The sequence below is a fragment of the Triticum aestivum genome, chromosome 2A, assembly GCF_018294505.1.
Source record: "Triticum aestivum cultivar Chinese Spring chromosome 2A, IWGSC CS RefSeq v2.1, whole genome shotgun sequence".
Taxonomy (NCBI): Eukaryota; Viridiplantae; Streptophyta; class Magnoliopsida; order Poales; family Poaceae; genus Triticum; species Triticum aestivum.
Window position 1 is genome coordinate 188,452,007 of NC_057797.1, and position 72,089 is coordinate 188,524,095.

The following is a 72,089-nucleotide window of genomic DNA, read 5'->3' on the forward strand; positions in this document are numbered from 1 at the left end:
CCAAATTGCCATGTCGAACCTCTAACCCACCATGTCCTAGCAAACCGTTGATTGGCTATGTTACCGCTTTGCTCAGCCCCTCTTATAGCGTTGCAAGTTGCAGGTGAAGATTGGAGACCGTTCCTTGTTGGAAATTTATTTTACTTGTTGGGATATCATTATATTGGCATGTTATCTTAATGCATCTATATACTTGGTAAAGGGTGGAAGGCTCGGCCTCTCGCCTAGTGTTTTGTTCCACTCTTGCCGCCCTAGTTTCCGTCATATCGGTGTTATGTTCCTGGATTTTGCGTTCCTTACACGGTTGGGTTATAATGGGAACCCCTTGATAGTTCGCCTTGATTAAAGCTTTTCCAGCAATGCCCAACCTTGGTTTTACCATTTGCCACCTAGCCTCTTTTCCCTTGGGTTTCCGGAGCCCGAGGGTCATCTTATTTAAACCCTCCCCCGGGGCCAGTGCTCCTCTGAGTGTTGGTCCGACCGAGTAGACTGCGGGGCCACCTCGGGGCAACTTGAGGGTTGGTTTTACTCGTAGGATGTCTCATCTGAGTGTGCCCTGAGAACGAGATATGTGTAGCTCCTATCAGGATTTGTCGGCACATTCGGGCGGTGTTGCTGGTCTTGTTTTAACCTGTCGAAGTGTCTTGAAGAACCGAGATACCGAGTCTGATCGGAACATCTCGGGAGGAGGTCTATTCCTTCGTTGACCGTGAGAGCTTGTCATGGGCTAAGTTGGGACTCCCCTGCAGGGATTTGAACTTTCGAAAGCCGTGCCCGCGGTTATGGGCAGATGGGAATTTGGTAATGTCCGGTTGTAGATAACTTGAACCTTAACTTAATTAAAATGAATCAACTGAGTGAGTTACCGTGATGGCCTCTTCTCGGCGGAGTCCGGGAGGTGGACACGGTGTTGGAGTAATGTTTGCGCAGGTTGTTCTCTAGTTTCTCGCTCGCGCTTTGCCTTCTCTTCTCGCTCTCTTTTGCGAACAGGATAGCCACCACATATGCTAGTCGCTTGCTGCAGCTCCACATACTTACCTTGCCTTACCTATAAGCTTAAATAGTCTTGATCGCGAGGGTGCGAGATTGCTGAGTCCTTGTGGCTCACAGATTACTATTATACCAGATGCAGGGCCTGATGATTCCGCTCCAGGTGACGCGCTCGAGCTCAAGTGGGAGTTCGACGAGGACTCTCAATGATACTATGTTTCTTTTCCTGATGATCAGTAGTGGTGCCCAGTTGGGGGTGATCGGGACCGTGTCGCATGTTGGGTTATCTTTTATTTTGGCGCCGTAGTCGGGCCATGAGTGTTTGGATGATGTAATGTTATTTATGTACTTGATTGACGTGGCGAGTGTAAGCCAACTATGTTATCTCCCCTTTTATTATCTATATTACATGGGATGTTGTGAAGATTGCCTAACTTGCGACATATGCCTTCAATGCGATTATGCCTCTAAGTCGTGCCTCGACACGTGGGAGATATAGTCGCATCGAGGGTGTTACAAGTTGGTAATCAGAGCCTTCCCCGACCTTAGGAGCCCCATTGCTTGATCGTTTTTAGCGGCCGAGTTGTGTCTAGAAAAATGTTTTGAGTCATTTAGGAATTATATATCGGAGAGTTTAGGAATTCTTTTTACTTCCCAGTCTCCTCATCGCTCTGGTAAGGCATCCTGACGTAGAGTTTTGACTCTTCTCTTCTCAAATTTCACTAAAAAAATTTAGGATCACGCGGGTATCTTGGAATCGTTCCGATGGTTTTATGATGAGAACATTGTCTTGGTGCCTCCTGTCAGGGGTTTTGTGGAAGTGTCCCGGGGAGTTGAGCTCTGAGGTGTTGTCGTCATAATTTTATCGTTGCAGTTCTGGAATACCTGAGTTTAGTACGCCGACATCGAAAATCTCTTTTATGCAGTTCGTTGGTGAGATAACCTCGACGCCACCCAGTACTGGGGCGGGAGTTCGGGAGTATCGCCATAACTTGTATAACGGATGCTTTTCGAAGGTATAGGTAGATGGTTTCCGAAGTTTTTCTTGGTTATGTGTTGAAGGATGGATACAGCTGGATGTAGGATTTGCTAGATTTGGGTGAGATATTATGCTTCCCCTGTATCCCCAACACCTGATTGCATAACCGGAAAGGTTCGGGAGTTTCATAGGTGGGAATTCTTGTAGCTCTAGTTCTTCTTCCATGGATATTGGTTTGAGATTGGGATTTCTTACCGATTATTCGTTCTTGATCCATACCTGGGTGATTTATTTCTCTACCTTAATTCTAAGTGGCTTCTCAATTTATGGATATGTGACCATTTCAAGAGGAATGCATTCGTTCATTTTGTTCGGATGTGAAGACTATATGTTGCAATTTTCATTCCGTTGGATTCAGCTTCAATATTTGTCTATCAATGTGCTAATGGATGTCAACCTCTTCAGGATGGCTCCTCCAACGCGCACGACTCCGAATCCTGATCCGCCACCACCTCCACCTCCTCCGGAGGCATGGCAAGCTGTGATGGCCGCAACCAATGCAAACACACAGTTGATCATGCAAATTCTTCAAGAGCGCAATCAAGGCAACCAAGGGAACCAAGGCAACAATCAGAATCACTTTGCTACACTCAACCAGTTCCTTGCTAACGGGCCAAAGACTTTCAGCAATTGTGTTGAGGCAACCGATGCTGACGATTGGCTTGTGGATCTGTGCAAGCATTTCGAGTGCAGTAACGTCAGGCCTGAGGACTTTGTCAAGTTCGCTTCCTTCCAACTCAAAGATCAAGCTGCAGAATGGTTCCAGCAGTACAAGGATTCCAGAGGTGGACGTGTTATTACCTGGGATGAATTCCGTCAAGATTTCAGAGCTCATCATATCCCTCAGAGCGTGGTTGAAAGCAAGCGTGAGGAATTCCGCAACCTGAAGCAAGGCTCTTTGTCTGTCTATGACTACAACAAGTTGTTTCAGAAGCTCGCCCGCTTTGCCAAGCAGGACGTCCCTGATGAGAAGAGCATGATATACCAGTTCAGGGGTGGTCTCAGAGAAGAAATTCAGCTAGCTCTTGTTCTCTTTGAGCCCTTGAGGTACGATGAGTTCTACAACATGGCATTGAAGCAAGAGGCTGCTCAATTGAGGTGTGATGCTTCCAAGAAGCGAGTCAGAGATGTTACTCCTTCTTCCTCTACTCAAGTGGCCAAGCAGCAGAAGTATTGGCTTCCTCCTCCTCCGTTCCGTCAGCCGTATCAGCAGAAGAGCAAAGGTGGCAGTGGATCTTCCCACCCACCCAACCCTGGCTTTCAGAACAAGACTTCGTCTCAAGCTCCAAGATCGAGTGCTCCGTATCACCGTCCGCTTTCAGAGGTCACGTGCAACAAGTGCCAACAGAAGGGTCACTATGCCAACAAGTGTTTCAACCAGAGGCGTCTTCCTCCTCCTCCTCCTGTCAGATCGGCAAGTACAGCTGTGGTCAAGCATAACCCCAAGCACGCCAAGGTCAATTTGATGAATGCAGCTCAGGCAGAGGACTCGTCAGATGTCATCATGGGTAACCTTCCTGTTAACGATGTTCCTGCAAAAGTTCTTTTTGACACTGGTGCATCGCATTCTTTCTTGTCATGCCCTTTTGCATCGAAGCACAATGTTGATACTGAGATCATGCCCAAAGTCATGCAAGTTGTTTCTCCCGGCAAGCTTTTGACTTCTAGTTTGGTTGCTCCCGATATCTCTATCACGTTGGGTGATTACAAGTTTCTCTCTTCTCCGGTGGTTCTTGGTAACTCGGATATTGATCTTATTCTCGGGATGGATTGGCTTTCTAAGCACAAGGCGCATCTTGATTGTGCAGCCAGGCAGATTCAATTGACTCATTCATCTGAGGATGTAATTGTCTTTGCCGCTCGTGATGATACAATCCGTCTGTTTTCTCTCAATGAGAAGGGTGAACTGGATGCTATCTCGCAAATTCTAGTCATTTGCGAATATCAAGACGTCTTTCCAGAAAAGCTTCCAGGAATGCCTCCGCACCGGCCAGTTGAATTCGTTATTGATCTTGAGCCCGGCACAGAGCCTGTGTGCAAACGTCCTTACAAGCTCGGACCTGAAGAGTTGAAGGAGCTGAAGAAGCAACTCGATACTCAAGAGAGAATGGGTCTCATCCGGCCTAGTTCTTCTCCGTGGGGTTGTGGTGTTCTTTTTGTGAAGAAGAAGGATGGAACGGACCGACTTTGTGTTGATTACCGTCCATTGAACAAGAAGACCATCAAGAACAAATACCCACTTCCCAACATCAACGAGCTGTTCGAACAACTCAAAGGTGCCCAAGTATTCTCCAAGCTTGATCTCCGCATGGGTTATCATCAAATTCGAATCCGTGAGCAAGATATTCCCAAGACGGCTTTCAGGACAAGCTATGGTTCATATGAATACACTGTCATGTCTTTTGGCCTCGTCAACGCTCCTCCGACGTTCTCTCGCATGATGAACTTCATCTTCAACGCCTACACCAATGACTTCGTTTTGGTCTATCTCGACGACATTCTGGTTTTCTCGAAGAACAAGGAAGATCATGCCAAGCACTTGCGTTTGGTACTCGATAAGCTCAGAGAACACAGTTCTACGCCAAGTTCTCCAAGTGCGAATTTTGGCTCGATGAGGTTCTTTATCTTGGTCATATCATCTCTGCCAAGGGCATTGCCGTGAATCCTGAGAAGGTGTCTGCAATTGTGAATTGGGAACCTCCTCAGAACGTGAAGCAACTCCGTAGCTTCCTCGGTCTCGCAAGCTATTGCCGAAGATTCGTTGAAAACTTTTCTAAGATCGCGAAGCCTCTCTCAAATCTTCTCCAGAAGCACGTCAAGTACGTTTGGTCTCCGGAGTGTGACATTGCTTTCAACACTTTGAAAGAGAAATTGATCACTGCTCCAGTTCTGACTCCGCCTGATGAATCCAAGCCGTACGAGGTCTTTTGTGATGCCTCTCTCCAAGGTCTTGGCGCAGTGTTGATGCAAGAGAAGAAAGTTGTTGCTTATACCTCTCGCCAGTTGAAGCCCAATGAGAAGAACTACCCCACTCATGATCTCGAGTTGGCGGCAGTTGTGCATGCTCTTTTGACTTGGAGACATCTCTTATTGGGAAGAAAAGTGGACATTTTCACTGATCACAAGAGTCTCAAGTACATCTTCACTCAGCCTAATCTCAACCTCAGGCAAACTCGATGGGTCGAAATGATTCAAGAGTATAATCCGAGTATCGAGTATACTCCAGGCAAGGCCAATGTGATTGCTGACGCATTGAGCAGAAAGGCTTATTGCAACAGTCTGATTCTCAAGCCTTATCAACCCGAGCTTTGTGAAGCTTTCCGCAAACTTAATCTGCAAGTTGTTCCTCAAGGTTTCCTCGCCAACCTTCAAGTCTCTCCTACCTTGGAAGACCAGATTCGCCAAGCCCAGCTTCTTGATGCTATGGTGAAAAAGGTGAAGATTGGGATTGCCAAGAGTCAACCCAAGTACAAGTGCTACCGCCTTGATGACAAGGATACTCTCTTCTTCGAGGATCGTATTGTTGTACCCAAAGGTGACCTCCGTAAAGTGATCATGAACGAGGCTCACAATTCTCTCCTCTCCATCCACCCTGGGAGCACGAAGATGTATCAGGACCTCAAGCAGGCTTATTGGTGGACTCGAATGAAGCGCGAGATTGCTCAATTCGTGAATGAATGTGATGTCTGCAGAAGAGTGAAGGCAGAACACCAAAGGCCAGCTGGTCTCCTCCAACCTCTTGCCATTCCAGAATGGAAGTTTGACCACATTGAAATGGACTTCGTGACTGGGTTTCCAAAGTCCAAGCGTGGCAATGATGCTATATTCGTTGTCATCGACAAACTCACTAAAGTGGCTCACTTTCTGCCTATCAAAGAGTCAATCACTGCAGCTCAATTGGCGGAACTCTATACCTCTCGAATTGTCTCTCTGCACGGTATTCCACAAGTGATCTCTTCAGACCGTGGCAGCATCTTTACCTCCAAGTTTTGGGATTCTTTTCAGAAGGCCATGGGCACCAACATCCGCTTCAGCACAGCTTTCCATCCTCAAACTAGCGGTCAAGTCGAGCGTGTCAACCAGATTCTTGAAGATATGCTCAGGGCTTGTGTGATCTCCTTCGGCATGAAGTGGGAGGATTGTCTTCCTTATGCTGAATTCTCCTACAACAACAGTTTTCAAGCAAGTTCGGGCAAGGCCCCATTTGAAATTCTGTATGGCAGGAAGTGCCGTACCCCTCTCAACTGGTCTGAAACCGGTGAACGTCAGCTTTTGGGTAATGACTTAATCACAGAGGCAGAGGAAATGTGCAAAGTCATTCGAGATAACCTCAAAGCAGCCCAATCCCGCCAGAAGAGCTACTATGATAGTAAGCACCGTGATTTGGCTTTCGAGATCGGAGATCATGTTTACCTCCGCGTCTCTCCTATGAAAGGTACTCGTCGCTTCGGTATCAAAGGGAAGCTTGCCCCAGATACGTGGGACCTTTCAAGATTGTCAGCAAGAGAGGCGATCTCGCCTATCAACTCGAGCTTCCTTCAAACTTTGCAAATGTTCATGATGTGTTCCATGTCTCTCAGCTCCGAAAGTGCTTCAAGACTCCTGACCGCACCGTCAACTTCGAGGACATTGAGCTCCAAGAAGATCTCTCCTATCGTGAGCACCCCAGTTGCTATTCTTGAAGAGACTGAACGCAAGACTCGCAACAAGTCAATCAAATTCCTCAAAGTCAAGTGGTCACACCATTCCGACCGTGAAGCTACCTGGGAACGCGAGGATCACCTCCGTTCTGAGTACCCGGCGTTCTTTCAGTCCTAGATCTCGGGACGAGATCCTTTCGTAGTGGTGGAGTGTTGTAACACCCCGGATATGACTTTCCCAATTTGTACTCCAACTCTTGCCGTTTCCGGCGTTAAGTTATTTTATTTTCTCGGGTTCGGGTCTTTGTCTCCGTGTGTTGTTATCGTTGTCATGCATCTCATATCATGTCATCATGTGCATTGCATTTGCATACGTGTTCATCTCATGCATTCGAGCATTTTCCCCGTTGTCCGTTTTGCATTCCGGCGCTTCGTTCTCCTCGGTGGTATTTCTACTTTCTTTCGTGTGTGGGATTAAACATTTCCGGATTGGACCGAGAACTTGCCAAGCGGGCCTTGCGTTACTACCGGTAGACCGCCTGGTCAAGTTTCGTACCCATTTGGACTTTCCTTTGATACTCCAACGGATTAACCGAGGGACCGGAAAAAGGCCTCGTGTGTGTTGCAGCCCAACACGCCCTCCAATTTGGCCCAAACCCACCGAAAACGCCTACCCATCACCTAGAGCGTTCGATCACTGATCGCAGTGGCCGTAAAACGCGCACCTCATTTGGACTCTCCTAGCTTCCCTCTATGCTATAAATATCACCCCCCTCCGAAATCCTGGTCATTCCACCCCTAAACCTAGCTCCCCACCTCCTGCGCGCGGCCAGCAACCGTCCGCCGCGCGGACATCCGCCGCCGCCATCTGTCGCCGTCCATGTGGCAACCGCGCCGTCCCCACTCGAGGCCCGCGGAGCCCGATCCGGGCCCCGCGGCCCGTTCGCTGTCGCACTGCGCCCGAGGGACGCCGCTCGCCCGCACCGCCTTCTCCTCCCGCCGTCGCCCGCGCGGCGAGCCCCCGCTCCGGCCGCCGCCCGCCATCACCGCACCTCCGCACCGCCTCGCCGGTCGCCGCCCCGGCCGACGTCGCCCCGCTCTGCCCGGCCGCCTCAGCGCCGGCGAGAGGAGCCCCGCCTCTCCCCCAAGCTCCGGCGACCTCGCCGTCTCTCCCTCTCTCTCGGCGTACTCCCTCAAGCTCCAATCCGGCACCATCAAACCTCGTCTTCCGCGCCGCGATCCAGATCTGGAACTGCTACAGTAAACCCTAGATCGGGTTGACTCCCCCCCCTCTTCTAGTAATTTTTTTTGCATACTTTGACGCACCGTAACTTTGCATTCGTAACTCCATCTTGCGCATATAGCATATCAAAATGTTCGCCTCAGAGAGTACATCATTTCATTCCATTGCATCATTTTCATTTGAGTTCATCTTGATGCCCGAAATGCTGTTAGAAGAGTGCTACTTGAGATAATTGTCAGATCTGCTGCTCCATTTAGATATTTGTCTTTTTTGCCATGATTATTGTGTGCATGATATGACCTGGAGCTCTACATATGTTTTGTTAAGGGTTTTTCCATCTTTCCATAGGTGCAACCCATGTATTTTTGTGATGTGTGTGGTGACTAGCACAAGCTTGCAAAGTGAGGCACTTGGTAATTCTGTTTTCAGGGACTTGGCATTTCCACTAAGTCCTTGACCTGTTTATCTCATATGGCCATATGTTCATGTTGTTTCCTAGTGATCCGTGCCTCTTTTGAGGATGATCAGTAAGGATGTTTTGTTAATCTTGTAGTGCTCTATCCATCCATGTCTTTGTTTGCAATTATGGAGCACCATAGCTTGAGTCAATCGAGCTCTACTTTTGCTACTTCGTGAATCTGGGCAGATTGTCTACTTGTTAGCGATTTTGCCGAGGATGTTGTAGTTGATCCATGCATGCTATGCTATTGTTCTTGCCATGTCTAGCTTGTATTTTGTGTATTCTTGATGGGTGTATGCTTAGATTGTCATGACTTGCTCCGTAGTGAGTGCATCGAGCTCGTAAACATGCCTACTTGATATCTGTTTTCAGCATGCTCCAGTTTTCACTAAGTATGGGAACTGATTATGTTTTTGCTATGTTCACATGCTTGCAATTGTATTTTCTGATCCCTTTTGGCTCAAGGTCACTAAGGGAATTTTGTTAAGATCTTTGAGTAGCTCCATTCCATACTTTACTTTGCCATATTCAGGTCCTGTAGCATGTAGTTTTGTTGCTCCGAAGTGTGCTACCTAATCTGAAATTCCAGACAAGTGTTTATTTCACTAAGTCTGAAATATGTTTGCCATATGCATTTTTGCCATGCTTGTTTGAACCTGTTAATGGATGAATTGGCCGTAGCTCAGTGCTAGACTTTTTTTAAGCATCTTGAATGCATCCCTGCCATGTATTTTGTTGCCATGTTTGGGTGTTGTACCTTATTCATCTTGTTGCATTTAGTTGGCTACTTGCTGTAAATCGCAGAACGTGGTCATATTTGAATTGCTTGCCATTTCCAAACCGTAACTCCGATTCCGGTGTTCTTTATATTATTTTCAAGCGGTTTCATCTCATCTTTCTAGTGGCACACTTGGATTCCCAAGTTGAGGCCAGGTTCATGCATTCCTTGTCAAATCTTGCATATGCATCCCGCATCGCATCCCGCATAGCATACCATCCTTGCATCATATTGTTTGATCCTTGCACGTGGTTGATTGTGTCCTTGTTGCTTGTTTGTCTTGTTTGGGTAGAGCCGGGAGACGAGTTCGCTAACGAGGAGCCCGTTGAGTTTGCTTTCGAGGATCCAGTCAACTCTGACAACTGTGCAGGCAAGATGATCATACCCTCGAAATCACTACTATCTTTGCTATGCTAGATTGCTCGCTCTTTTGCTATGCCAATGCTACGATGCCTACCACTTGCTTTCAAGCCTCCCAAATTGCCATGTCAAACCTCTAACCCACCATGTCCTAGCAAACAGTTGATTGGCTATGTTACCGCTTTGCTCAGCCCCTCTTATAGCGTTGCTAGTTGCAGGTGAAGATTGGAGACCGTTCCTTGTTGGAACATTTATTTACTTGTTGGGATATCATTATATTGCCATGTTATCTTAATGCATCTATATACTTGGTAAAGGGTGGAAGGCTCGGCCTCTCGCCTAGTGTTTTGTTCCACTCTTGCCGCCCTAGTTTCCGTCATATCGGTGTTATGTTCCCGGATTTTGCGTTCCTTACGCGGTTGGGTTATAATGGGAACCCCTTGATAGTTCGCCTTGATTAAAGCTTTTCCAGCAATGCCCAACCTTGGTTTTACCATTTGCCACCTAGCCTCTTTTCCCTTGGGTTTCCGGAGCCCGAGGGTCATCTTATTTAACCCCCCCCCCCCCGGGCCAGTGCTCCTCTGAGTGTTGGTCCGACCGAGTAGACTGCGGGGCCACCTCGGGGCAACTTGAGGTTGGTTTTACTCGTAGGATGTCTCATCTGAGTGTGCCCTGAGAACGAGATATGTGCAGCTCCTATCGGGATTTGTCGGCACATTCGGGCGGTGTTGCTGGTCTTGTTTTAACCTGTCGAAGTGTCTTGAAGAACCGAGATACCGAGTCTGATCGGAACGTCTCGGGAGGAGGTCTATTCCTTCGTTGACCGTGAGACCTTGTTATGGGCTAAGTTGGGACTCCCCTGCAGGGATTTGAACTTTCGAAAGCCGTGCCCGCGGTTATGGGCAGATGGGAATTTGTTAATGTCCGGTTGTAGATAACTTGAACCTTAACTTAATTAAAATGAATCAACTGAGTGTGTTACCGTGATGGCCTCTTCTCGGCGGAGTCCGGGAAGTGGACACGGTGTTGGAGTAATGTTTGCGCAGGTTGTTCTCTAGTTTCTCGCTCGCGCTTTGCCTTCTCTTCTCGCTCTCTTTTGCGAACAGGATAGCCACCACATATGCTAGTCGCTTGCTGCAGCTCCACATACTTACCTTGCCTTACCTATAAGCTTAAATAGTCTTGATCGCGAGGGTGCGAGATTGCTGAGTCCCTGTGGCTCACAGATTACTATTACACCAGATGCAGGGCCTGATGATTCCGCTCCAGGTGACGCGCTCAAGCTCAAGTGGGAGTTCGACGAGGACTCTCAACGATACTATGTTTCTTTTCCTGATGATCGGTAGTGGCGCCCAGTTGGGGGTGATCGGGACCGTGTCGCATGTTGGGTTATCTTTTATTTTGGCGCCGTAGTCGGGCCATGAGTGTTTGGATGATGTAATGTTATTTATGTACTTGATTGACGTGGCGAGTGTAAGCCAACTATGTTATCTCCCCTTTTATTATCTATATTACATGGGATGTTGTGAAGATTGCCTAACTTGCGACAAATGCCTTCAATGCGATTATGCCTCTAAGTCATGCCTCGACACGTGGGAGATATAGTCGCATCGAGGGTGTTACATCCTCATGAGTGTTGGTCCAAACTAGAGCAGCTTGCGGCACCTCCCCTTGGCAACTTGGGGTATTTTGGTCGATGTAACCATAGCTCATCCGCCGTGGCCTGAGACGAGATACGCGCGGCTACTATCAGGGTCGGCACGTCGGGGGGTCTTGCTGGACTTGTTTTACCATTGTCGAAATGTCTTGTGCACCGGGATTCGGAGTCTGATCGGAGGATCCTGAGATGGAGGATTGTCTCCGCAGATCGTGAGCTTGTCATGGGCTAAGTTGGGACACCCCTACAGGGTTTAAACTTTCAGGAGCCGTGCCCGCGATTATGTGGCAGATGGGAATTTGTTAATATCCGGTTGTAGTGGACTTGAACTAAACTCGATTAAAATACACCAACCGCGTGTGTAACCATGACTGTCTCTTTTCGAGTGAGTTCGGGAAGACAACACAGCTGGTTTATGTTTGAATATAAGTAGTTCAGGATCTCTTCTTGATCATTACTAGTTTGCGACCGTTCTGTAGCTTCTCATCTTATTCTTGTACTCGTAAGTTAGCCACCATACAAATGCTTAGTCGCTTGCTGCAACCTCACCACTTATCCATTTCCATACCCTTTAATCTTTGCTAGTCTTGATACCCATGGTAATGGGATTGTTGAGTCCTCGTGGCTCACAGTTTGCTACAACAACAGTTGCAGGTATAGGTAATGCGATGATCTGACGTGAGAGCGATGCTTGATTGCTTTTGGGGTTCTTCTTCTTCTTCTTCGATCAAGGGATTATGTTCCGGGTCGGGGAGCCTGGGATTAGCAGGGTGGATGTCGTTCTTCTTTTTCGTTTGATTTCATCCATAGTCGGATCCTGCTCTTCTGTATGATGATTGATATGTATTGATGAACTGTTGTATTCATGTTGTAGCTTGTGGCGAGTGTAAGCCTTTATCTTTTATTCTCATCTATTCAGTACATGGTATGTTGTAATGATATCCACCTTGCTATGCGCTCGAAATGCGGTTGTGCCCCATCATGAATTCATCACGTGATTGGGATAGAGTCGCATCTTGGGCGTGACACACCGTTTTCTATTTTTCTCGAGAGAAGCCACTAGTGAAATCTACGGCCCCCGGGTCTCTTTATCATATTATTTGCCTTTGTATTTTCAGATCTATTAATCCAAAAACCCAAAAATACTTCCCTGCACTTTATTTTATTTGTGATTTATTTATTCAATCTATTACAACTTTCTCCCGTCACGCACCAATTTCTGACACCGTTACCCGGAAGGGATTGACAACCCCTTTAACATGTCGGGTTGCAAGGATTTGTTATCTGTGTGCAGGGGCTATTTATGTTGTGTTGCTTGGTTCTCCTACTGGTTTGATAACCTTGGTTTCATATCTGAGGGAAATACCTACCGCCGTTGTGCTGCATCATCCCTTTCTCTTTGGGGAAATACCGACGTAGCTTCAAGCGACATCATGGGGTGTGTAAGGGTTCAAGCCACATTGCTCGAATCAATGATATTTAGCTCATGCCTTAACTCACGAAATATTGCTTCATCTAAGGGCTTCGTGAAGATATCTGCAATGATATCATGAGTGTTGACATAGTTGAGCTTGATCTCTCCTCGCCTAATATGATCCGGGATAAAGTGATAGCGAATCTCAATACGCTTCATCTTGAAGTGTTGCACCGGGTTGAGAGAGATCTTTATGGCACTTTCATTTTCACACCAAAGAGGCACTTTGTCAAAAATGACACTATAATCTTTTAAAGTTTGCCTCATCCAAAGAAGTTGAGCACAACAACTACCGGCGGCCACATACTCTGCTTCGGTGGACGAGAGAGACACACAACTTTGCTTCTTAGAAGACCAACTCACCAAAGAGCAACCAAAAAATTGGCACCCTCCGGAAATTGACTTCCTATCCACTTTGTCTCCCGCCCAATCTGAGTCCGAAAAGCCCACAAGGTTGAAGTTAGCTCCTATGGGTACCATAAGCCAAAGTTTGGGGTATGAGCCAAATATCGAAAGATTCGCTTGACCGCCACATAGTGGCTTTCCTTAGGTGCAGCTTGAAACCGTGCACAAATTCCCACATTCAACATGATATCCAGTCTAGATGCACAAAGGTAAAGCAAGGAGCCAATCATGGAGCGATATACCTTTTGATCCACCGCTTTGCCATTGGGATCTATGTCAAGTTGGCATTTGACGGGCATTGAAGTGGAAGCCGGCTTGACATCACTTAGCTTGAATCTCTTGAGCATGTCTTGAGTATATTTGGCTTGGTTGATGAAGGTTCCTTCTCTTCTTTGCTTGATTTCGAACCCGAGAAAGAACTTCAACTCTCCCATCATGGACATCTTGAACTTCGAGGTCATGAGAGCGGCAAACTCCTCATTGAAAGCTTTGTTAGGGGAACCAAATATAATATCATCAACATATAGTTGGCATACAAACAACTCCCCTTTGACCTTCTTAGTAAAAAGAGTGGGTCGATTTTCCCAATTTCAAACCCACGATCTTGCAACAACTCGGTGAGGTTCTCATACCATGCACGAGGGGCTTGTTTAAGGCCATAGAGTGCCTTATCGAGTTGGTACACATGATCGGGGAAATAGGGATCCTCGAACCCTGAGGGTTGTTTGATATATACCAACTATTAATAGGACCATTAAGAAAAGCACTCTTCACATCCATTTGTTGCAACTTGAAGTTATGATGAGAAGCATAAGCAATCAACAAACGAATAGATTCAAGGAAAGCAACAGGAGCAAAGGTTTCACCGTAGTCGATACCCTCGACTTGGGAGTAGCCTTGCTACCAAACAAGCCTTGTTGCAAATGATAATTCCATGAGCATCTTGCTTGTTCTTGAATATCCACTTGGTTCCAATGACATTATGGTTCCCCGTTGGCCTTGGCACCAATCTCCACACCTTGTTGTGCTCGAAGTTGTTGAGTTCTTCGTGCATGGCATTAAGCCAATCCGGATCCTCGAGCACCTCATAGACATTTTGGGGTTCAACAGAAGAAACAAACGATGATGTTCACAATAGTTTGCTAATTCTCTACGAGTGCTTACCCCCTTTCTTAAGCTTCCAGGCACATTCTTCATGAGATGATCTTTGGTAGTGAGCTTGGATGCAATCTTGGCGGCACGACACTACAATTCCCCCTCAGGAGTAAGTTGAGGAGCAGTAGCTTTATCATCTTGAGCGTCGTCTTGAGCTTGCTCTTGATCTTGAACTTGCTCGGAGGTGAGAACTTGACCTTGATCTTGTTAATTTGGTTGAGGGCCTTCATTTTGTTCTTCGGAAGCGTGTGGGTCTTGGGTTGGTGATGGTTCCACTTGAGTGGAACATTGTCCTTCTCCTTCGGCCACAAGGGGTTCCTCAATGGGTAGGATATAACCAACACCCATTCTTCTTATGGCTTGGGGAGGAATTTCATCACCTACATCACAAGTACCACTTTGCTCATCTTGGGAGTCGGTATTCTCATAAAACTCCATGTTACACGTCTCCTCAATAAGTCCCGTGGACTTATTGAGGACACGGTAAGCATGAGAGTTTGTAGCATAACCAACAAATATGCCCTCATGAGCTCTAGCCTCAAATTTAGACAAACGAACACCTTTCTTGAGAATGAAACACTTACACCCGAACACCCGGAAGTACTTGAGGTTGGGATTGTTACCGGTGAGTATCTCATATGGAGTCTTGTTTAAGCCTTTGCGGAGGTAGAGCCAATTGGATGCATGACACGTGGTGTTGATGGCTTCGGCCCAAAAGTTGTATGGAGACTTGAACTCCGGCATCATGGTCCTTGCCGCATCCATAAACGTCCGGTTCTTCCTCTCCGCTACACCATTTTGTTAAGGGGTGTAAGGTGCGGAATATTGATGCTTGATCCCCTCATCATTAAGAAACTCATCCAAGGTGTAGTTCTTGAACTCGGTACCGTTGTCACTTCTTATCGCCAAGATCTTTGCATTGTGTTGGCATTGAGCTTCATTTGCAAAGTCGATGACGGTTTCTTGGGTCTCACTCTTCCTCTTGAAGAAATATACCCAAGTGTATCTTGAATAATCATACACAATCACCAAGCAATACTTTCTACCCCCAAGACTATCAAAGGATGGAGGTCCAAAGAGATCCAAGTGAAGGAGCTCCAAGGGCCTCTTCGAGTATATGATAGTCGTGGGAGGGTGAGCCTTCTCATGTAGCTTTCCTTCTATACACGCACTGCAAGCACGATCTTTGGCAAAACTAACATTTGTTAGTCCATGAACATGGTCCCCCTTGAGAAGACTTTGCAAAAATCTCATGTTGACATGGGCTAAACGACGATGCCAAAGTCATCCCACGTCAACTTTAGCCATTAGGCATGTCGCGGTCTTAGTGGGTCGCTCTGAAAAGTTAATCACATAAAGACCATTCTTGACATGCCCAACAAAGGCTACTTTAAGAGTCTTGCTCCACAAGAGGGCCACGTATCAATATCAAAGAAAGTGGCAAAGCCCATGAGTGCAAGTTGACGAATGGAAAGTAAATTGTATGCAAGGGACTCAACAAGCATGACTTTCTCGATCGTGAGATCATGAGAAATGACAACCTTGCCAAGACCTAATACCTTAGAAGACGAGGCATCACCCCACTCGACATTGGTGGGCATGGATGAAATCTTATGCACGTCCGCCACCAAGTCCTTGCTTCCGGTCATATGATTTGTGGCTCCACTATCGAGCAACCATGATCCTCCACCAGAAGCAAACACCTACAAGAGATCAATGCTTGGTTTTAGGTACCCATTTTGTAATGGGTCCTTTGATATTAGTAACAAGGGGCTTAGGAACCCAAATAGACCATTCAATGTACTCATAAGAAGAACCAGCAAATTTAGCATAAACATGCCCATCACTAGCATGGCATAACACATAAGAAGGGTTAAAGTGTAACGCCCCGAGACCGACGTGCCAGGTGTCTTCCAGTTATTCGCTGTTGTTGCCTTGTCATTTGCTTGCGTGTCATGCATTTCATATCATGTCATCATGTGCATCGCATTTGCATACATGTTCGTCTCATGCATCTGAGCTTTTTCCCCGTTGTCCGTTTTGCATTCCGGTGCTCCTATGTCCTCCGGTGTCCCTTTCTACCTCTTTTTGTGTGTGGGGGTTAAACGTTTTCGGATTGGACCGAGACTTGCCATGAGGCCTTGGCTTACTATCGGTAGACCGCCTGTCAAGTTTCGTGCCATATGGACTTCGTTTGATACTCCGACGGTTAACCGAGGGACCGAGAAGGCCTCGTGTGTGTTGCAGCCCAACACCTCTCCAAAGTGGCCCAAAACCCAGCTAAACCCCCTCCATCATCTAGGCCGTTTGATCGCGATAGCGTGGCCGCAAACCGTGCTCAATTTGGAGCCTCCTAGCTCCTCCTACCTATGAAAAGGCCACTCCCCCGAAATTTTCGGATCTTTTCTACCCTAACCCTAGTCCCCCTCTTCCTCCGCGCGTCGGACAACGTCCGCCAGCGCCGGACAACGTCCACCGCCACCGCTGCCCAACCGGGAGCCGCCACGTGGCGCCACTGCCCTCTCTCCGCCATCAGCCCCGGCAGCCCAAACCGGGCCCCCGAAGCCCGTTCACCGCGCCCCGCCGCCTGGGAGCCCCGCCGCCCGGTTCCCTCATCGCCGCCGCCCGACCTCGCTCCGGCCGCCGCCGACGCATCCGGACTACTATGTTGTTGTAGTTGATCCACGCATGCTATGATGTTACTCTTGCCATGTTTAGCTTCTATGCCATGTCTACTTGCTGGTTGTATGCTTAGTTTGTCATGCAATGCCTTGTGGTGAGTGCATCGAGCTCGTAAACATGCCTACTTAATATCTGTTTTGCCATGTTCCAGTTTTCTACCAAGTCTGAATCTGTTAATGATAATTGCTATGTTCACATGGTTGCCATTGTATTTTCCGATCCCTTTTGGCTTATGGTCAGTAAGGGACTTTTGTTGTATGCTTTGAGTAGCTTTATGCCATGCTTTGCTTTGCCATGATATGTTCCTATAGCATGTTGATATCTTGCTCTAAACATTGCTGCCTGATGTTAAATTCCTGACATGTTATTTTCACCAAGTCTGTAACCTGTTATCTTTTGCACTTTTGCCATGCTTGTTTGAACCTGCTATTGAGTGAATTAGCCATAGCTCAGTGTTCACCTTTTGTCAAGCATCTTGAGTGGATCCATGCCATGTGTTTTGTTACTATGTTAGAGTGCAGTAGCTTGTTGTTCTTGATGCATTTAGATGGCCTTGTGCTATTAATTGCAGATCGGTGCCATATTTGTTTTGCTTGCCATTTACAAACCGTGCATCCGATTCCGGTGATCTTTATATCGATTTCGACCAAAATCAACTCATCTTTCCAATGGCACCCTTTGTTTTCCAAGTATACACCAGGTTCAATCTTTCCTTTCCGAATCTTGCATATGCATCACATATCGCATCCCGCATATCATGCCATGTTTTGCATCATGTTGCTTGTGCATTGCACGTGGTTGATTGTGTCTCCCTTTGCTTGTGTTCTTGCTTGAGTAGAGTCGGGAGACGAGTACGTGATCGAGGAGCCCGTTGAGTACGTTTATGAGGATCAAGCTAACGTCAACTAGGAGAACTTTGCAGGCAAGATGACCATACCCTCGAAATCACTTCTATCTTTGCTTGCTATATGCTCGCTCTTTTGCTATGCCTATGCTACGATACCTACCACTTGCTTATCATGCCTCCCATATTGCCATGTCAAACCTCTAACCCACCTTGTCCTGGCAAACCGTTGTTTGGCTATTTTACCACTTTGCTCAGCCCCTCTTATAGTGTTGCTAGTTGCAGGTGAAGATTGGAGTTTGTTCCTTGTTGGAACATGTTTATTGTTGGGACATCATTATTATATCTTGTCTACTTTAATGCATCTATACACTTGGTAAAGGGTGGAAGGCTCGGCCTTATGCCTGGTGTTTTGTTCCACTCTTGCCGCCCTAGTTTCCGTCATACCGGTGTTATGTTCCTTGATTTTGCGTTCCTTACACGGTTAGGTTATAATGGGAACCCCTTGACAGTTCGCCTTGAATAAAACTCCTCCAGAAATGCCCAACCTTGGTTTTACCTTTTCGCCACCTAGCCTTTTCTTTTCCTGTTTCCGGAGCCCGAGGGTCATCTTTATTTAACCCCCCCCCCCCCACCCCCCACCCCGGGGGCCAGTGCTCCTCTGAGTGTTGGTCTGAAATGGGCAGCCTGCAGGGCCACCTCGGGGCAACTCGAGGGTTCGTTTTACTCGTAGTTTGACCTATCCGGTGTGCCCTGAGAACGAGATACATGTGACTCCTATCGGGATTTGTCGGCACATCGGGCGGCTTTGCTGGTTTAGTTTTACCATTGTCGAGATGTCTTGTAACCGGGATTTCGAGTCTGATCGGATTGTCTTGGGAGAAGGAATATCCTTCGTTGACCGTGAGAGCTTGTGATGGGCTAAGTTGGGACACCCCTGTAGGGTTTTGAACTTTCGAAAGCCGTGCTCGCGGTTATGGGCAGATGGGAATTTGTTAATGTCCGGTTGTAGAGAACTTGAAACTTATCTTAATTAAAATGCATCAACCGTGTGTGTAGCCGTGATGATCTCTTCTCAGCAGGGTCCGGGAAGTGAACATGGTTGTCGGTGTCAAAACCGGCGGATCTCGGGTAGGGGGTCCCGAACTGTGCGTCTAGGCCAGATGGTAACAGGAGGCAGGGGACACGATGTTTTACCCGGGTTCGGGCCATTTTGATGGAGGTAAAACCCTACGTCCTGCTTGATTGATATTGATGATATGGGTAGTACAAGAGTAGATCTACCACGAGATCCAAGAGGCTAAACCCTAGAAGCTAGCCTATGGTATGATTGTATGTTGTGGTTGTTGTCCTACAGACTAAAACCCTTCGGTTTATATAGACACCGGAGAGGGTTAGGGTTACACAAGGTCGGTTACAAAGGAGGAGATATCCATATCCGTATTGCCTAGCTTGCCTTCCAAGCCAAGTAGAGTCCCATCCGGACACGAGACGAAGTCTTCAATCTTGTATCTTCATAGTCTAACAGTCCGGCCAATGGAGATAGTCTGGCTGTCCGGAGACCCCCTAATCCAGGACTCTCTCAACGGTGTTGGAGTTATGCTTGAACGTAAGTAGTTCTAGGATCACTTCTTGATCATAGATTCTCGAACGTGCTTTGCCTTCTCTTCTCGCTCTCTTTTGCGTAAGGTAGCCACCGTACTTGCTAGTGCTTGCTGCAGCTCCACCTCACATACCTTTTCCCTACCCATAAGCTTAAATAGTCTTGATCGCGAGCGTGTGAGATTGCTGAGTCCCCGTGACTCACAGATTACTTCCAAAACCAGATGCAGGGACCGATGATACCGCTCCAGGAGATTCGACTAAGCTCATGTGGGAGTTCGATGAGGACTCAGGACGATACTACATTTCCTTTCCAGACGATCAGTAGTGGTGTCCAGTTGGGGCGATCGGGGACTTTGTCGCATTTGGGTTTGTTCTTTATTTTGGTTCCGTAGTCGGACCTTGAGTGTATCTGGATGAATGTAATGATATTTATGCATTGTGTGATGTGGCGAGTGTAAGCCAACTATGTACCTCTTTTCCTTATTCATGACATGGGTTGTGTGAAGATTACCTCACTTGCGACATTGCTTACAATGCGGTTATGCCTCTAAGTCGTGCTTCGACACGTGGGAGATATAGCCGCATCGTGGGCGTTACAAGTTGGTATCGGAGCCTTCCCCGACCTTAGGAGCCCCCTTCTTGATCGAATCACTGGCGTTGTTGAGTCTAGAAAAATGTTTTGAGTCATTTAGGATTGTATATATCGGAGAGTAGGATTCTTTTTACTCCTCAGTCCCTTCGTCGCTCTGGTGAGGCATCCTGATGTAGAGTTTTGACTCTTCTCTTCTCAAATTTCACTAACAAAAATTTAGGATCACGCGGGTATCTTGGAATCGTTCCGATGGATTTGTGACGAGAACATTGTTCTTGGTGCCTCCTGACATTTAGGGGTTGTGGAAGTGTCCCGGGGAGTTGAGCTCCGAGGTGTTGTCGTCACAATTTTATCATTGCAATTCTGGAATACCTGAGTTTCGCCGACATCGAAAATCTCTTTTATGCAGTTGTTGGTGAGATAACCTCGACGCCACCCAGTACTGGGGTGGGAGTTCGGGAGTATTGCCATAACTCGTATAACAGATGCTTTTCGAAGGTTGAGGTAAATGATTTCCGAAGGTTTTTGGTTATGTGTTGAAGGATGGATACAGCTGGATGTAGGATTTGCTAGTTTTGGGTGAGATATTATGCTTCCCCTGTATCCCCAACACCTGATTGCACAGAAAGTTTCGGGAGTTTATAAGTGGGAATTCAAGTAGCTCTTAGGATATCTTTCCGACAGATGTATGATATGACATTGGGGTTCGACGTCTAGTGGTCCGCCTATCCACGGTCGGTTTTAAAGTGGTCTTGTTGTGTCTTAAAGAGTCCTTGGCTATGCTGACTCGAGGACGCTTCGTATGTCATGTGCACTGCCTTGTACATATGGTGCTATACGATCGAGCCCGTGTGGGCCTCACCACAAAAACTTCGGACGAAATCTCTATCATATGTTTGCTCCGGCTCATCCTGCAAGCCAATCCTTTGTTTTGTTTTCAGTTGTGGTATTCGAGTTGCTTCGAAGTCAAGTGTTGATTCCATACCTTTCCGAACCGGTGTTCTCATACTCCGATGTGAATATCAATCCTTCATGATAATCGAGATTGTCAGGACAATCCTTTTTCAACCGGCGTGTCTCTCTTCAAGTGGATTCGATCACTTCAACATTTGCAAGATAAATTATCAGTTCTTCTCAACGGTGTTTGCTTCATCGTTCCAAGTTGCCTTTGTTTTCCCGCCCTCCCACCCTTTATCTTCAAGGACTCAGATTTTCTTATTCAAGTATCCTTTTATTGATGGGAACCCTCTCCATTCCTTTCTTTCCGCCAATGTTCTTACCCGGTGGATCTCGTGAAGATGCTCTACAAATTCACCATTCTCCATTCTTTTCTTCTTCGGTGGATTCAATCCAAGCTTTGGTATTGAGCATAATCCTTTCATTTTGCCCAATGCTTTCTCATGCCGGTGCACCTCGTAATCAAAAACTTCTCGCTATTCTATTGTTCCGAAGTGCTGAAGATATCTTAGGAGGCTCGTCTTGTCATTCAAGATCCGTTCAACCTATTTCAAGGTTGTTATCTCATTCTAGCCATTTAATTCAACCGGTGCTATCTCCTTTTCAAGTAATCGTTCAACGGTGCTTTTCTTTTGAGTGGGCCCTAAACCACAGGTCTTTTCCCAGGATCTTACTTGACTCTTCTAATTTTTTACTGGAGCTATTCTCAAATCTTTCAAACTTGACGTAAGAATGAATCATCATCAGTCATATGTATTTCTCCAAGATCTTTCAAATTATTTTCATCGTCGGTTTAACCTTTCTAATATTCATCCTGGAGTATCTCAACAACCTATGTTGGTGTTTCGCATCGTCATTTTCTACACTTGAAGAGCGAAGAAGAGTTTTCCTCCATATCTTGCTCCATTCTCTTCAAGATTCATGGTTCTAGCTTGATGCCTTCCTCTCATAATTGTTTTTGATTGTGGGAATTCTTTTCATCCTTCCAGAGAAATTCATGAGTCTTTTCAGTTTGATTATCCGGAGCCCATCATCTTAGATTTATTCATTCCATCTTTCAGCTCTCGCTCTCCAAATCTTACCGGTGCATCATTCAAATATCCTCTAATCAGTTCATGATCTCTTCGTTCTCTTGCATCTAAATTCCCTCAAGCATCTTAGTTCATTTGCTAATTCTTCCCGGTGTTTCTTTATCTTTTTTCATTCTTTCCAATCTTACCAGTGGTTCTTTGAAGTCTTTTCTCTAGTTTGCGCTATATCCATTTTAATCCTTTCTATGAGAATAAGTAGTATGCCAAATCCGTTGCTTGTCATCAATTTAAATTGGTGAAGGATAAGCATAATGTAATTCTTATTCTTGTTTCATCGAGTAAACTCTATTCCTTATTCCGGAGGCTCATCAAATTCTTCATTTCATTTGTTTATCTTACTTCTTTCCAGAGTTTGTTTGTGGTATCAAATTCTCTATTCCAATTGTTTTTTATCTTTTCTTCTCCCAGAGTTCCAAGATCTCTCATTTATCTCGTCGCAAAGATCCATCTAAATCATTGCAAGGCTTCACCTTCTATTTTCAACTTCTCTTTCTTTTCGTTATCCTTTTGTTACCGGAGTTCTTCATAAGGTTCTACATGATGGTTCATCAAGGATTTAATTCATTCTCGAAGTGTTCTTTGAGATTCTTTCAGAGGAGCTCAAGCTTTCTTTATCTCGCAATCTGGAGTGCAATTCTTTCTTCCGTATCATTGGAGGTGGTATTATGTCATTCTCGATAATTTGAGTTCTTGTTTCATGATACACAGGTTGTTAAGAATGAGGTATTTTAAATCCATCAACCTCTTCGTTGGAGTTATCTTGTATCATGTTTCACCTAAAGCCTTCCCTAAGGATTGTTGCTATCTATGGTGCTTATAAATGACCCAAGTTCTTCATTTTCCCTTCCGGTGAAATAGTTTCTCGTCTCCTTGTTCTTATCATCCAAATCTATTGGTTCCGTTAGTGGCAGAATTTCACCTCATAGATTTGAGATGTATTCCATAAGACCATAACAAGCTTATTCTTTTCGTTGTTGATGTTCCAACAACTCCGTTCCACCTTTTCGTCGTAAGCATGCTCTTTCAATTTTATTGGCGAGAGTTGTCATTCGTCTTCTCCGTTCCTTTTCTTTCAAACCATCTAGTTTTCCATTCATTTGTTTCGGGGGCATTGTGATGTTGCTCTCTTCAACCCATCTTCTTGTTTTGTCAAGATCATTTTTCTTTCCTTTACTTATCCATTTAACCGGAGTGTTGTGTCCTCTACTCAAGTCCTTTTCATCCTATCAAGTCTTGCATCTCTTTTCAACCGGAGTGCTATACGAATTTGTTCTTCCTTGTTTCTCTTTTCTAACGGAGTGCTTTCAACTTCGTTCATCTCCGTTGTATTCTTTCTTTCAATTTGTTCAACTTTTCAAGGTTCTTTGTTTTCACTCGTGCGTCAAAGAAGCAACTTGGTTTTACCTCTCGTCTTCCTCTTCCGTTTTTCCCTCCGGTGCCATTCTAGATCTCGGGTCGAGATCCTGTCGTAGTGGTGGAGTGTTGTAACGCCCTGAGACCGATGTGCCAGGTGTCTTCCAGTTATTCGTTGTTGTTGCCTTGTCATTTGCTTGCATGTCATGCATTTCATATCATTTCATCATGTGCATCGCATTTGCATACATGTTCGTCTCATGCATCCGAGCTTTTTCCCCGTTGTCCATTTTGCATTTCGGCGCTCCTATGTCCTCTGGTGTCCCTTTCTACCTCTTTTCATGTGTGGGTGTTAAACGTTTTCGGGTTGGACCGAGACTTTCCATGCGGCCTTGGTTTACAATCGGTAGACCGCCTGTCAAGTTTCGTGCCATTTGGACTTCGTTTAATACTCCAACGGTTAGCCGAAGGACCGAGAAGGCCTCATGTGTGTTGCAGCCCAACACCTCTCCAAAGTGGCCCAAAACCCACCTAAACCCCCTCCATCATCTAGGCCATTCGATCACGATCGCGTGGCCGCAAACCGTGCTCAATTTGGAGCCTCCTAGTTCCTCCTACCTATAAAAGGCCACTCCCCCAAAATTTTCGGATCTTTTCTACCCTAACCCTAGTCCCCCTCTTCCTCCGCGCGCCGGACAACGTCCGCCGCCACTGCCGCCCAATCGGGAGCCGCCATGTGGCGCCGCTGCCCTCTCTCTGCCGCCGGCCCGGGCAGCCCAAACCGGGCCCCCGAAGCCCATTCGCCGCGCCCCACCGCCTGGGAGCCCCGCCGCCTGGTTCCCTCATCGCCGCCGCCCGATCTCGCTCTGGCCGCCGCCGACGCATCCGGCCTCGCCCGACGACCCGCCGGCGCCTCGCCGCCTCGCACCTCGCCACCCCACCGCGGCCACCTCGCCGCCCGACGCCGGCGAGCTCCGGCCGGCGAGCCCCGCCTCTCCGTCGTCCCCGACTCCGGCCACCTCCTCTCCGGCGACTCCCGCTCCGGCCAGCTACAGTGAACTCCGGCGAGGACCTCGGTTTCCATGCTATTCCGATCCAGATCTGGATCCAACCCTAGGGGTTGACTTTTTTCCCTCTCTTTCAGTAATTTTATGCATTCTTCATTGCATCATAATTCTGCATCCGTAACTCCGTTTTGGGTGTGTAGCATATCAAATTGTTCGTCTCGACGAGTACTTCATTTCATCTCATAGCACCATGTTCATTTGAGTTCATCTTGATGCCCTAAATGTTGTTGGAAGAGTGCTAGTTTCTGTTAGTTTCAGATTCATATCAGGATTTGGACATTTGTCTTTTTTGCCATGTTTAATGTGTGCCTCCTATGAACTTGAGCCCTACATGTGTTTTGAAGTATGTCATGCCATCTTTACAGGGGTGTATGCCATGTATTTTTGTGATCTCTGTGGTGACTAGCACAAGCATGCAAAGTAGCTCTCGTAATGTTGCTGATTTCAGGGACTTAGAAATCTTCTAAGTCTTTGTCCTGTTAATATTTTATGCCATGTTTCCTTGTTGCTACAGAGTGATCCATGCCTCTTTTGAGCATGATCAGTAAGGATGTTTTGTAGATATTGTTGTGCTCTATCCATTCATGTCTTTGTTTGCAATTATGGAGCACCCTAGCTTGAGTCAATCGAGCTCTACTTTTGCTATAAAATGTTCCTGGCAGAATGTTTACATGTTAAGCATTTTTGCCGAGGTTGTTGTAGTTGATCCATGCATGCTATGATGTTACTCTTGCCATGTTTAGCTTCTATGCCATGTCTACTTGCTGGGTGTATGCTTAGTTTATCATGCAATGCCTTGTGGTGAGTGCATCGAGCTCGTAAACATGCCTACTTAATATCTGTTTTGCCATGTTCCAGTTTTCTACTAAGTCTGAATCTGTTAACAATAATTGCTATGTTCACATGGTTGCCATTGTATTTTCCGATCCCTTTTGGCTTCTGGTTAGTAAGGGACTTTTGTTGTATGCTTTGAGTAGCTTCATGCCATGCTTTGCTTTGCCATGATATGTTCTTGTAGCATGTTGATATCTTGCTCTAAACATTGTTGCCTGATGTTAAATTCCTGACATGTTATTTTCACTAAGTCTGTAACCCGTTATCTTTTGCACTTTTGCCATGCTTGTTTGAACCTGCTATTGAGTGAATTAGCCGTAGCTCAGTGTTCATATTTTGTCAAGCATCTTGAGTGGATCCCTGCCATGTGTTTTGCAGCTATGTTAGAGTGCAGTAGCTTGTTGTTCTTGATGCATTTAGATGGCCTCGTGTTGTTAATCGCAGATCGGTGCCATATTTGTTTTGCTTGCCATTTGCAAACCGTGCATCCGATTCGGTGATCTTTATATCGATTTGGACCGAAATCAACTCATCTTTCCAGTGGCACTCTTGGTTTTCTAAGTAGAGGCCAGGTTCAATCTTTCCTTTCCGAATCTTGCATATGCATCACATATCGCATCCCGCATATCATGCCAAGTTTTGCATCATGCTGCTTGTGCATTTCACGTGGTTGATTGCATCTCCCTTTGCTTTGTTCTTGCTTGGGTAGAGCCAGGAGACAAGTACGTGATCGAGGAGCCCGTTGAGTACGTTTACGAGGATCAAGCTAACGTCAACTAGGAGAACTTTGCAGGCAAGATGACCATACCCTCGAAATCACTTCTATCTTTGCTTGCTAGATGCTCGCTCTTTTTCTTTGCCTGTGCTACGATACCTACCACTTGCTTATCATGCCTCGCATATTGCCATGTCAAACCTCTAACCCACCTTGTCCTAGCAAACCGTTGTTTGGCTGTGTTACCGCTTTGCTCAGCCCCTCTTATAGCATTGCTAGTTGCAGGTGAAGATTGGAGTTTGTTCCTTGTTGGAACATGTTTATTGTTGGGATATCATTATTATATCTTGTCTACTTTAATGCATCTATACACTTGGTAAAGGATGGAAGGCTCGGCCTTATGCCTGGTGTTTTGTTCCACTCTTGCCACCCTAGTTTCCGTCATACCGGTGTTATGTTCCTTGATTTTGCGTTCCTTACACGGTTGGGTTATAATGGGAACCCCTTGACAATTCACCTTGAATAAAACTCCTCCAGCAATGCCCAACCTTGGTTTTACCTTTTCGCCATCTAGCCTTTTCTTTTCCCTTGGGTTTCCGGAGCCCGAGGGTCATCTTTATTTAACCCCCCCCCCCCGGCCAGTGCTCCTCTGAGTGTTGGTCTGAAATGGGTAGCCTGCGGGGCCACCTCGGGGCAACTCGAGGGTTGGTTTTACTCATGGCTTGACCTATCCGGTGTGCCCTGAGAACGAGATACGTGCGACTCCTATCGGGATTTGTCGGCACATCGGGCGGCTTTGCTGGTTTTGTATTACCATTGTCGAGATGTCTTGTAACCGAGATTCCGAGTCTGATCAGATTGTCTTGGGAGAAGGAATATCCTTCGTTGACCGTGAGAGCTTGTGATGGGCTAAGTTGGGACACCCCTGCAGGGTTTTGAACTTTCGAAAGCCGTGCCCGCGGTTATGGGCAGATGGGATGTTAATGTCCGGTTGTAGAGAACTTGAAACTTATCTTAATTAAAATGCATCAACCGCATGTGTAGCCGTGATGGTCTCTTCTCGGCGGGGTCCGGGAAGTGAACACGGTGTTGGAGTTATGCTTGAACGTAAGTAGTTCTAGGATCACTTCTTGATCATAGATTCTCGAACGTGCTTTGCCTTCTCTTCTCACTCTCTTTTGCGTAAGGTAGCCACCATACTTGCTAGTGCTTGCTGCAGCTCCACCTCACATACCTTTTCCCTACCCATAAGCTTAAATAGTCTTGATCGCGAGGGTGTGAGATTGCTAAGTCCCCGTGACTCACAGATTACTTCCAAAACCAGATGCAGGGACCGATGATACCGCTCCAGGAGATTCGACTGAGCTCAAGTGGGAGTTCGATGAGGACTCAGGACGATACTACGTTTCCTTTCCAGACGATCAGTAGTGGTGCCCAGTTGGGGCGATCGGGGACTTTGTCGCATTTGGGGTTGTTCTTTATTTTGGTTCCGTAGTCGGACCTTGAGTGTATCTGGATGAATGTAATGATATTTATGCATTGTGTGACGTGGCGAGTGTAAGCCAACTATGTACCTCTTTTCCTTATTCATTACATGGGTTGTGTGAAGATTACCTCACTTGCGACATTGCTTACAATGCGGTTATGCCTCTAAGTCATGCTTCGACACGTGGGAGATATAGCCGCATCGTGGGCGTTACATAAAGTTGTCGGCTTTGTTGGAAGGGGTGGCATTGCCCTTCTTGACACCACCACCCTTCTCATTGTTCTTCTTCTCCTTAGAAGCACCCTCTCCTTCCTTCACAAAAGTTTGCTTTAGAGGAGAAGGTCGTTTGGCCTTGTCATTCTTCTTGTTCTTGGGCTTGGGTGCAAACCCAATTCCCTCCATGCCCACAACTTCCTTTTGATTTCTCAAAAGGTCATTGAGGTTCTTATCACCTTCTATGCAAGACAGAAGGCCTTTTTCTAGTTGTTCCTTCAACTTTGCATTCTCGTCCACAAGATGCACATGCTCACAACACGGGTTAGTAGCATTTGCATTATCAATTAAAACCATATGAGGAAAAGTGGCTTTTTCCTTGGTTAGCTTTACTTGGAGTTGATCATGAGACTCCTTGAGGCTAGCATGAGCACACTTCAAGGCCTTGTGAGCCTTGTCAAGTATATAAAACTCCTCCTTGAGTCTAGCAAGATCAACCCCAAGTTTGGCCTTCTCGGAATTGAGCACGCGAGATACAACAAGAGCATGATCAAGATCTTTCTTTAATTTAGCATGATCATCATTGTGTGACTCCTCAAGAGCCAAACGATGACCATGCTCTTCCTCAAGCTCATTAGAGAGATCTGATATCTCATCGGCATAATCACGACTATGCCATGGTGTATTCGTGAGTCTCAATCATCTCATTGGCTTCACCAAGTTGTTCCAAGAGAGCAACAAAGTGTTTCTTGGATTTACCCTTGAGCTTACTGATAAAAGACTCAAATTCATTTTCTTCATCATTAGACCCCTCACTTTTATCAATGCAATCCATCAAAGAGGGATTAGTAGTGATGGTAGTTTTGATGTTGGGGGTTACCTTGTTGGTGGCTTTGGCCATGAGGCACTTGGCGGTGATGTTCTCATTAGGTGAGTCGAAGTGGGACACCCGTGGAGTTGTTGTAATGGCAACCGTCTCACCGTCTTCATCATCGCCATCATCCTCATTGTACTCTTCTTGTGCCACCAACCCCTTGGGAGGAGTCTTCTTGGTGAAGTTGTTCTTGTTGGGGAAGGACTTGGCCTTGTCTTTTCGGATGAGCTTGCCACCATTGTCTTCCCTATTCTCATATGGGCACTCCGCAACAAAGTGGATCACATTGCCACAATTATAGCATGTCCTCACACGTTGCTTGCCCTTGGCGCCACTTGAGTTGTTCTTGTTGAAGTTGGGCCTTGAGTTCTTCTTGCTCCAAAATCGCCTTGAAGCGAGAGCCATGTGCTCATGATAAGCATATTTTGTATCTTCGGGGTTACTCTCCTCTTCTTCCTCTTCATCCTCTCATTCCACACTAGCCTTGGCCTTCAAGGCAAGGTTGGGCTTCTTTGCGCATTGAGAACACAACACCGCATTGTCGGCAGTCTTGTCCAAGATCCTCATTGCCACAAACTCATCCAACACTTCACTTGAGGACAAGGTGTGGAAGTCCGGCCTTTGACGGATGACGGAGGACATAACCTTATGGTAAGGCATCATGGCCTTGAGAAACTTGCGCTTGATCCAATTGTCATCCATAGCCTTGCTCCCATGATCTCAAAGTGAGACCGCGAGAGTGGTTAAGCTCCAGTAAAGCTCACAAGGTTCTTCATCTTCATTCATTGCAAACTCATTAGCTTCATCTCGAACCACTTCATAGTTGTAGCGTTGAATGCTTGCGCTTCCCTTGTAAATGGAAACAACATGTTGTCATGCTTCCTTGGCCATTGTGAAAGGTCGGAGATGAGCAATATCTTCGGGAGGGATGGCCTCTTGGAGAATGCAAAGAGCGGACTCGTTGAATTGATGATCCGCGACTTCTCTAGGAGTGAAGTTGCTTGGGTCATGCAGGTAGAAACCTTGCTCAATAATTCTCCAAACGTTAGTAGAACTATGATTTAAATGACGTTTAAAGCGATAGACCCATGAGGCAAAATCCTCATTTTTCACAAGCTTAGGAGGAGGACCAACATGATTCAAATGTGTGGAGGGAATCGGTCCTCCATAAGTAAGTGGATGTCGGTGTCAAAACCGGCGAATCTCGGGTAGGGGGTCCCGAACTGTGCATCTAGGCGGATGGTAACAGGAGGCAGGGGACACAATGTTTTACCCAGGTTCGGGCCCTCTTGATGGAGGTAAAACCCTACGTCCTGCTTGATTAATATTGATGATATGGGTAGTACAAGAGTAGATCTACCGTGAGATCAGAGAGGCTAAACCCTAGAAGCTAGCCTATGGTATGATTGTATGTTCCCACGGACTAAAACCCTCGGGTTTATATAGACAACGGAGAAGGCTAGGGTTACACAGAGTCGGTTACAATGGTAGGAGATCTACATATCCGTATCGCCAAGCTTGCCTTCCACGCCAAGGAAAGTCCCTTCTGGACACGGGACAAAGTCTTCAATCTTGTATCTTCATAGTCCAGGAGTCCGGCCGAAGGTATAGTCCGGCTATCCGGACACCCCCTAATCCAGGACTCCCTCAGTAGCCCCCGAACCAGGCTTCAATGACGACGAGTCTGGCGCGCAGATTGTCTTCGGCATTGCAAGGCGGGTTCTCCTCCAAATTCCGTGTACCTGTTGAATAATGTCCGGTTTCTTGTAAATGTAGTGCTCCTTGGCTTCTACGACCAATAATGGCCGTCTTCCATGTGTCAAACGAATACGAAAAGTCGGGGTGTTTTTATATTTACACCCCTAGCCACGTGAATGAGCCACCTATTTAAGGGGACAAGGATTTAGATCCAAACCACACCTTCTCCCCTCCGCGAGTATTCATCAGAGCATATCCGACAGAGGTCCATTCTATCATGGCCGGCCGCCGCAGCTCCTCCTCTTGCCCTTCCAGCCCTCAGCCTGGAGATTGGGAGAGATGCTCCATCCCGCACAGCGAGCTAGTGACGCTCCAGACCAAGGGATTTCTCCCCCCGGCCTATATGGTCCCGGTTCGAGGCGGACTTGCCACCTATAATGGCGGAGAGCAAGCGGAGAGCGCCCCCAATCCCTCCAAAGGAGAGCGGGTATGCCTTGTCCCTTACTTAATAAGAGGGCTCGGATTTCCAATTCATCCGTTTCTCCGGGGGATCCTGGAGTTCTATGGCCTCCAGCTGCACAACCTCATGCCTGCCTCCATATTGCATATCGCGGGCTTCGTAGCCCTTTGCGAGCTGTTTTTGGGGTGCGAGGCTCATTTCGCGCTGTGGAAAAGGCTATTCTGCCTTGTGCCCCGTTCTCAGAAGGGGTCAATATATCAAGTGGGCGGAGCCGAAGTGTGGTGCATCGCCGGGACCGGATATCTATCTGGAACCCCAAAGAAGGCGTCCGAGGACTGGCCTTTTGAATGGTTTTATATAGAGGACGTCCCGCTGCCGGATCCTGTCCGGATCGGCCTCCCTGAGTTCGACAGTGCTCCCCTAAAGAAGCACCTAAGCTGGCGTCCACGGAGCCCTCAAAGGGAAAGCGACAAGAACGTTATTTACCTGATGGGCCGGATAAGATTGTTAGCTCATTTTGGACTGACCATGATCGGGGTCATGGCCGCATGCATCATGCGAAGGGTGCAGCTGCTCCAGTATAGAGGCCAGCCCATGTGGGACTTCAACGGAGAGGACGACGCCACCCGCCACGGCCGTAAGGGGCCGGATTCGGCTGCCGCTCTAATAAAGATCTTATCCGCTTTGTACAAGGGAGAAGAGGAGGAATTTCTCCACGTCAACCCACAGGGTGGATTTTCTATGTACAATCCCCCAAGTTGGGTAAGTGGACACTTTTACTTACCCATCCGTTTTATATTGCCATCATTAAATATTCAGTCTAATGACTTCAACGCAGGAACTGCGCCACGCTGTTAAAGAAATAAACAGCCCTCCTCCACAACCCGAGGATCTGGGACGGTCCCTCGACCCGGCCTCTCAAGAGGATCCGACTTATCTGTGGAGCTGATTGATGGGGTGTTTCATCAATTGAGCAAGGACAACGCCTTGGTGGCCATTACGGCCGATTACCCAGGGCTACTCCCAGCCTCACAGGTAAATGAGACCGAAGTCCCAGCACTTTGAAAAGGGATCTATCCTCGCGTGTTTTCGATTGTCGTATGACAACTGTGTTTTGCAGGGGAGGTCCTTGAGACGGGAGGCCGAGCCTGCGGCGACTAGCGAACGAGGGGCGGCAAGGCCCCGCAGGCTGAAAAGAAGTGCAGTCCGGACTGAGATGCCGGCGCAAAGGTATAGCACGCCATCTTATTCCCAGGTGTTATTCCTTCAAGGCATATTAACGCTCGTGCTCTCTTCAGGACGAAGAGACCTCACCAGACTATATCCGGAGAGGCTGCCAATCGCGCCTCCACCAGCCAGGCTCCACAGCCTGGTCCGGAAGCGGAGGCGAACACAAGGCGCGCACCGGACGCTCCTCCGACATAGGATGCGGACAGGCTGTCTGCCACCAATTCCGAGGTGAAGAGTGCCATGAACCGCAGGCGTCGCCGGACAGTTCTTCCAAGTCGGGAGATGCGTACCTCCGTGCCACTCAAAATGGTCTAGCCAGAGCCACGGAGCAGTATGTAAAAGACATATGGGTAAGAAATTTTTGGTAATTATATATATACCAGTAGCCCCCGAGACTTGAAACGGTTAGAATAACTGATTTAAGGATCATTTGTTATGCAGGTTCTTACAGAAAAGAATACCCTACTGTCCCAGGAGCTGGAAGAGTGCAAAGCCCAACTTGAGGCCGCACTAGCCGCGATAGGGGAGCCCAAGGAGACCCCCTCTGGTAATATACGCTTCGAAAGATAAGTATTTTGCAAAGTGCAGCGTGGGTGCAAATCTGACAAATGAAATTGCAGATGGCGCCGGGTTAAATCCGGAAAAGCAACAACTCCTATGCCAGCTGAAGGCTGGTGAGAGTGTGCTGACAAAGGTGAGGCGGGAGAAGAACGATCTCCAAGATGCCAACACCAAGCTGGGCGTTAAACTGAAGGATGTTCGTGCCCAGCTGTTGGACTCCGTTAAGGAGAATCAGCGGCTTCGACGCGGCATATTTAGTAAGTGCTTAAACGAACTTTGAAAAGAGAGTTCGGCGAGGAAGTCGACTAACAGAGTGATGTCTGTAGGTATGCTAACAGGTCGTCCTGCAGAGGAAATGCCCGGTTCTACGGGTGACCTTCTTCCCGAGCTCTCACAACTGCACGAGCGAGTTCGGCAGGTGATGCAAGGCGTCGCCCAGGCCTTGTGGCCATCCGTCTCCATGCCCGAAGGCCTTGGAGAGCTTGTAGAGAAGCTGAAGGGAGCGCGGCGGCGCTTCCGATTGTGGAAGATGTCGGCCTGCCGTCAAGGCGCCAGGGAGGCCTGGGCCATGGTGAAGACGCGGTACATGAAGGCTGACCCAAACCACATGGCCGAGGTCGGATCCATGGGGCCCGATGGGAAGGAGATCCCTGTGAGCTTAGTATACGGCCAAGTAGAATTGGCCGCAAAGTATTCCCAACAGGACTATAAGCTAGACAGCCTGTTAGATGGTATTGAAGAGGAATACAATCAGTCAGATTGACTATGTAATTTTAATTGATATGTGTAATGCCTTCTAGCCGGATTGTAGATCGTTTGTCATGGCCGACCTTTTCGCTTCAACCCCGGGACCTGACGGTCTGGAGTGTGTCCAAATACCCTTGCGGTTATATAAGAACTGGGGTATGCATGGAGACCAGGCGTAGGGGTCATTAGTGCTTGAACAGACAAGTGCCCAACTAGTTATGTTATATTACATGGTTAGTAAGAAACATCGTCCAGGGAGAATAGTTCCGTTAGGGGTTCCTTTCCCTGGGAGGCATGCCCTAAAGTGCATGTCCATTCTGCGAAAAGAGACGCAGGAAAAACATCTGGGGGCGTATAGATAAATAACTGAAAAAAAAGATCATCTTTAGTTCACCGACCGAATATTCCCTTAAGAACGCTAGCTTTCGGCTTCACCCAGTCTGAGGTACACATCCGGCTGACCCGGCAGTAACAATTGCAGAGGTGCTCCCTTTACCACCTAGCCGAACAATCGAGAACGTAGGGGTAAGCACAGGAGCCAGGCAACCCAGCTTGGCCAAAACTTAAGTCATATCGATGCATATAATGGTGAATAAAAGGTACATGCGGAAGTGTGACACATGTGTTGGGCATGAAGCCCGTATAAATAAGCTTCTGTTTAAAGAAGCCCCTAGGTTTAATGAGCGCGGATAGCGTGTCACTTTATGAGCCTTTAAAGGCTATAAGAGAGAGAGAGGAGAAGGAGAGAAATGTAAGATAGAAAGTATATAAAAAATGGACAGAGGAAGGAGACGAACACAGAGTCCGGCGCTAGGCATAGAATCTTCGGAGACGGGCTGCGTTCCATGGGTTCGGCTCGAGTCGGTTATCCGATGCATCTCGCAGGCGGTACGCTCCACCAGTCAGGACTTGGTCAATTATGAAGGGACCTTCCCACTTGGGCTTGAGTTTGTCCTTTTTCTTGTCCGGCAGGCGTAGAACTAATTCGCCAATGTTGTAATTTTTGGCCCGTACTTCTCTGCTTTGGTATCTTCGAGCCTGCTATTGATAGAATGCGAAACGGGCTTTTGCCACGTCACGCTCTTCCTCCAAGGCGTCTGAACTGTCCTGCCGATCGAGCTCGGCTTCTCTTTCTTCGTACATGCGCACTCGAGGTGAGTCATGAATTATGTCGCAGGGCAAAACTGCCTCTGCGCCGTACACCATGAAGAATGGTGTGTATCCGGTGGTGCGATTCGACATGGTCCGCAGCCCCCAGAGTACGTAGTCGAGCTCCTCTACCCAGTGCGTATTAGATTCCTTAAGGGACCGCACTAATCTGGGTTTGATGCCGCTCATGATAAGACCATTTGCACGTTCGACCTAGCCGTTAGTTTGTGGGTGATATACGGAAGCATAATCGAGCTTGATGCCCATGTTTTTGCACCAGAGTTTTACCTCGTCGGCCGTAAAGTTCGTGCCGTTATCAGTGATGATGTTGTAGGGGACGCCGTAACGGTGTACAACCCCGGATATAAAGTCTATCACCGGTCCGGATTCGGCCGTCTTAACAGGCTTGGCTTCTATCCATTTGGTGAACTTATCCACCATGACCAGTAAGTATTTTTTTTCTTGTGGGTTCCGCCTTTAAGGGGTCCAACCATGTCAAGCCCCCAGACTACGAAGGGCCAAGTGATGGGGATAGTTTGGAGGGCGGTGGGTGGCATATAGTTTTGGTTTGCAAAAAGCTGGCAACCGACGCATCGTTGGACTAAGTCCTGGGCGTCTGCCCGGGCCGTCGGCCAATAAAAGCCTGTACGGAAGGCCTTGCTTACAAGGGACCGAGCTGCAGCGTGATGACCGCCGAGTCCAGCATGAATTTCAGCCAGGAGGTTCCGCCCTTCCTCTTCGGAGATGCACCTTTGAAGGACTCTGGTAGTGCTTTTCTTATAAAGCTCTCCCTCATGGACTTTATAGGCTTTAGATCGCCGCACTATGCAGCGTGCCTCATTTTGGTCCTCGGGGAGTTCCTACCTAGTAAGGTAGGCGAGGAATTGTTCTGTCCACGGGGCGATGACGGCCATTATTACGTGGGCTGAAGGTGTTATTTCATTGGCAGAGCCTCCAATTATGTCAGAGTGTTCGGTGTCGGGCAGTGCGGTTGGGTCCGGGCTGTTATTGCCGGGTTCCCCTTCCCATACTACGGATGGCTTGAACAGCCTTTCCAAGAAGATGTTGGGGGGACTACATCGTGTTTTGCGCCGATGCGTGCCAGGACATCTGCCGCTTGATTATTTTCCCGGGCTAAATGGTGAAATTCGAGCCCTTCGAACCGAGCTGACATTTTTAGGACGGCGTTGCGATAAGCTGCCATTTTTGGATCCTTGGCATCAAAGTCTCCATTTATTTGGGATATTGCGAGGTTCGAGTCCCCGCGCACCTCTAGGCGTTGAATGCCCATGGATACTGCCATCCAGAGACCATGTAAAAGGGCCTCATATTCGGCTGCATTGTTGGAGTCTGTGTACATTATCTGGAGTACGTATTGAACTTTGTCTCCTGTGGGGGACGTCAAAACGACGCCAGCCCCTAGACCAGCCAACATTTTGGAGCCGTCGAAGTGCATGACCCAGTTTGAATATGTGCCGTACTCTTTAGGGAGTTCGGCCTCCGTCCATTCTGCGACAAAGTTGGCCAAAACTTGCGACTTGATAGCTCGTCATGGCTTGTAAGTTATGTCGAACGGAAGGAGCTCAATGGCCCATTTTGCAATCCGGCCCGTCGCATCGCGATTGTTTATAATATCGTTAAGTGGCACTTCCGAGGCTACTGTTATTGAACACTCTTGAAAGTAGTGTCGTAGCTTCCGGGATGCCATAAATACCGCGTACGCAATCTTTTGATAATGCGGGTACCGTGACTTGCATGGAGTAAGGACAGTGGACACATAGTAGACCGGCTTTTGAAGGGGGAATTTGTGTCCGTCCGTTTCTCGTTCGACGACGAGCACGGCGCTTACGACCTGATGGGTTGCTGCAATGTATAATAGCATTGGTTCGCCAATGTTTGGCGCGGCCAGGACTGGGTTTGTTGCCAAGATGGCTTTTATTTCGTCGAGTCCGGCCGTGGCTGCATCCGTCCACTCAAAGTGTTCGGTGCGCCGAAGGAGGCGGTAAAGGGGTAGGGCCTTTTCTCCCAAGCGGGAGATAAAGCGGCTTAGAGCCGCCACCCATCCGGTTAATTTTTGTATTTCTTTGAGGTCCTTCGGGATATCCAATTGTGATAGAGCTTGGATCTTGGCTGGATTTGCTTCAATTCCTTTACCGGATACGATGAAGCCCAAGAGCTTTCCGGCTGGAACGCCGAAAACGCATTTTTCCGGGTTGAGCTTGATGTCGTATGTTCGGAGGTTATCGAATGTTAGCCTCAAGTCGTCTACTAGAGATTCGACATGTCTTGTTTTAACGACCACATCATCTACGTATGCCTCCACTATTTTGCCGATCTGGTTTGCCAGACATGTCTGAATCATGCGCTGATATGTTACGCCGGCGTTTTTGAGCCCGAAGGGCATTGTGTTGAAGCAGAATGGGCCGTATGGTGTGATGAATGCCGTTGCGGCTTGGTCTGACTCTGCCATCTTTATTTGATGGTAGCCGGAGTATGCGTCGAGGAAACACAACGAATCGTGTCCTGCGGTAGCGTCGATAATTTGATCGATGCGGGGGAGAGGGAAGGGATCCTTTGGGCAAGCCTTGTTAAGGTCTTTAAAATCAACGCATAGGCGCCAGGATTTGTCCTTCTTTGGTACCATCACCAGGTTTGCTAGCCAGTCCAGGTGTTTTATATCTTTGATGAATCCGGCCTCCAATAGCTTGGCTAGTTCCTCTCCCATGGCCTGTCTCTTAGGTTCGGAAAAACGCCGAAGAGCCTATTTGACTGGTTTGAATCCTTTTAGGATATTTAAGCTGTGTTCGGCCAGCCTGCGTGGGATTCCTGGCATGTCTGAAGGGTGCCAGGCGAAAATGTCCCAATTCTCTCGTAGGAACTCTCGCAGTGCGGCGTCTACATCAGGGTTTAACTGTGCCCCGATGGAAGCTGTTTTATTGGGGTCCGTTGGATGGACCTGGAATTTGACTATTTCGTCCGCCGGTTTAAAGGAGGTGGACTTGGATCTTTTGTCGAGTATCACATCGTCCCTATTCACCATGAAGCGCAGTGCAGTCAATTCCTCAGCCGCTAGGGCTTCGGATAGCGCCTCGAGGGCCAGTGCGGCTGTCTTGTTTTCTGCGCGGAGTGCTATGTCCGGATCACTAGCGAGAGTGATGATTCCGTTAGGCCCGGGCATCTTGAGCTTCATGTACCCGTAATGGGGTATTGCTTGGAAGATTGTAAATGCTTCCCGCCCTAGCAGAGCGTGATATCTGCTACTGAACGGGGCCACTTGGAATGTGACCCCTTCGGACCTGTAATTATCCGGCGTGTCGAACACCACATCTAGTGTGATTTTTCCTGTACAGCGCGCTTCCCAACTGGGGATTATTCCTCTAAAGGTTGTGCTACTTCGCTCAATGCGGTTCCAGTCTATTTCCATTTTTTGAAGGGTTTCCTCATAAATGAGGTTCAGTCCGCTGCCGCCATCCATGAGTACCTTGGTAAGATGAAAGCCGTCCACTGTTGGACTGAGGACCAATGTGGCTGGTGCTCGGGCTGTTCGGAATTTAGATTCATCACCGGCGTTAAAAGTAATAGCCGTGTCACTCCATGGGTTTATTGTTGCTACTTGGTAGACTTCAGCAAGGCTGCGGAGTGTTCTTTTTCGCATATTATTTGATACGAAAGTCCCGAAGACTGTTAATACCGTACTGGTGTCTCTGGGGTGGCTTTCTGTGGCTTATGGAATTAGAAGATCTTCGCCAATTTTTGCCACCTGCCGGAGTATCCAACATGCTCTAAGGATGTGAGTTGGTGTGGCGCCCTCTGCACTGTGAATTTTACAGGGTCCATTAAGCCATCCTTCCAGTATGGTTCCGTGCCCTGTAGAGGGCTTTTGCTTTTTGGTATTGAACCCGGGTGTCTGGCGATGATGCACCCTTTTATTTCGGACTGGGTTTGTATTCAGGGCCGGATTGTCCCAAAATTTTATTTCGGTTTTCCAGGCGCTTTCCATCGCACAGTACTTTCGTACTATGGACGCCAAGTCAGCGAAGCGTGTAATATCACGGTGACTTATGGCTTTGAGGATTCCCTTGTCCGTGCAATTATTATAGAAAAATGAAATTGTGTCTTCCTCGCGGCAGTCCTTTATCCTGTTCATAACCAGGAGGAATCTGGCCCAGTAATGATGTACTGTTTCTTCGGACTCTTGCCTAATTTGGGATAGATCGCTTATGTACGGGTGGGTGGGTGGAATCAAATCCGAAACCTCACCCAATCTAAGACCCAGGGGCCAAGGAGTTTCCAAACTCGGAGGTTTGGATTCTTGGATGTTGTCCAATGAATCTAGCCCGTCACCTAACTTTAAATTCAGGTCTTGAGTGATGTCCTCCCCTCCGCGGGTATCCGGCTTGGAGGGATCAGGAATCCGGACATAGCTAATCCTTAAGATAGATGAAGGGTCGCCGCACTGTCCCTCTACCACGGCAACGTGATGGGTGACCTGGGGAGAGTTAATCTCTCTCAGATCGGGTTTAGGCCCAATCTGTTCGTAATCCGTAGCGACTCCCAGGGCGGCGATGCGATCCAAGAGCTCGTTTAGGGAAGAGAGCTCCATTGGATCTAGCTGCTCGGCGAATTCCGAGTTGACGTGAAGATTGCTTTCGATGACCCGAGAGGTCATCGTCGGCGCAGCAGTCGAACAGGCGGTCATAAGGAAACCACCTAGCCGGAGAGTTTGGCCGACAGCCAAAGCTCCCTTAGCAACGGTGCCGTCTTTAAAGACGGGATGAGGCATCCTTCCTGATGGCGATGGCACAGAGGAACTCTCAATGAAAGCACCAATGTCGGTGTCAAAATCGGCGGATCTCGGGTAGGGGGTCCCGAACTGTGCGTCTAGGCGGATGGTAACAGGAGGCAGGGGACACAATGTTTTACCCAGGTTCGGGCCCTCTTGATGGAGGTAAAACCCTACGTCCTGCTTGATTAATATTGATGATATGGGTAGTACAAGAGTAGATCTACCGTGAGATCAGAGAGGCTAAACCCTAGAAGCTAGCCTATGGTATGATTGTATGTTCCTACGGATTAAAACCCTACGGTTTATATAGACACAGGAGAGGGCTAGGGTTACACAGAGTCGGTTACAATGGTAGTAGATCTACATATCCGTATCGCCAAGCTTGCTTTCCACGCCAAGGAAAGTCCCTTCCGGACACGGGACGAAGTCTTCAATCTTGTATCTTCATAGTCCAGGAGTCCAGCCGAAGGTATAGTCCGGCTATCCGGACACCCCCTAATCTAGGAAGCCACTAGGGCCACCGTATTCTCTTCACGCCCTCACACAATGCGAGATGCTGTGATTCTGATTCCACTATTGGTGCCCTTGGAGGCGGCGACCGAACCTTTACAAAAAGGTTTGGGTAATCTCCACAACTTAATTAGAGGCTCCCAATGACACCACGAAGATTCACCACAATGGAATATGGCTCCGCGGTGACCTCAACTGTCTAGGGTGCTCAAACACCCAAGAGTAACAAGATCCGCAAAGGATTAGTGTGAGGAATCAATTTTTTTGGGTGAAAGTGTAGATCGGGGTCTTTTCAATCAATCCCTAGAAAATCAACAAGTTTAATTGGATAGGAAGAGAGATCGAGCGAAAATGGAGCTTAGAGCAACAATGAATCTTAGTGAAGGAAGAGGTAGTCAACTTGGGGAAGAAGCATCCCTTATATAGTGTGAAGAAAAATCCAACCGTTACTCACCTACTCAGCCCACGACATGCGGTATTTGCATTTCCCTTCCGCCGCGGCCGAGTGCTCTGCTCTGATTCTCTGTCATCCCTTAATTTCTGTGGGAATCAATCCTCATGAGCCCACAAGGCCACACCCCGCACGCCGCAGAAGCCGATGAACCTCACGGAGCTGCCGCCCTCGCCAAGGCGCGATCCAGCACCACCTTTATCACGCCGTCATCAAGTGGTTGAGTCCCCTGGAGAGGCGTGCTATGTTTAGACACCAATCTCTCTCTCTCTCTCTCTCCCACTATCTTCGCATTAGATGCAGGGCAGTCCGGTATAGCCGGCATGGGAAGGCAGCATCGATTGATTCAGCGGGGAGCAGGGTAATTTTTAGAGAAAAGTATACTTTTCATCCCTTAATTCTTGGCGAAGTCTAGATTTGCTCCCTCAACTTCAAAACCGGACAACTTGCGCCCTTAACTACTGAAACCGGCCAAGATTCATCCCTAGTCACAGTTTTGACCGGTTTTGGTGCTGTCCCAACCCGGTTTTGGCCGTGCTGACTCAAATTCGCATACCTTTTCCAAGTCCGTTTAATGTTTTCAAATTCGGGTATTTTTTCAAATACGTGAACTTTTTAAAAATTTGTGTACTTTTCCAAATCTGCGTACTTTTTCCAAGTTCACGTACTTTTTTTTAAATCCACGTACTTCTTTAAAGTTCCTGTGGTTTTTTTAAATTCATGTAATTTTTAAAAATTGACATACTTATTCCTATTCACGTATATTTTTTTGGGTTTGAAAATTTTATGTGAAATTGAAAACGTATGCGGTTTTGAATATCTTTTACGCGAATTAGAAAAAAATGTGTGGATTTGAAAATTTATGTCAAGTTGAAACAAGTATGAGAATTTCAAACAAAGTTCATGGATTTGAAAGGAACACGGATTTGAAAAAATACACGAACTTTAAAAAGTATGCGGATTTGAAACAAGTACGCGAATTTAAAAAACAAATGGATTTGAAAAAAAAAATACTTGGATTCGATAAAATTACACGAAGTTGAAAAAATACACTGATTTGAGAAAATTACGCAAATTAAAAAAATCATGGATTTGAAAAAGTACACAAATTTCAAAATAGTTCACAGATTTGAAAAAGGTATGTTTATTTTTGAAAAAATTGCACGACCTTGAAAAACTATGTGGATTTGAAAAGAGTGTGTGAATTGTAAAAAGTTCACGGATATGAAAAAATTACGCGAATTTTAGTCGGCACCGGTCAAAACCGGGGTCAGTCAGCACCAAAACCGGTCAAAATCGAGACCAGGGACAAACCTTGTCCGGTTTCGTTAGTTGGGGGTGCAAATTGTCCGGTTTCGGAGTTGAGGGACCAAATCTAGACTTCACCAAGAATTGAGTGACGAAAAGTATACTTTTCTCTAATTTTTATATGGATTCCTGTGGAAAGACAGAGAGGGGCTAGCTGATCTCGACCGGTGTCACCCAAGTGCAGGAAGGCTGCAGGTAAGGTGGTGGACAAGGACGACAGTGATTCAGTGGTTCTTGGCCTTGAGACGCCGGTAAGAAGAGGAGATGCACCTGGCCCTGGGTGACTAAAAACATCAGTGAGTTCTTTTCTGATCATTTAACTAGTGGTGTATGCAGTTTGAGCTGGTGTCAGAATTATAACTTCAAACACTGATTTATCCCCGCTCATTGTGTTGCAGGTTATTTGTGCTTGTTCAGATCTTAGCTACCTACATAAACAGATATAACAAATTCAACTGATTGTCAGATTGAAAAAAGTACGTTACCAGTATCTTCTTGATTTGATTTGTACGTATGTTGTTCAAACATTCGGGGTAATAGCATAGCTGTCATCATCAAACTACTGGAAAAATTATTAGTTGAGCTAAATTGGGATAACGATATGTTATTTCCTGTTACTTGTTTAAATTCTGGTCCAAGAAAAATTCTTGATGGGTTGATTTCACATCTTCCGTGTTAAAACCAATACTGGTATTTAGAAGATACCTTTATTTTATGATGAATAATTTCAACGAGTTATGGTTATTGCGTGTTTTACCTTCATGCAGGTTCACTAGAAAAACTGATGGTTTGGACACAGTTAGTGAGGAAGGACATGCAGATTGACTTCAGCGGGGATTTTCCAGCTTCACACTGTAAGGATCTTTATCAGAGTGTTTTTGTTCACGTAAAGGTAGCAGCTCAAGCATAACATGGATTATTTTCCAATACCTTCTCGAAAAGTGGCAACAACCTTGATCAAGAAATAATCCTTCTTATTCCTTTTGTTTTTAGACATCGGGAAAACCATTGACAATACCTACCCTATTATTGTATTAGTGCTAGCCTCAAACTGAAGAGAAGATGGCCTGAATAGTTTAAGTACAACATGCTCACAGGTTGCCAAAGCCGGAACAACGTCGCGTGTATTCATCATCAACAAGTGATTTCTAGGTGTTTCCCATGTTGTAATTTTTTCTTGGTTTTCATGTATACTTTTTACTAATGCTTTAGTTGATGATTGTATATCTGGTCGAATGTACTTATGTGGTTCTGTTCCATTTCTTTTGTGTAATGAATTTAATTTTGCATTTCCAACGGATGTCAAATATATACTACTTTATGTTTGATTTTGAGCTCCAAGAATCAATGAGATTTATGGAGTGCAATGAAGTAAAAAAAGTATCACTACTGCTGTAACCTAATCTGGCAATGACCTGTATATATTGGAATGAATAATGGACTACCAAGTTTTTGTGTATAAAATGGTAATTTGAAGTCTGCATTCAGAAAGAAGAAATGGGAGCCATTGAGAAAGAAGAAATGGGAGCCAATTTTTTTCATGTCGTAGTAAAACTTGATTTTCTACATGTCCCACTTTAATTTGAAAATTCTCACGGAACTTGAAACCTGAACCTAATAGTGAGTTATCGAGTTTGTGATACATCTGCTAGCATACTTGTTGACCCTGGTTCTACTCACTTTTGGTGTTGGGCAAGTTGAGTACTCCCTCTGTCCCAAAATATAAGGCGCGCTATTTTCGTGCTGGTGATGTTCGTCTTTCACCATATATACTGAGTTATATGCATCCAGAATTTATAAATGGCACTGTTGAATTCATCTTGCAAATTTCTTTCATTTCATATATCATAATGCTAATTTTGTGAACATATTATAAGTACAATTCACCAAAAGTTGTACGCATTGACCAGTGAAATGTAAGGACGCCTAATATTTTGGGATGGAGGAAGTACTAAGATTTGGCACAATTGTATATGTTTGAATCTTTTGCACATTTTGGAAGAAAGAAAAATAATATTCCCGCACACCACTGGGTGTTATCGAGCATATAGGTCAAGTTTTTGTAGATTTCATATTTGATGTTCATCGTGCATTGCACGTGCTTGATTACTAGTATGCTAAAAGGGAGACACTACAACATTGGCCATCTGCCCCTTATACAAATCTGCTGAAGAAGAAACCATGAAAGCACACTTTTTCTTCTACTCCCTCCTTCCCAAAATTCTTGTCTTAGATTTGTCTAGATACATCCGTATTTAGACAAATCTAAAACAAGAATTTTGAGACGAAGAGAGTACTATTTTTGTAGTAATACCTATTGGTCGAGGCTGAATATTTAGTTACATCCAGAATGTTGCATGAGAGAAATGACGAGTGTTCTTGGACACTGCATAGGACCTAGTGCCACGGCGACCCTTAGTTTGGAGCTCTCCCATGTGGTCATACTTGAGGCCAAACAAGGTGACATGGAGCACAGTGTCGATGGCTTCCTTGCTGGATACGATGTTCTCGACGAGGCAAAACCTGCTATCGCCCATGTAGGTAAGAGTGACATCCTTGTGCCGGCCACCCTCCATGTAATGCTCCTCGTTGTTGCGGCGAAACAGCTTCTCCTTGAGCACCCTGCATTCCAACGGCCATTTGGTGGTGGCGCTGCGTGAGGCAACCTGACAGCAGCAAACATATCCAGCGCCCTTGCGATCCGTCCCAACCCATGCATTTAGCTCTGCGTCGAAGAAGGCTTGGCCTTTGAAGGGCAAAACCCAGTCGTCCCCAAGGCCTGTCCACACGCCGTTGCTCGTGTCCAAGGAGTGGGTTCCCTGCTTCCTTGTAGACATGAAGATGGTACGTCCGTCCGGGTGCAACGCGTAGCCGACGATGTCTACTCCGTTGAAGGGTGGCTGTGACTGCACTTTGTTCCAGGACCAATCCATGTATGGATCCCATATGTTGTCTGCGGCGACTCTGCGCCACGACAAGGCTTGCAAACATGGGAGATGAGGCAAGTCTGCGGTTGTCAAGACATATATCGTTTTGCCGACAGCTATGCTAGTCGCTAGGGGATCAATCCCACGTGGAAAACGCGGGCCCACGGTGAGGGCTGCGGTCTCCGTGTCGTAGATGACGGCTGGGGGAGCGTGGTCGCCGCGGTTATGCGGGTTGGTGTCGACCAAGATGTTGGTGCCCACGGCGGTGAACTCCATACGGCCACACATCGGCGTCTTTATCCGGATGGCAGCGTGCTCCAGAAGCTTGTGCTCTCCTCCGCCTCCTTGTGTATCCTCCAAGATGTCGTCGGCGTCAAGCTTGTGGATGCTGTACCCGCCCTCCCAGTCATCCACCGCCAGATAAAGGTGCTGCTTCCGCGGCAGCCTCTCGGCATGATCATTATTCCGTCGCCGCCGCTTAGACGACGAGCACGAGGACCTCTCATCCAAACTGCCGCCCATCACGTCCACAAGAAATTTCTTTCCCAACAAGGATTTCTACTCATCCAGTCGAAATCGAAAGCCTACTGATTGAAGCGGTCGGAGATTGGTTTATATAGAGGCTGGCTGGGAGGGAAGAGTTCGAGTCGGAATCTACGACGGAAACTGATTCCAAGTCGGTTCGGCTTGCCACCACTAGCTACTCCGTCAGCGACAAAGCAGCAGGCGGTTTTGAATCCGGAAAAACTAACGCCCACGGCAACTTGCACATGGCTCACACCGTTCGTTACGACGGCTCCGCTGTCACGAACGATTTCGTTCGGGTGGAATTGCCCAAATCACGAACGCCCTCCCCCAAGGCCCTTACATGGCCTTTTCCCTATAAAAACGAAAAGAAAAAAAACATTTTGTTTTCTTTTTTGGGAAAAAACAAAAAAAATGCTTGAAAGCAGAAAAATGACATGAAAATTGCCGTGGCGTATGGACATTAAAATATGAGCTAAAAATTGCCATGGCATATGGACATTAAAATTTTCCATGGTATTTTAAGTAAAATTGCCATGCTTGTATAAAGAAATTTGTCATGCATATAAGCATAACACAAATCATCACCAGAAAATGCAAAATGATATATGTATATTAAAAATATATGAAATAAATTTGCCATGGCCACAGTTTAAAAAAATTCACATGGTCCATGCACTAGAAAATGCCATGATGCATAAGATAAATTTGCCATGAGCCCATGACCGTCAACTAAATTTGCCATCGTCCCATAAAAAGTAGATAATTGTACTATGTTCAGGAGATAAAAAGTGTCCATGGCCAATTACTATTTTTGCCATGATCCGTTAAACTAAATTTTTCATGGCAAAATTTCGACATGTATGTTAAACGTAAATTTGCCATGGAAAAGTACAAATTGCCATGTCAATAAAAGATAAAATTTGCCATGGCGATTTAGGTAAATTTGCCATGTCAAGGTGAATCTGGCATGGCAAAATAGAAAATTAAAATTTCCATGTCATGCTACAACTAAATGATGGCAAATGCACATATCGTGTTGGGATGCATTTTTTGGAGTACTAATCACAAATCAAGTTGATGAATTTTGTTCACAGCATGGCAAGTTCATATCTGGTCACATGGCAAATTCATTAAAAAAACATTCTGTTATCACAAAAAAAAGCATGGTAAAAGTGTATAAAATCTTTGAAATGTCCACATGGCAAAACTATGAAAATTTTCGGACCTGTTACATGGGCAAAATTATGTACTCCAAGACATGGAAAAATTTATGCATATTCGGTGTACAAAAGACACGGAAAATTTATGCATTTTTATCCACTAACTGAAAATTGCCATGGCAAAATAGAAAATTAAAATTTCCATGTCATGCTACAACTAAATGATGGCAAATGCACATATCGTGTTGGAATGCATTTTTGGAGTACTAATCCACAAATCAAGTTGATGAATTTTGTTCACAGCATGGCAAGTTCATATCTTGTCACATGGCAAATTCATTAAAAAACATTCTGTTTTCCCAAAAAAAAGCATGGTAAAAGTGTATAAATCTTTGAAATGTCCACATGGCAAAACTATGAAAATTTTCGGACCTGTTACATGGGCAAAATTATGTACTCCAAGACATGGAAAAATTTATGCATATTCGGTGTACAAAAGACACGGAAAATTTATGCATTTTTATCCACTAACTGAAAATTGCCATGGCAAAATAGAAAATTAAAATTTCCATGTCATGCTACAACTAAATGATGGCAAATGCACATATCGTGTTGGAATGCATTTTTTGGAGTACTAATCACAAATCAAGTTGATGAATTTTGTTCACAGCATGGCAAGTTCATATCTTGTCACATGGCAAATTCATTAAAAAACATTCTGTTTCCCCAAAAAAAAGCATGGTAAAAGTGTATAAAATCTTTGAAATGTCCACATGGCAAAACTATGAAAATTTTCGGACCTGTTACATGGGCAAAATTATGTACTCCAAGACATGGAAAAATTTATGCATATTCGGTGTACAAAAGACACGGAAAATTTATGCATTTTTATCCACTAACTGAAAATTGCCATGGCAAAATAGAAAATTAAAATTTTCCATGTCATGCTACAGCTAAATGATGGCAAATGCACATATCATGTTAGAATGCATTTTATGGAGTACTAATCACAAATCAAGTTTATGAAATTTGTTCAAAACATGGCAAGTTCATATCTGGTCACATGGCGAATTCACTAAAAAACCATTTTTTTTCCCAAAAAAGCATGGTAAAAGCGTATAAAATCTTTGAAATGTCCACATGGCAAAACTATGAAAATTTTCAGACCTGTCACATGGGTAAATTATGTACTACAGGACATGGAAAAATTTGTGCATATTTGGTGTACAAAAGACATGGAAAATTTATGCATTTTATCCACTAAATGGAAATTGCCATGGCAAAATGAAGGTATATTTGGCATGAAGAATGAGAAGTAAAAATTTCCATGAATAATAAGTAAAATTTGCCATCCATGCATAAGTAAAATTTCCGTGGCAAATGAAAGTTAAAATTTGCCATGGCAAAAATAATAAACAATAACTTGCCATGGCAATAAAAAGGTGAATTTGTTGTGGGCTTTGAAAGTAAATTTCCCATGGCTATACAAGTTAATTTGCCATGGACTATAAAATAAATTTGCCATGGGCTATCAAATTAAATTTCCATGGGATTTAAAAGTTAGTTTTCCCATGGTTGTACAAGTTAATTTGCCATGTACTATAAACTAAATTTGCCATGTGGTATGAAATTAAATTGACATGGCTATAAAAGTTAAAAATTTGTCATGCTTTTTGTCATGGCAGATTGATAATAAAATTTACCATCGCATTTTAATAAAAAAATTCATGGTTGTATGAGAAATTTGTCGTGTGTGTAAAAGAAGAACAAATTATGAACAAAGAATTGCCATGGTAGATTTATAATAAAAATTGCCATGGTTTTCTAATTAAAATTTCCATGGTTGTATGAGAAATTTGCCATGTGTGTAAAAAAATAACAAATTATGAACAAAGAGCCATGGCAAAAGTTAATTTTGCAGTGGTAAGTAATGTAAATTTGCCATGGCAAAAACATGTTGCCATGGTTAGTTGAGAAAAAAATGTTTTCTTGGCATGTAAGAACTTAGAAAAGAATGTTGTCTATCTTTAGGATCTAAAAATTGCCATGATGGTAAAATTAGTATAGATTTGTTGCCATGCTGCCAAAATGAAGACCTGGAAAAGCATGCTCCCAAGTATATCAAGAATGTCATTCCTCTGCAATTTCAACATTGTTTTGCCAAGGCAACTACTGTTGCATGTTTTGCCATATTTTCAACTTGTTTTACCATGATGTCAACAAGAATTAGCCATGGGAACTACTAAAATCTGAAGAGTATAGGTTTTCAACATGATTAGTAGTATACAGCTGCTGCTACATACTGTCTAATTAAAGCAGATTCGTTCATTAGCCACTTATAATCTATCATCCACCAAACTCTTCAGTGCATCAATAATAGTGTGGTGAAAACTAAACAACAATCCAGGTGCTTATTGATAGTAGTATCTCAGTGTACACGACTAATCAGGCAGACACACGCGCTAGTAGTTAATCATGGTTACTGCGTGAGCCGGACCTGCGCCGCGGTGGTGAGGTGCGGGAAGTCGTTGGCGATGAGGGGCCTCATGGCGTCCACGTACCTCAGGTCGGCCGCCTTCCGAACCAGATCGACGAACTTGCCCTGCCCTGTTGCGATCCCAACCTGCATACCAAGCACCCACAAAAAGATCACATACAAAGTCAATAATGGCGCACTCATTTCCCAGATCAATCAATGGAGTAACTGGCCGGAGCATCGAACCTGGATGACGAGGAGGTTTGGAATGCGAAGGACCCGTCATACGTGACGCACCGCAGGGCCGCAACCTTCCGTGACGCCATTATTGAACGCGGCGAGGACGCCCGGCCGCACCGGAGGTGAGCAGCGTCGTCGATGGGGACCTCCCCGGAGGCGGGAGCGGAGTCGCCCGGAGCAGAGCCATCGACGGCTCACCTCGTTGGTGCGCGCGCGGGGCAGGGACTCACCACAGCCGGCATGACCAGCGCTTCGATGGGGACCTCCCCGGAGGCGGCGGCGCCTCGACCTCCCCGGCAGCCTCAGCGACCCGTGCACCGCGGATCCCCGACGAACGCCATCCCGCAGCACCGGCCACCGCCAAATCCGCAGGTCAGGCCACCAACGCCACGGCCCGGCAACGCCAGGATCTCGTCGAGATCGAACCCAAGGGGCGCGGCCGTGGCTACCTTCTCCGGGAGAGCCCAGTCCCTACGCCGTGCGCAGGCGTGGAGAGAGATGGGAGGGAGGTCAGGGAGGAGATGGGAAGGAGGAGAAGGAAGTAGAGGCAGGTGGAGCGCGGGGCGGCTCACCGGCGGCTTGCCTCACGACCAGCTGCCGGAGGAGGCGGCTGGAGATGGGAGAGGAGTAGGTGAGTTGGGGGTGGGGGATTGAGCGAGTGGAGGAGGTGGATGATAGGACTGGGTTCACGTTCGCGTCGACTGTTTGTTTCACCGAACGAGCTTCCTGGCTGACGTGTCCTCTCCGGTGTTTTGAGATTGGTGCAACTAATCTGACGGCAGAAAAGTCGTTCGTAACGAGGTTGCAAACATAGCACGTTCGGGAGTTATTCCGAAAAGATTCACACATGTATGCATGCGGTGACGTGGCATAATCTGTATGTTATAAAACGTGTGGGCGAATTTGGCTCACACACCACACATGTGGATGTTAGTGTTGTTCTTTGAATTGGGCCGAGTTATTCCGGGTCAGTTAATAATAAGCCCACCAAGGTGGCTGATGCAAAAAAAATATTGGCTGGTGAATAACTCCAACACACAACCTAACGTTCGACAAGTGATGTCTGGACCAACTAAGCTGGATCGCGAGATATTAGAATACAATGTTTATTAAAGCTTCCATTTGCGCGTGGAAGATGAGGACGAAAAGAAAGAGATCGGCCATGATTGAGGACTCAAGAAGGATTCCATCTATGAAAGATATGAAGGAAAATGATCTATGTCTGGGAAGGAGATCGCATGCATGGTTGGTGATCCTGGACGTCACAACTCAATTATGAGTCAGGAGTATATAAAAAACATGTGTACAGATTTTTAATGGAACATGCAAGTTGAGTTTAACGTAAACACATACAAAATTAGATGTCTTTGCAGTAGAAAAAAATACTTAGATCATGGCCGATCAAGATTATGAATATTCAAAAAATTAATGGGATGTACTAACATGCGGCTTATACAACATCACCCACGGCGGACATGACAGTAGCATGCAATCGGATCATCATCACCTGTGCGGCCGGTCTCCCAGATCAGACAGTGTGGCGCCCACCGCGTTAGAAGGCATGATCAGACCCGTTCATAAAGAATACAACTTGTTTTATATATGAATTGCCAAATAATAATAAAGTAAGATTAAAGTTAAAGTAAAGTATAATCCAATTCCAATCAAAGTAGACTATAAGTTTTTTAAGAACAATAAGATATTCGACAATAAAATTTAATATCAATAGTTACTTCGCCTCATATACTGAGACAATTTTTAATTAAGCTCCAAAAATATCATAATTTTGCTACATGGTCCGAGGCTTATTCAGTTAATGAGTTGATAAATTTCTTCTTTCTGTCTAAATTTGTTGAACCCCTTCATTTGTAACTGAATTCGTAAGTGTTTTGTTGAGGTGCACATGCCACGGTTGAACTACTTCTTTATATCAGAACTGCCGATGTCAAGAACTAAGATATGCTGTTGTAATACTAATATTTGACGTATCAAAATATTTTAACTCAAGAGAAAAATATTATGTATAACACACGCAAAAAAAAATGTCTAAATCACAATAAAAAGTCATCATTTTTTGTTGGCCATATGCTATATTTTTTTAGAACAAAATAAATCGTTTCCCTTATTTTTCTGCTCGACTCAAAAGCACTCGTCACCAAAGTAAAAGGAGTCGGACTCGGAGTCCCTGTTATGTGCGACACAAACTTCGCACTTTTCTCTGTTATATTATACTCCCTCCATTCTAAAATATAGTGCGCCCGCGCTTCCCGAGGTCCAACTTTGACCATAAATTTAACCAACAAGACCGACTGCGGCAGGAGAAAAAATTGTATAATTGAAAACTTCTTTCGAATACGAATTCACTGATATAACTTTTGCTCCCGCCGCAATCGGTCTTACTAGTTAAATTTACGGTTAAAGTTGAAACACGAGGATAGAGAAAGCACTATATTGTGGAATGGAGGGAGTACAAAGATGGAGGATCTTTGTACAACGCTCCTAATATTATGTTCTTCCTCATGTGACAGCGTGGAGGATTTCAATGAGTTTGTTGATGTCGGCATGTGCAGTGATGTGAGTCATTGCATTAGTGAAGTGAGGCTTTTTGTCTCCCGTTGCAATGCACGGACATTTGTACTAGTAGTAAGTAATAATAAGTAAGAAAATACTATGCATATAGCGTTTCATTTCGTTCGTAGCCCCCTTTTTCCGTGGAGCCCACCTAAGTTTTGCCGAGATTACTGTCGATGCCCCTTTTTTCCCTTTCCACAACGTTACCCGTTTTGGTTCCTTTGCTCTACCCAGCCCGTTAGAAATTATGGGACCCACGTGTCTTACCATAACCAACAATTGAGCGAAATCACTAGTTGAGGAGTACTCGTTGCAAAGATCATTCCAACTCCCCAGGTTGCGACAAGTGGCGCACATGCAGCGCGCCATTTGTCGCAACCTGGGAGTTTTTTCTTTTTCGTAGATTCGTTTATTCAAAACATTTTATTTCTCAAACCGTGCGTCCAAATCTTGAACCGCTTTCACTGTTGGATTTCCCGCATCGAGATCTTCAAAACTAGATCCCATGTTCATAGGTTTTGATGAACTTTTTTCATGAAAAAACCGGACAAAAAAACAAACCGGGAGCACGGGTTTTTTCCCTTTCCGAAAGACGCACGCCTGTGCCTCTCATGAAATGACAACCGTGCCTCTCGCAGAAGCAAAATCGTAACTCTCGAGGAAGAAAAAAAACACGTTTTCTTTCGTTTCCGAGGAGGCACGCCGTGACTCTCATGAAAGCACACCGTGCCTCTCGCGGAAGTAAAACCGTGACTCTCGCGAAAGAAAAAAAAACAGAAAACACGTTTTTTCCGTTCCCGAGAGGCACGGCCGTGACTCTCACGAAAGCACAACCGTGTCTCTCGCGGAAGCAAAACCGTGACTCTCGCGAAAGGAAAAAAACGAGAAAACGTGTTTTTTCTCTTTCAAGAGGCATGGCCGTGACTCTCGCGAAAACACACCCGCGCCTCTCACGGAAGCAAAACCGTAACTCTCGCGAAAGGAAAAAAACAGAAAACATGTTTTTTCCCGTTTATGAGAGGCACGGTCGTGACTCTCGCGGAAGTAAAACCGTGACTCTCGCGAAAGGAAAAAAGAAAACATGTTTTTCGCGTAAAAAAATCTTTTTTTCGAAATTTTTTTGATCGAAAAGCTAAGGAAGACCGGTGGAAAACCAAAGCGTTGAAAAAACCCTGGGAAAACCGTTTAAATAGCCGAAAACGCATGCGGAAAAATAAAAAAATAAAATCTGGAGGGAGCGTCCAGAGCGCGACACGTGGCGAATGGCTGAGAGCGCGCCAAGTGTCGTTGATCATTGTGAGGCTCCCGAAGGAGCGCTCGTTAACTAGTGGCTCCCCCAATTGAGCTGTTCCGTATGCGTTTTGATATTTTTGCGTGGGTGTGCCTGATAAGAGAATCTCCAACCGGCCCGCTCAAACCGCCTCCAAACATCGGGGCGGACAGCCCGGACACGAACTGGGCTAAAAACATGCACCCAACCATTCCTCCCAAATCCAGTCCAAACACCCGGGCTGGCCGGCAAATCCCAAAGCCAGCCATATATGTGGGGAGGGTTTGGGGCCGCCCGGACCCACCCTATTTCAACCTCCCAAATCCAGTCCAAACACCCGGGCTGGCCGGCAAATCCCAAAGCCAGCTATATGGTCTGAAACCCTTGTGCTCATTCTTCCTCCTCCACTCTCTTTGCTCTCGCCGCACCTCCTGCTCCGCTGCCTTTCCAATCGTATACCTGGCACTGCCGACAAACTAGGCGAAAGGATCCTGGCCCTCCGTGTTCGCCGTTCATCCGCTCGGCATGCTTCCCGCCTCGCCGCTCTTCCTCCGGTACATTTTACATGGACGGACATCCACCTTGCCCTGCAAGTGTTTGTCTAATTGTTGGCGTCGGATTATTGATTGTCCGAATTCGTAGGCATGTATTCGTTCGAGGATGAGCACGATTACTCGGTCGTAGATGACTTCATGTACAAAGAATTCATTGATGATTCAAGTAAGAGCGAGATGGATTACGATGTCGATGAGGATGACACAATGTCAATGATGAGCATCCAAGAAGAATTGGAGAAGAGCGATGAGAATGTCCTCAACTTCTGCGGGTCGATTAAGAGCAGGACTGTTGTGCTCCGTGATAGGCTCAAAGGCACGCGTGCTCTCTATGATGATTATTTCCATCCTGATCCGGTCTTCCATGAGGGTTTTTTCCAGCGTCGATTCCGGATGAGCTCACGAATCTTTTGGCGCATACATGAAGAAGTGACGAAGTATGATGACACTAGTACACAACCCCGCATTAGAGCCGGCCTCATTACACAGGCCTGAGCCGGTTAGGCCAAACCGACTCTAGCCCATGGTCTCTAATAAAGATTCCAAATAGAGATGGTTAGCCAGTACCGGCTATAATGAACGAACCCCTTAGACGGCTACAAAAAACAACCGTCTCGGATGATAATTCGTTTCGAGATGACTATTATTCCTGACCATCTGTGATAATATTCCTGTAGCGACGGCTATTATTCACGGTCGCCTTTAATGTTGTTTCCTGGAGAGACGGCTGTTATTCACGTCTGTCTATAATAATATTTTGCAGAGAGACGGGTTTCTTTCATGTCCGTCTATAATAATATTTCATAGAGAGACGGGTTTCTTTCATGTCCGTTTGTAATAATATTTGTATGGGAGACGGCTTCGTTTTGCCGTCGTCTATAATTAACAACTAGGCTCATCATTCGTTACTCTGCTCAAATCCGTGAGCTCGACGCGATGCCCTCAAGGAAAATGGAGTCGGCTGACCCCAGCGCCAAGAAGATGAGGCTCCCGCTAGCGGCGACGCCTGTTGTAGATCCCACACCCGGCATCGCGGGGAGAAGTGGCAAGCCCGCCCCCCACCGGATCCCAGGAACCCGTAGAATCTCGGGTGGACCGCATTAGCGATCTCCCACACGCCATCCTTGGGGAGATCATCTCGCTTCTCCCCATCAAGGGTTGCTGCCGCACCCAAGCCCTCTCAATTCGGTGGCGCCCTGTATGGCGCGCCGCGCCCCTTAATCTCGACTGTCATCAGCTACCTGTCTTTAATGATTTTGAACTCCCCAGAGCCATCATCTCCTTTCACCAGGGCTCCGTTCAAAGCCTCTGCATCCCGTCATGGTACCTGAGCAAGCATACCATGCCCTGCACGACGGACGCCTGGCTAAAATCCCCTGAATTCACAGAACTACAGCTGCTTGAGTTCTACTATTCCCCCGGAAATCACCTACCAGATACCGAACGACATGTACTTGTGCCCTCAGCACCGATGTCCATCTCGTGGTTTTCCTCCTCTCTCTCCATACCGCCATCTTTGCGCTGTGCTACCTACCAGACAATCTAGTACTAAACTTTCAACTCTCATTTCTCAAAAAACTTTCACTTGTGCGGGTTCGTATATCGGAGGTCTCATTGCACAACATCATCCACTCTGGTTGCCCTACCCTGGAGTGCTTGGTGCTTGTTTTCACAGTTAGAATCGGTTGTCTCCAAATAAAGTTGCCTAACCTTGTAAGAATTGGAATTTCTTTTGACAGAAGGCAGCTCCTCATCCAAGATGTCCCTTCACTTCAAAGGTTGATCCTTGATTCTAGTTATTCACCATCGCAAATAACCGTTATTTGTGCGCCTAAACTAGAGAACTTGGGTGTAATACATGATCTATGTGCTCATTTCAAGATGGTGTTTGGCTCCACGGTTCTTCAGGTACTGTATATTATCATCTACACTTGTAGCCATAAGCTGCATTTTAAATTTCTGCGCATAAGTTATATGTCATCTTGGAGTACACATTTTGTACTAATATTATGTTCTATGCTCAATGAAGAGTTTCTCCATGGATAGTCTATCAATGGTGCTGGATTTTATCAAGATCTTATATATCCAAATGAATAGTTTTGATCTGAACAAAATTATTGGCTTGCTGCAATGTTTTCCATGTCTGAAGAAGTTGCATATAAAGGTGATAACTTCACGCACATTGGAAGCCCACATATAGTGTACTAGAATTAACCGTTCAACTGTTGCTCTTTCGACACTTTTTTTAGACCTTAACTGTTTTCAATCTTTATGTCTATTTAGGCAACAAGACGGGGTAAGAAAGTTATAACCAATCGGTGGATTCGTAAGTACCGGGATTTTCTCACTTCTCATGACATTCAATTGAAGACAATAACGCTGAAAAGATATGTAGCCAACCATGCAAACACTAGATTTGTCACATTCTTCCTGCTGAATGCGAGGTTACTATTGTTCGTCACGCTTAAGTTTATCAGCGGCATGGTTTCGACGGATGGGTATGTCGAAGAGCAAAAAAAGGAGTTTTAGGTGGACAAAAGAGCTTCTGAACGTACCAGGCTTCTATTTACAACATCTTGTGGTCATAATCCAGTAAATTTTACGACCCAGGATGTTTATTCTGTGGACCTGACTGATCCATTTGATGGTGACTGCCGAAAACAGTACTAGAGTTAGATGTTGTTGCATTTTTCAATCTGGGTTTTGTCTAAACCCGATGAACAATTAACCCTCGTGCTTTTGTACAGTTTGTAAGCTGGAGTTAGATGTTGTTGCCCTTTTCAACTCGACTGTGACTGTCATATTTTCTTTGAAACAAGGCAAATGGCTTGCCATTCGTTTAATTAAGAGTGAAATATTGTAACAAATCCCAACCAAGGGAAATAACATCACTCCCACCGGCTTCTTGAGCTCACTGTGCATTACAGAACCCAAGTGATTAGCCCCCACCAGCACCCACAAACTTATTTTGAACTAGCACACCAAATGGGCTCTAATTTTTCGTAAGAAAGGCTGCATGATTGTGAAAAATTTGGATTCTGACATTGGGACCCACAAGAAAAAAGCCTATCCAAGGTGGTGTCAACTTACTAGCTAGTCAACAAACGATTCTGCCTAGTAGCCATTGGATTGACATCCAACATCTGTCGTGTATATTCTATCTCTTGTCTTCTTCCTCCAGCCACCCAAACCAAACCACCCCGTCGGTTCCGCCTACTCCCGCCTCCCACGGCTGGCTGCGCCTCCGCCGCCCTGTTGTACCCTCCAACGTTGGCCAGTCCCTCCCTCTATTCCCCCACATGTCATGTTATTCTCCAGTGACTTTAGCTCCAACACGCACCCGCACCCAAACCAGTCAACCCTCGTACTCCCCTCTGCCTGCGACGGGACTGGCGCATCTTCCACGGCTCCTGTTCGTTCCGCCTGAGGCCTCGCCGTCGTCCTCCGCCTTGGTTCGCTCGTGGTGCACGGTGTGCCGCCCTCTTGCATTGTCAACGTCATCAACAACCGAGAGGAACAAGGAGATGAATGTACGTGGAGAGGATGACAGTAGGGACCCACAAGGGTCATGGCAGTACTCAAGCAAGTGCCACGTTATTACAAGCCTAAAAAATGGTTCCTCCTAATGGTTGGACATCTGGGACCCACGTCGTTGTCAACGTAGTCAATAAACAAGAGAATTACACAACGAGCGGCTAACACCAGGGACCCAGCAGGTCGAACAGTTGTTATTTACTTTTTTGAGGAATAAGCAGTTGTTATTTATACTAGTTTTAGAGATAGATCAGGGCAACAATGGGGCTATGCGGGGGCTGTGACCCGTCTAGCCAGGGTTTTATTTATGTTTACCACATCATGAGCCCAGTTGTGTTTTCTTCTTGCTGAAAATGGCTAGCCAAGTTCTACTTTTTAGAAGAAATACCCAACCGAGGCCTACTTGCATTTGTCAGCCCTGCTGGGCTGCAAATCTTTCAAGACGAGGAGAGTTTCATTCGGCTTGCCCAGGAAATGGGCTATTAGTAATGAGAAATGGGTTGTACATTTTTAAACACATCAAACCTGGAATTAGTTTCATTTTTTTATCTCAAGATTTTAAATTTCAATGATTTTTATGCGTGGACAATTATTTAGATTTTATATTTATATAAATTTATTTTTCAAATTAGTTTGAAGATGACTCAAAATTTCGGGATTAAAAACAGTTGACCACACCGAAATATGCAAAATTTCGTATAATTTTTAACCGTGGCCGCAATATGGGCTGTAATGCTAACAAAAAGAAGATGTGCTCCAAAAAATACTTAAGAATTAGCAAATGGGTTATAAATTATTAAAAATAATGGCAGATGGGTTGTATGCTATTTTCCACACATTTGAGGCTGACTTGTGCGCCTACTATATGTTGACACGTACGCTTTCCTAAAAAAAGGTTGACGCACACGCAATGCCATGTCAACTTAGTCAACACACAAGAGTAGTGATTGTTGGGTGTCCATCCAACGGCCGTCGTGCTTCTTCAATCTCTGTTATTCCTACTCCAGCCATTCAAAAAAGCGCCGGCGGGACTGCCTGCTCCCTCCTCCCGTGGCCGGCTGTGCTGCCGCGCAGGCCTCACCGCCCCATCGTACTCCCATCGCTGGCCTAGCCATCCCTCTACTCACCCACACCTGCTGTTATTCTCGAGCGATGGTAGATGAACAAGTAAACCCTCGTACTCCCCTCCGCGTGGGAAATAGATGCCGAGTCTTCCGTGGCTTTGTGTCGTTCCCTTCCTAGGCCTCACCGTCGTCCACCGCCCTGGTGCTCTTGTCGCGGCGTGGTCAACGCGGTCAACGAACGTCATCCATCGGAAGTGGACTGTACGTGGAGAGGCTGACAACTGGGTCCATGGCCGCACGCAAGGAAATGCCTCCATATTACGCGTAAAATAATGATTCCTCCACCTGACAGCTGGGACCCACCGGAAGGGCCTCTGTATTTCACAAAAAAATGTCCCCCTTGCTGACAGCTCGGACCCACCAGCTGTATCTTCGCACGCAAGGAAGTGCCTACTTATTACGCACACAAAAATGAATAATGCCCCTGCTAGCTGGGACCCACCATAGTGGGAGGCTGACTTGTGGACCTACTAAGTTGATGCGGACGGAGGGCTTTGTCAACTTAGTCAATATGAATGATTCTAGCTCCAGTGACCGTACGATGTCCATCCAACGGCCGTAGTGCTTCTTCAACCTCTAGTCTTCTTGCTCCAGCCGCCCAAACTAGCGCTGGTTGTGCCGCCTGATCCTGCCTCCCATGGCCGGCTCTGCTACCACGCAGGCCTGACTGCCCCACTCTACTCCATCCTCTGGCCAAGCCATCCCTCTACTCACCCACAACCCCTATTATTCTGCGGCGACGGCAGCCTCACACCGCAGCCGAACCAGTCAACCCTCATACTCCTCTCCGCATGGGCATCCACTGTCGCGTCTTCCCCAGCTCCGCGTCATCCCCTTCCTAGGCCTCGTTGTCATCCACCACCTTGGTGCTCTCGGTGCAGCATGGTCAATGTGGTCAAGGAATGACTTCCTTCGGAACAGTATTGTATGTGGAGAGGCTGACAGCTGGGTCCACGCCATAGCAAGGAAGTGCCTCCTTATTACGCGCAAAATAATTATTCTTCCACCTGACAGCAAGGACCCACCGGACAGGCCACCGTATTTCGCAAAAAAAATGTTTCCTCCCCGACTGCTGGGACCCACCAGCTACATCTTCGCACGCAAGGAAGTGCGTCCATATTACGGAAAAAATATGATTCCCCCTGACAGCTGGGACTCACCGGCTATATATTCGCATGCAAGGAAGTGCCTTCTTATCCTCCCTGACAGTCGGGACCCACCTGGTCGAATCGTATGTAGTGTTGTCATTCTGGTCGCGAACGTGTACGTACATACTAGTCGATCGGTCTATCTGCAGGCTGCAGCGATTAACCGTGGCCGAGTAAGGAAGGGCACATGTCATAGTAGAGGCGCGGACGTAGATGTCACACAGTCCCGTCAATATCGTGTACACGTACGTACAACCAGAGTGCAAGAAAGTAAAATACGGCCACATACGTATATACGGGTGGGGTCTCGAACGCCTACTCGCGCATACGTACGGTCAGGGCTCGTCTACATGGAGAGGCAGCGAAGAGCAGCGACGGCGTCCTGTTCATCGGCAGCCAACCGACTGGGTCAGGATGGAGAAACTACGTCGTCGTGTTCATTGGGAGGCAACAAAAATGTGTCGTGTTCATCGGGAGCCAACCGGCTTGGACAGAACAGCCGAAATGAGGCATGGCGTACCACAGAACGGAGGAAACGGCCTTCTGTTCGACTGCCTACGATCGAAACGGGATCCTGTTCATTGGGAGGGGTCTGGCGTACCGCAAAACGGAGGAAACGGACTTCTCTTGGACCTCCTACGGTCGAAACGGGGTCCTTTTGATCGGGAGGGGTGTGGCGTACCGCAAAACGGAGGAAACATACTTCTCTTCGACCTCCTACGGTCGAAACGGGGGTCCTGTTCATCGGGAGGGGTGTGGCGTACCGCAAGACAGGACTCCACGAACTACTGTTCATCCACCGTCTACTGCCTCGCTCCATCCTCCAAGGGCTATTGTTCATCCACCATCGACCTCCTCCAGCCTCCACCTACGACTGTTCATCCATGACGTCTCCCTCCTGCCTCCACCAGCTACTGATCATCCACGGGCTCCTGTTCATCCAGCCTCCACCGGCTACTGTTCAACCACCCCTCCACGGGCTACTATTCATCCAACCCTCCACCGGCTACTGTTCAACCATCCCTCCACGAGGTCCTGTTCATGCACCCCCAACCGGCTCGATCGGGGTCCTGTTCATCCAGCGGCAACGACCTCTACTACCACGGGGTGTTGTTCACCCAACCCCCATTGGGAAATGTTCATCCAACCCCCAACAATGTTCACTGTTCATCAAGAGGCAGCAGGTTCGATCGGCTTCAGTTAGCAGTAGTAGCGAAGGAATCACTCAATCGGGTTTAGTTAACATCCAGAGATCGATCGATCGCTCGGGTTCAGTAACGCGTAGCCAGTGCAATCGCTTGGGTTTAGTATGCGAATGCCTCGCTCGGGTTCAGTTAGAACCCAACGCCTCGCACCCACGCGCGTACGTGTACGAGAGAAATGCGCAATCCCTCCGTGCATCGCTCGGCCCCGACCACCCGCCGTAACCGAGAACTCCCCGATATTTTCCTCGCCCTCGCTTCTACCATGGTTTTTTCCATCATGGATGGCCCAAAGAATGTCATGTAGTTGCGTCTCCGGCCCGCCCAGGACAAAAAGCCCATTTTCTGTCATGAATTTTTGTCATAGAAGTAGGAGCCCGCCACATCTATGATGATACCAGGTTTTGTCACAATTATCGTCATAGAAGTGTCATAAGCATGACAGAAAAAATCGTCCGACCCAAAATGTCACGGATGTGTCTTTTTTTGTAGTGTTTCCCTCTCGCATAGGAAGGCGCGCCCGACGCCCCTCTCAGGCTGGACTCGGGGCCTCTCCTCTGGAGGGCCTCTAACCTGGCCAATGTCACGAGGGAGGCGTTCAGGCACCATGTGGAGGCGTGCTTGAACACGCATTGATGTCTACTACACAACCTTCTTCTTGTAGACGTTGTTGGGCCTCCAAGTGCAGAGGTTTGTAGGACAGTAGCAAATTTCCCTCAAGTGGATGACCTAAGGTTTATCATTCCGTAGGAGGCGTAGGATGAAGATGGTCTCTCTCAAGAAACCCTGCAACCAAATAACAAAGAGTCTCTTGTGTCCCCAACACACCCAATACAATGGTAAATTGTATAGGTGCACTAGTTCGGGGAAGAGATGGTGATACAAGTGCAATATGGATAGTAGAAAATAGTTTTTGTAATCTGAAATAATAAAATCAGCAAGGTAGCAAGTGATAAAAGTGAGCGTAAATGGTATTGCAATGATAGTAAACAAGGCCTAGGGTTCATACTTTCGCTAGTGTAAGTTCCCTCAACAATACTAACATAATTAGATCATAAAACTATCCCTCAACATGCAACAAAGAGTCACTCCAAAGTCACTAATAGCGGAGAACAAACGAAGAGATTATGGTAGGGTACGAAACCACCTCAAAGTTATTCTTTCCAATCAATCCGATGGGCTATTCCTATAAGTGTCACAAACAGCCCTAGAGTTCATACTAGAATAACACCTTAAGACACAAATCAATCAAAACCCTAATGTCACCTAGATACTCCAATGTCACCTCAAGTATCCGTGGGTATGATTATACAATATGCATCACACAATCTCAGATTCATCTATTCAACCAACACATAGATCCTCAAAGAGTGCCCCAAAGTTCTACCGGAGAATCACGACGAAAACGTGTGCCAACCCCTATGCATAGGTTCATGAACCCGCAAGTTGGTCACCTTAACATACATCAAGTGGCATGCGGTATCCCATTGTCACCACAGATATTCACGACAAGACATACATCAAGTGTTCTCAAGTCTTTAAAGACTCAGTCCGATAAGATTACTTCAAAGGGGAAACTCGATTCATTACAAGAGAGTAGAGGGGGGAAGAAACATCATAGGATCCAAATATAATAGCAAAGCTCGCGATACATCAAGATCGTATCATCTCAAGAACACGAGAGAGAGAGAGATCAAACACATAGCTACTGGTACATACCCTCAACCCCGAGGGAGAACTACTCCCTCATCATGGAGAGCACCGGGATGATGAAGATGGCCGCCGGTGAGGGTTCCCCCTCCGGCAGGGTGCCGGAACAGGGTCCCGATTGGTTTTTGGTGGCTACGGAGGCTTTTGGCGGCGGAACTCCCGATCTATTGTGCGTTCTGGAAGTTTTAGGTCACGTAGGTATATATGGGTGCAGGAGGTATGCCACGGGAGCCACGAGGGCCACACGAGACAGGGGGGCGCGCCCTAGGAGGGGGGCGCCCCTCACCCTCGTGAGCTCCTCGTTCCTTCCTTGACGTGGGGTCCAAGTCCATCGGGTGTGTTTCCTTCCAAAAATAACTTCTCCAGTTGATTTCGTTCTGTTTCGACTCCGTCTGATATTCCTTTTCTTCAAAACACTGAAATAGGCATAAAACAGGAAATCTGGGCTGGGCCTCCAGTTAATAGGTTAGTCCCAAAAATAATATAAAAGTGTATAATAAAGCCCATAAACATTCAAAACAGTAGATAATATAGCATGGAGCAATAAAAAATTATAGATACGTTGGAGACGTATCACGCATTTCCACGAGCAAGGCGTGAGGTGCCAGATGCTCAGGAGTTCATCATCAAGGCAATCGAGGATCTTCAAGAGGCGTGAGCCATGCGTGGCGAGCATCGCCCCGCATCACCCGGAGCAGCTGCCACCCGTAACGCGGGTGGCGGGTTGCGTGTTTGCGTCAACATCGCAGGCCTCAACAGAGCCGCTTCTCAGGAGCGCTTCTGGCGGTCTCGCATTGTCCGGTGCGGAGGTCCCCCCCACAACTACGTCTGCGTGCCGTTCGGCTTGTCGAACTTGGCTGCCTCACACCAGCACCACATGCGGGGCATCCAGGCAGCTCGCGATGCCAGGCACCAGGCGGTCCTGACGGAGGAGGAGCCAGAGCCTCACGAGCCCCTCAGACTTCCGGAGCCCCCCGGGGCTCAAGAGCCTGCTGGCTCATGAGGAACGACTTCTGCGGCGCGCATCTTCAGCTACTTCAACACTTCTACTCCAACAGTGCCACGTGACTTTTTGGTTTGTTCAATTGAGGGAGCCCCTCGGGCTGCATTATCCTCAAGTTGTATGGGTCCGCCCGTGCATCATGTATCGTTTTGCGCATGAACTAGAACTGGTCTCACCCTTTCATTTTGTTCACATTACACGTGTTGTCCCATCATCTATGGAGTCGCCCCGCGCGGCCTCCGCGCGTCGCTAACCCGCCTCTTGCTCATCCCGCAACAGGGGCTGCTGGCACGGTGCCTGTGCTCGGGTCTGTCCCTATAGCGCCGATAAACCCGAGAGACTGAGCTCTGGCTCGCGGCCCGCTCCGTGCACGCCACCTCACCAGTTCCTCGGTGCCTTCGCCTTTTTGCCGAAAGATGACCGACAGGTCTGTGAGCGCAGCTATATCCTATGCCTTCTCCCTTCAAATAACTCACAGGGACCTTCGGAGTCAAGACCCCAGATCGCGATCCCTCCAAGGCACCTTCGCAAGACCAGCCACTCCTCCTTCATGCAATTCTCTTGCACGTTAAAGGGGGAGCCCCTGAGCATCGCGCCTCTGGGGCACCTACTGGCTCTCTATCCCTCACCCCTGGCCTTGACCACGTCATCGTGACCTGGGATACCAGCGGCGACTGAGCCTTGCTCGAGGGCCAAGACCCGAGGACATAGAGCACCTCGATGAGCGAGGGAGAAGGGGTCAGTGCGAGTCTTGCCAGGGAACATCGCCACCACCAGGACGTAGCCAGGCACCACATGAAGGCCGCCCTTGCGACGATGGGATAACCACAAACTCGCCAAGATAACACTACAAAAAAAGACACATCCATGACATTTTGGGCCGAACAAATTTTTTTCTGTCATGCTTATGAAACTTCTATGACGATAATTGTGACAAAACCCGGTATCATCTGTGACGCCCCAAGACTGGAGCTTCAGATGCCTTCCAGGGTTTCCGGGTTTCGTCGTGTGATTTGTTTGGTTTATTGCATTCATCATTGCATCATGTGCATTGCATCATGTCATCATGCCATCATCTCATAAATCTTCTGCATCTCAACTAAATAATTTGTATGGATCTTCGGTCCATTTAAATCGAGGGAATTCACATGGTGATTCTCTTTACAACATATCCTCTCGATATTTAGAGAGCTATAGTAATATTCCAATTATTTGGATTTACCGCAAACACACTTGCAAAATATTCCAATGCCTTAGTTATCTTAATTCTCGGTCTCCAACATGGCCATATATTTCGTTCATCATATTCCGGAGCTCCACCAAAATCCGAACATTTTTTTGACCTTCCTAACCCTCACTTCCTATTCGAACCATTTGAATTTAAATCAAATGAGTTTTAATTTAAACTTTGAAAAATGGCCACTCCATTTTTCTTGGATCGTGCACATTTTTGCGAGTCCGCCAAAATTATCCCAGTGCCCAAATTCCTTCTCCAAACTTTTCTTTCTCTTATTTATGCCTTTGCTATTTGCTATTTTGGCAAATAAAAGGAAATGAGGAAGAGAGTAGGAGAGAGAGCAGCCCAGCAGGCCCTGGCCGTTTTCCTCTCCATTGGGCCGGCCTCCCAAGGCCCACTCCCCAGCTAACCCTAGCGCAGGGAGAGAGCCCATCTCCTCTCCCTCTCGATCCCATCTCTCCCTCTCGTCCTCATCCAGCGCCGCCTCCCACCTCGTCTTCCCTCCCGCATCGCTCCTCCTTCTCTCCCTCGATCTCTTTCCCTGGAGCAGCGCCCGAGCAACCTCCCTCTCCTTTGTTCCCCTGCTCTCGTTCTCCCTCAAGCCACCTCCCTTGGGTGCGCCCAATGCGCCTGCACCCAGTGTCCTCCGCTTCCAGCCATGGCCGGGTAGCAGGCCGCTGCCGTCCTCCTCCTCGCCATGGCCCTCACAAGCTGCCTCCTACACGCCTTACCTCCTGCCTCCTGCGCGCCTCCTCCTCGCGAAGTCCCCGTCGCCGAGCACTCGAGGAGAGGAGCTCCTCGAGCGCCCGCGCCTGCAGCCGTCGTTCCTCTGCGCCCAGCAGGAGCCCCACCGGCTCCCGTCGCCCCCGTCTGCGCCCCTCGCGGCCCTGCCTCGCCATGGAGCTCCGCCATCCATCTCTCTTCCTATAGCGCGCTGTTGCGTGGATGCTCGCCTCTGACCAGCGTCGTTACTCCTCTTGGTCCGTCCTCCTTGGTGTGGAGCAGCACCATCACGGCCCCCCTGCCCGAGCTATTACTCACCACCGACCAACACCACCCGCAAGACCCGGACTCCGAACGACAAGTACCACTACAAACTCGAATAATTCGGATGTATCAAGTCCCCGAGGAGACCCGTTTTCGTCAAGTTTGATTATTCGTATCATCAAGAACCACTACGGCCGGAGACCTCGGACCCACGAAGTACCCCTTCGACACGTGTACCCCTACCGCACGGTTACGCCAAGTTCATCTACGGAACGTGTATGTCTCCAATGTGTACCACTACGCGCGTAGACGCCAAGACCGTTTCGTTATTTACCAAGTACCGCTACCGATGACTCGAACATCTACGAAACATGTACCACTACCGTCGCCGAGATCGTGAGAACCTCTACCGTCGACCCTAGAGCATGTGTGAACGACTACTTCCACTACCGCCGTCGCAAGAACGCCTACTTCCCTCTATGAACTTGATCCGTTCCGATAATGCACCCTTCGAAGGTATAACCACCGAGACGATGACCCGTGGACCGAATGCATATGTTGTATGAAATGCTCGTGTTTGCTCCGTGTCGGAGTTGTCCGGTGCACGTTGCCCCTCTCTTGCCTTGCCACCGACATGTGGGAACCCCGTAGTCGGGAGCACCCCACCATCCTTGCATGACACGCTCCCGTCACTTCCTTTTGCACCGGTATCCCCGTGGGCTACCGGATAACCGATATGTTGTCGTGGCATCATTTTCGGATTCGTCATCGTGGCACCCCTTTCCTTTCCACCACGGTGACAAATGCTTCATAATGCTCTTCTCAACTTTTAATAAAAATTGCATAAACTTGAACATGTCATCCGCATCATGTTAACGACTTTAAGATGTTTAAAATTGTTGTTGCAATAAATTGCTAATGCATATGGGGATTTACCGAATTTGTTGTTTGTTATATCCGGCCCCATTTAAATTGTTTAAATGGTATAGTATTGTTATGCTTCACCTCTTGCCATGTTAACCAACATTTAATATTGTTGAGTACCTAACCGAGAGTGAACTAAATAATTGATGTGGTGTTCCGTCAATATGCAACGGAGTTGCATATTGAGCTCCACTTAATTTGTAGGATTGTTTGTGCTCTTTGCCATGCCATGCCTCTTTAATCCGGACATGCATCATACTTGTTTGTGCATCATGCCATGATTATGTGTTGGTTGTTTACTATGTTGTGTGCTTCTTTCCGGTGTTTGCTTCTTCGGGTTGGTTCCGGTAACGTTGCATTTGTGAGGATTCGTTCGACTACGTCCGTTTGTCTTCTTCATGGACTCGTTCTTATTCCTTGCGGGATCTCAGGCAAGATGATCATACCCTCGAAATCACTTCTATCTTTGCTTGCTAGTTGCTCGCTCTTTTGCTATGCCTATGCTGCGATACCTACCACTTGCTTATCATGCCTCCCATATTGTTGAACCAAGCCTCTAACCCACCTTGTCCTAGCAAACCGTTGTTTTGTCTATGTTACCGCTTTGCTCAGCCCCTCTTATAGTGTTGTTAGTTGCAGGTGAAGATTGAAGTTTGTTCCTTGTTGGAACATGGAGATGTTGTTCCTTGTTGGAACATGTTTACTTGTTGGGATATCACAATATATCTTATTTAATTAATGCATCTATATACTTGGTAAAGGGTTGAAGGCTTGGCCTTATGCCTGGTGTTTTGTTCCACTCTTGCCGCCCTAGTTTCCGTCATATCGGTGTTATGTTCCCGGATTTTGCGTTCCTTACGCGGTTGGGCTATTATGGGAACCCCTTGACAGTTCGCCTTGAATAAAACTCTTCCAGCAATGCCCAACTTTGGTTTTACCATTCGCCACCTAGCCGTTTTCCCTTGGGTTCCGCGGACTCAAGGGTCATCTTTATTTAAACTCCCCCGCGCCAGTGCTCCTCTGAGTGTTGGTCCGACCGAGCAGACTGCGGGGCCACCTCGGGGCAACTTGAGGTTTGGTTTTACTCGTAGGATGTCTCATCTGAGTGTGCCCTGAGAACGAGATATGTGCAGCTCCTATCGGGATTTGTCGGCACATTCGGGCGGTGTTGCTGGATTTGTTTTACCTTGTCGAAGTTGTCTTGTAGAACCGGGATGCCGAGTCTGATCGGAATGTCTCGGGAGAAGGTTTATCCTTCGTTGACCGTGAGAGCTTGTGATGGGCTAAGTTGGGACACCCCTACAGGGATTGAACTTTCGAAAGCCGTGCCCGCGGTTATGGGCAGATGGGAATTTGTTAATGTCCGGTTGTAGAAAACCTGAAGTTGACCTAAATTAAAATACATCAACCGCGTGTGTAACCGTGATGGCCTCTTTCCGGCGGAGTCCGGGAAGTGAACACGGTGTTGGAGTAATGCTTGACGTAGGTTGTTCTAGTATCACTTCTTGATCATAGTTGTTCGACCATGCTTTTGCCTTCTCTTCTCGCTCTCATTTGCGTATGTTAGCCACCAAATACGCTAGTCGCTTGCTGCAGCTCCACATCATACCTTTTACCCTTCCTATAAGCTTAAATAGTCTTGATCGCGAGGGTGTGAGATTGCTGAGTCCTCGTGACTCACGAATACTTCCAAAACCAGTTTGCAGGTGCCATTGAACCGTGCAGGTGATGCAACCAAGCTCAAGGATGAGCTCGTTGAAGATCTTGTCCTTTGTGTTGTTTCGTTCTAGTTGATCAGTAGTGGAGCCCAGTCGGGACGATCGGGAATCTGTGTAGCTTTTGGGGTAGTCTTCTTTTATTTTGGTTCCATAGTCGGATCCTGATTGTATCTGGTTGATGTAATGCTTTATTCATGTAATTCTGTGAAGTGGCGATTGTAAGCCAACTATGTATCCTTTTCCCCTTATTGCATTACATGGGTTGTTGTGAAGATTACCTCACTTGCAACATTGCTTTCAATGCGGTTATGCATCTAAGTCGTGCTTCAACACGTGGGAGATATAGCCGCATCGAGGGTGTTTCAAGTTGGTAATCAGAGCCTTCCCCGACCTTAGGAGGCCCCCCCTGCTTGATCGAATTAGCTGACGAGTTGAGTCTAGAAAAAAATGCTTTGAGTCATTTAGGAATTATATATCGGAGAGTTAGGAATTCTTTTTACTCCCCAGTCCCTTCGTCGCTCTGGTGAGGCATCCTGACGTAGAGTTTTGTCTCTTCTCTTCTCAAATTTCACTAAAATTTTTTAGGATCACGCGGGTATCTTGGAATCGTTTCGATCGATTTGTGATGAGAACATTGTTCTTGGTGCCTCCTGTCATTTAGGGGTTGTGGCAGTGTCCCGGGGAGTTGAGCTCCGAGGTGTTGTCGTCACAATTTTATCGTTGCAGTTCTGGAATACCTGAGTTTAGTTTTCACCGACATAAAAAATCTCTTTTATGCAGTTGTTGGTGAGATAACCTCGACGCCACCCAGTACTGGGGCGGGAGTTCGGGAGTATTGCCATAACTCGTATAACGGATGCTTTTCGAAGGTTGAGGTAGACGATTTCCGAAGTTTTTCTTGGTTATGTGTTGAAGGATGGATATAGCTGGATGTAGGATTTGCTAGTTTTGGGTGAGATATTATGCTTCCCCTGTATTCCCAACACCTGATTGCATAATCGGAAAATTTCGGGAGTTTATAAGTGGGAATTCAAGTAGCTCTTAGGATATCTTTCCGACAGATGTATGATATGAAATTGGGGTTCGACGTCTAGTGGTCCGCCTATTCACGGTTGGTTTTACAGTGGTCTCGTTGTGTCTTAAAGAGTCCTTGGCTATGCCGACTCGGGGACGCTTCATATGTCATGTGCACTGCCTTGTACATGATGGTGCTGTACGATCGATCCCGTGTAGTCCCCAACACGAAAACTTCGGACGAAATCTCTATCATATGTTTGTTCCAGCTTATTCTGCAAGCCAATCCTTGTTTTGTTTTGAGTTGTGGTATTCGAGTTGCTTCGAAGTCAAATGTTGATTCCATACCTTTTCCAAGCGGTGTTCTCATATTTCTATGTGAATACCAACCCTTCTCGATCACCGAGTTTGTCATGTCAATCCTTTTCACCGGTGTGTTTCTCTTCAAGTGGATCCGAACATTTCAACATCCGCAAGATCCAATCTCAGCTTTCTCAACGGTGTTCGTTCATCCATCCCAAGTTGTCTTTGTTTTCCCACCCTCCCACCCTTGTTTCTCCTAGGACTCGGATTTCTTTATTGAGTATCCATCTTATTGATGTGAAGTCTCTCCATTCTTCTCCTTCAATGTTCTTATTCGGTGATTCTCATGAAGATACTAATATTTGCCTTTTCTTCTCCGGTGGATCCAATTCAAGCTTTCGGTGTTGTTCATATTCTTTTCCGTATTTCAAATGTTTTCTCATGCCGGTGCACCTTATATTCAGTTATTCCACGCTCGTTATTCTATTGTTCCGGAGTGCTCAAGATATCTCGATGATTCGTGTTTTCCACTCTGCTTTCGTTCAAGCTCTTTCGAGGATGTTATCTCATTCAAGCCATTTAATTCAACCGGCGCAATCTATCTTTTAAATCATTCAACGGTGTTTCTTTTGAGTGGGCCCTAACCCACAGGTCTTTTCCCAGGATCTTAGCTGACTCTTCTTATTTGTCCGGAGATATCCTCAAATTCTTTTCGAAGTTTTGATGTAAGAATGAATTTTTCATCAGTCAAGTGCCTTTTTTCCAAGATCTTTCAAATTCTTTTCATTGTTGGTTCAACCTTTCTAGTCTTCATCCTGGAGTATCTCAACAATCCATGGTGGTCTTTATCATCGCCATTCTCTGCAGTTGAAGACCGAAGAAGAGTTTCTTTTAAATCTTGCTCCATTCTCTGCCATCCTCTCATAATTGTTTTTGATTGTGGGAATTCTTTTCACCTATCCGGAGCAATTCAAGATTCTATTCAGTTTGTTCATCCGGAGTCCATCATCTCGGATTTATTCATTCTCAGCTTTCAGCTCTCTTTCTCCAAATCTTACCGGTGCATCATTCAAGTTTTCTCTAATCAGCTCGTAATATTTTCGTTCTCATGGATCTAAATTCTCTCAAGAATCTTCGTTTAATTGCTAATTCTTCCCGGTGTTTCTTCATGTTTTAATCGTTCTTTTTCAATTCTGACGGTGGTTCGCTCAAGATTTCTTATTCCTTCATTTATCATATCAATTCATTCGTGGTTTCAATTCTACCAGTGGTTCGTTGAAGACCTTCTCAAGTTGGCGCCATATCTATCCTAATCCTTTCTTTGAGAATAAGTTGTATGCAATCCGTTTGCTCGTCATCAATTTAATTGGTGAAGGAGGAGCATAACATAATTCTTATTCTTGATTCACCCAAATGATTAATTCTTTATTCCGGAGGCTCATCAAATTCTCGGTTTGAGATGTTTTATCTATTCTTTTCCCGGAGTTCCAAGTTCTCTCAATTATTTCATCACGGAGATTCATCTAAATCGGTACAAGGTTTCACCTTGTGTTTTCAACTTCTCTTTCCTTTCGTTTGACCATTCTTTTGTTTACCGGAGTTCTTCATCAAGGTTCTACATGATGGTTCACCAATGATTTAATTCCTTCTCCAAGTGTTCGTCAACATTCTTTTCTAAGGAGCTCAAGTTTTTTCTTCATCTTCCAATCCAGAGTGCAATTCTTTTTACCGTATCATTTGAGGTGGTATTATGTCATTCTTGATAATTTGAGTTCATGTTTCATGATTCACATGTTGTTAAGAATGGGGTATTTTAAATCCATCAACCTCTTCATTGGAGTTATCTTGGGTTATTTTTCACCTAAAACTTTTCCTAAGGTTTGTTGCTATTAATGGTGATAATATATGATCCAAGTTCTTCATCTATCCTCCCGGTGAAATAATCTTCTCTTCTCCTTGGTCATATAAATCCAATTTATCGTTTCCGTTAGTGGCAGAATTTCACCTCGTAGTTTTGAGATGTTCCCCATAAGCCCACTACAAGCTTACTCTTTTCGTTGTTGGTTTTCCAACAATTATGTTCGAACCTTCTCCTAAGATGCTTTCAAGCTCATTCGAGATAAAAAATATATTGTTTTTTCTCCTCCGTTCATTCCATTTCATTCTCTATTTTCTTCCGGAGGCATTGTGATGTTGCTCTTTTCATCCATCTTCATGTCTTGTCAAGATCATGTTCTTTCTTTGCTATTCCTTTTAATCGGAGTGTTGTGCCCTTTTGCTCAAGTTCTTTTCGCCTTATCAACCATTGCATCTCTTTTCTACCGGAGTGCTGTAGAAATTTGTTCTTCCTTCTTACTCTGCCCTAACGGAGTGCTTTCAACTTCGTTCATACTCGTTGCATTCTTTCTTTCAATTTGTTCAACCTCTCAAGGCTCGTGGTTTCATTCATTAGTCAAAGAAGCAACTTAGCCTTACCTCTCCTCTTTCTCTTTCGTTGTCCCTCCAGTGCCATTCTAGATCTCGGGACGAGATCCTCTCATAGTGGTGGAGTGTTGTGACGCCCCAAGACCAGAGCTTCAGATGCCTTCCAGGGTTTCCGGGTTTCGTCGTGTGATTTGTTTGGTTCATTGCATTCATCATTGCATCATGTGCATTGCATCATGTGATCATGCCATCATCTCATAAATCTTTTGCATCTCAACTAAATAATTTGTATGGATCTTTGGTCCATTTAAATCGAGGGAATCCACATGGTGATTCTCTTTACAACATATCCTCTCGGTATTTAGAGAGCTATAGTAATATTCCAATTATTTGGATTTACCGCAAACACACTTGCAAAATATTCCAATGCCTTTGTTATCTTAATTCTCGGTCTCCAACATGGCCATATACTTCGTTCATCATATTCCGGAGCTCCACCAAAATCCGAACATTTTTTGACCTTCCTAACCCTCACTTCCTATTCGAACCATTTGAATTTAAATCAAATGAGTTTGAATTTAAACTTTGAAAAATGGCCACTCCATTTTTCTTGGATCGTGC

The 72,089-nt window shown here is 46.4% G+C and overlaps 1 protein-coding gene across 1 annotated transcript; it reads right to left on the bottom strand.

Annotated features, from left to right (window-relative positions):
• Window positions 1–43,421: 43,421 nt before the first annotated feature.
• Window positions 43,422–49,415, bottom strand: LOC123188268 (uncharacterized). Its single transcript, XM_044600319.1, has 2 exons — window positions 48,752–49,415; window positions 43,422–48,652 (listed from the first exon to the last, which is right to left on the bottom strand). Exon 2 carries the CDS (start codon window positions 44,861–44,863, stop codon window positions 43,754–43,756), a length of 1,110 nt encoding a protein of 369 aa, XP_044456254.1. The 5' UTR covers window positions 44,864–48,652; window positions 48,752–49,415; the 3' UTR covers window positions 43,422–43,753.
• Window positions 49,416–72,089: the final 22,674 nt, after the last annotated feature.

Coding starts and splice junctions, on each gene's coding strand:
- LOC123188268 (XM_044600319.1), bottom strand. CDS start 44,863: ATGGGCGGCAGTTTGGATGAGAGGTCCTCGTGCTCGTCGTCTAAGCGG.